Here is a 72,089-nt window from a genome sequence, read left to right on the forward strand (position 1 = left end):
AAATCCCTATCAGTCAGACAAAACTAGAGTCTTGTCCTGTGCAATATATCTCTGTTACTGTTCTGTATTTTCATCATATCTTTTTGATTGCTGGATGAAAATTTGCAAATCATATTCTGTTGGAAAGATAACACTCTGATATACATCTTTTATGTTTATGATTTTTCCTGAATCGATTATGTTTTTAGTTTAAAATAGCCGACAATCTCTGCTTGCTGATAGCTATTTTTGAACTGGCCTGTCTGCTATTTACTTGAGAGCCTATTGTATTTGTTGTGTTTTGTCGTCTTCCATGCTTAGTTCTTTGCATTGAAGTATGATCTGAAAAGTTAACATTCTGCTTCAGAATATCCATGTTCTAGGTTTTTTTGATTCGATCATCTACTGCTTTAAATAGTTTCTTGATTGTTTGTATGCTCCTTATCTTGTTTTGCAATTTGTATATTTTAGAACATAAAATACAGTGACATAAATCGAATGTAAATTCTAGAATATTAATCAGAAAATTACAAATTTTAATTAATTGGAAAGATAGGAAAATCCTGAATAACTTTTATATTGGGAGTTTTCCCAGACTATGTTGTTTGAGGGTCCAAAACTCCTTTCAAAGTCATCAAATTGGTCTTCGATCAGGTGCCGAGTGTCCTGTTGTCTGTCCCAGAGATTCTGTCATAAATCGATCATCGCCGATCCAAATCAAGTGTTTTTGAATCTGTTGGAAAGTTGTGTGTCACACAACTTTCCCGTGTTGACCACCTCTGTCAAAATAGAGTGCCCAGAACTTGAATCACCGATTGTTTGAGTCCTGTTCAGACTCACCTGTTATTGACTTAGCTTTCGCGCGTGGAGATCCATTTGGATCTTGAATCATGAATTGACTCTTACATCGATTATACACCATTTTGGTATCAGAGCTTCCACTGTCGCTACATCATCATTTTTGATATCAGAGTGAGTGTTGTCGGATTTCTTAATCCGACACGATTCAGGTGTTGTTAGTGGTCAATCAATTTTTTTTTTAGGAATTAGTCGCCATGACTGGATGAATGAGTTGGTGGGATCGTCATGAGAAAGAAATTGGGGATCTGCAATATCAACTTCTTGAAGTGCAAAACCAACTTCTTGGTTATAATATAAAACTTTCTAAAATAGAGTTAGAGGAAGAACATCGGTCCAAGCCAGGTGTGCATGGATCCTCGAGGTCGTGTTGGCAGTATGACTCAAATCTTGGGTCTGATCCGCATTGATTTTCATATTCGGGTAGAAAGCTGGATCCACCCAAGAGATCCAATTGGGAGTCTTGAGCTCCAAAGCCGAAGTCAAATTATGTGAATCATTCGCATAGAGGTCTGAGGCAGAACACTTGTTCACCAGTCTCATCATTTAGTCCCTAACCCAACCCCACCTCAGTTAAATATATAAATGCTAGGGTTAGGTGTGAGGATGCCTCGTATGTGAGTTACGAGGTTGAAGAAAATCCTATTTCTTATGACTTAGAACCTCAGAAAATCGAAGAAGTCATATTGGAGAATGAGAATTTAAAACTCGGTTTGGATTGTGAAAAAGAGTCAAAGTGCGAAGAAATTAGTCGCACTCATGTTACCTTCACAAAGGAACCTCCAGAGGAGTCTTTTCGTGAATATTTTGGTGACCCCATATTCAATGCAAGTGATGAGGAAAATGAAGAGAAAACCATCATCGATAGAGAGTCTGACGAGTTGTTTGACATTTCTTCACTTTCTGACATAGAATATCGTGAAGAACTATTTCATCTCATTTTTGACAACCCTTTGTTTGTTGAAAATTCCGAAGGTTGTATATCCTTGTTTGAGGACAAATTCATCTTTGACAATCCGATTTATCAAGATGTTGATGAAAACATTGAAGATGGAGAATCAGTTGTCTGTGAGGATGTCAACAATGACCTCACACATGTTTTTAATAATCCCATCTTCGAGGAAAATGGCCAGATTAAAAAGTTCTCTCAAAGTATTAAAAATTCTATTGAAATATGTGTCAATGAGTGCTTAGACATTGAACATTCTCCTGTTGAATCGTTTGAGAGTTTAGAGACTCATTCTAGTCTAAAAAATGATCATCTTAGCTTTAAAGCCCAAAATCTTGTTTATATCCATCAGTGGTTAACTGATCATATTACCCATACTTCTTTGAATAATCCCCATTTTAAGTTTGATCTATTACTACATTGTATTGTTTATGAATTACCTTGTGATTGTCAACATCATAGTGCAAAATTTGAAATTTTGAGGTATATGATACATAATCAATTGTTATCTGTTTCTGACCTACATTTTGTTACAATCAGTAGAACTCTAATGTAAGGTAAAGTTGTTAAATACAATGTTTTAGAGGCTTTTGAGCTTCAATCATATTATTCTGCGTTAGATTTTTTAAAGAATGTCGAATTGCATTGCTTAAATAATTATTTTCATTCTTATATGAAGTTGACTGCCTTGCATAATTTATTTCTTATTTTTGTGGACAGATACTACATTGATTTTATTTTAAATTTTTGCAGGGATTATAGAGTTGTGCATGAGAAGAACAAAGCTTCGAGGATGAAGCCTTTCGACCTAGGGGGGATGATGCAGAGCATCCTAAAGATCCAAACATAGAAGACGAATTGGATCTAGGGGTGGCAATTTCTGACCCGAGCCGCCAACCCGCCTCTTAAGCGGGTTCCGGTTGGGCTTAGGCCAACCCGTTTAATAAACGAGTCGACCCGCGTAACCCGTTTATTAAACAGGTCGGGTTCGGGTTAGGGGTATGCCAACCCGCCAACCCGGCTGACCCGTTTAATAAACGGGTTAGGCGGGCGGGTCAACCCGTTTACCCGAACCCGACCACCCGCAACCCGTATATGTTGCATTATCTAACCCTAATTTCCTAAAGTGAAATTAGTGAATTCATTCTTTTCTTCCTACCCAGCCGCAACCGAGAGCCGAAGAGTCAGAGACCTCTCCCGAGTCTCCTCTGAGTCCTCTCCACCTCTCATTGCCATCACGATTCACCGCACAGGCGCACACCACCACCCTCTTCTCTCCTCCCTCTTGTTCCTCCTCTTGGTTTGGCAATGGCACCCAAGCAAAGCAAGTTCAATCCAACGTTTCATCTCTCCCGCTGAAGGCACCTCATTTTTTTTTTATCTTGAAGGAGGAGTTGGAATAAGTATGGGGTTTGTTCTTCGTTTTTTTTAAAGGTCTTCCCATTCCCATCGTTTGGCAGCACTGTATGGTCTATGAAATTTCGTACCAGACCCAGGTATATTACTGCTCTCTCTCTAGTGTTGGTTGAAACCTTATGACGGTAATGCTTGGGTCTTTTTATTTTTCTTCATAATAGGCCACCAGAAATTCGGGATCTCCAAGGGTCTTCATAAGACTTATCAATTTCTGTTGCATATAGGAGCTGTTTTTTTAGTGATTTTAATCGTGTGCTCTGCATACTATGATTCATGTGCACGCTGTGTTGCCAATAAATATACATTATGGGCTAAATAGATTCCAAAACATTATAAAAAGTTGCTAATGGTTTTATTTTTCTCATCTTTTTTTATGCAATGTTTTGTCATCTTGTATATGTCCATCTTCATTTCCTAAAAATTCTTGCCTGGCCACTTGAATTGATTCAACTGTGTTTTCATCGATAATTAAAAAAAACATATCCTAGTATGGCATATGGTCATGTTGATAGATGAGAATATACACATTTGCTGATATTTTGGTATCACTTCATGCTTTTTAGGTGTAGTTACCATCAAAAATTGGTGTTCAAGCTATAAGTTGGCACAAACATAAGCACATATTAGCATTTACATCTGGTCCTAATCAAATATCTGTGCACGATTTTGAAGAATCAGGTCAGTGGCATATGAAAAGTATCTTCTATGTGCTTTTCTTTTTTTCTACAATATGTTTTTCTCATTTCAGGGGTGGAATATGCATTTGGTCTACTTCTTATCCAGGGAATACAACTTCTCTAAGATCTAGGTTAGCCTCTTAAGATATATGTATCATACTTCTAACTCAACTATTAATTTTTCCCTATGTTCTTTTACTCTATTCAGGCAACATTAAATATTACTTTCAATTAGTAATGGACAACGTTGTGGATACATCTGCTGAAGGTCCAGAAGAAATTAATTTTGAGGATGTTCGTGTTACGCCATCTACAGTATTAGGTGGAGAGAGTTCTAGTACTAGACGGAAAAGAAAACTAACCTCTAATGTTTGGGAAGCATTTAAGCAACTTCCAATTGGAGAAGATGGGATAAAGAGAGCTGTATGTAAATTATGTAACAAACCCTACCAAGCAGATAGCAAGAATGGGACCGGAAATTTAAAGCGTCATATGCTTGCATGTCCAAAATTGAAAACTAAAGACATAAGTCAATTATTCCTTGCAAAGTCAGAGGGAACTATGTCTTTACAAGTTTCTAAGTTTGATCAACAAAAGTATCGAGAATTGGTAACAACGATGATTCTTAAGCATGAATTGCCTTTCCAATTTGTTGATTATGATGGATTTCGTTCATTGATTACCTATGTATGTGATGAAGCCAAACATATTAGCAGAAACACAGCTAAGGCAGATGTTTTAAAGATGTATAAAAAAGAGAAAGACAAACTCAAAGATTTGTTGCAGTCTATTCCAGGAAGGATATGTTTAACATCTGATTTGTGGACATCTATAACTACTGATGGGTATATATGTCTCACTTCACACTTTGTTGATGAAAATTCAATATTGCAAAAGAAAATTTCAAATTTTTCTGCAATGCCAACTCCACACACTGGAATAGCTATATCTGAGAAAATTTATACATTGTTGACTGAATGGGGTATAGAGAAAAAAAAAATTCGATTACACTAGACAATGCTTCTGCAAATGATGTATCTGTTGAGTTGTTGAAGAGTCAGCTTACATTGAAGGATGTATTATTATGTGATGGTGAATTCTTCCATATTCGTTGTTGTGCTCATATCCTGAATTTGATAGTTCAAGAAGGACTGAAAGAGATAGATGATTCTGTTAAAAAAGTCTGAGAGAGCATAAAATATGTGAAAGGGTCACAAGGTAGAAAACAAAAGTTTTTGGAGTGTGTTAAGCAAGTTTCTTTGAATAATAGTAAAGGATTGAGACAAGATGTCCCTACAAGATGGAATTCAACTTATTTAATGCTTGAAGGTGCTATTATATATCGTCGTGCATTTCTTCATTTACAATTGAGTGATTCAAATTACAAGCATTGTCCATCAATAGGAGAATGGGACAAAGTTGAAAAGATTTGTGACTTTTTGAAGTTGTTTTATCGTGTGACATGCTTATTTTCTGGATCTACATATTCTACATCAAATTTATATTTTCAAGAAGTGTTTCTAATTCACTTAAGCATAGTCAATGGTATGCGAAGCTCAGATAGTTTTATTAAATTCATGGCAACACAGATGAATATCAAATTTGAGAAGTATTGGAAACATCACAGTATGATCTTAGCTATGGCTACTGTTTTGGATCCACAATACAAGCTACAGTTTGTGGAGTTCTTATATAATAAAGCAGAAGACTCTCGTGAGGCGATACAAGTTCGTGAGAAGATATTTGCTCTTTTTGATATTTATATGCAGAACAATCCTAAAGCTTCAAATGTTGAATCTTCAATTCCTCTGGATAATGGTTTAGAACGTGGTTCAAATGATAACTCACTTTTTATGGTAATTACTTCTAATACATATATTTTCAATTTTTCATTACTATATTTGTCAATGTTTTTTTTAATAAATTTTTTTGTGTGTAGGAGTTTACTTTATTTGAGAACTCTGGGAATGTGAATAAAGCACAAAAGTCACAATTAGAATTATATCTAGAAGAGCCTCGAATTGATTGGAATTCACAATTGAATGTTCTTGATTATTGGAGAACAAATAAATTTCGATATCCAGATCTTGCTCTCATGGCGTGTGATGTATTGAGTATTCCTATCTCCACAGTTGCTTCAGAATCTGCTTTTAGCATTGGTGGTAGAGTACTTGATCAATATAGAAGCTCTTTGAAACCTGAGACAGTAGAAGCGTTAATTTGCACTCGAGATTGGTTGTTTCATGCTAATGGTTATCCATAATCTTATATTTTTTTCCTTATACAAAGTATCAAATAATTTGTGGAGTTTGATTAGTGAGTTCTATGTTACTAACTATTTTATGATTTGTTACTAACTATTTTATGGTATAACAGAAAATTTAGTATTATTGGAGGAGCTGACAGAGGATATTATTGATTTGAACCCAACTGTGACCGCGAGTGCAATTGTAGAATCTGTTGAATGCTCAAATTAAAAACCAATATTTTGTAAGGTACTTGTAAAAATCTTGATACTTATGTTTTTTTTTTGTTTCATATGTTGTATCTTAATAATTTAACTTACTCTTTTAATTTTTTTGTGTAGGGTCATGATCTTTGGAGGATTGAAACAATTGATAAATTGATCTTAATGTTGATTGTTGACACAATGTATCGGATGATTAATGTTTAATTGTTATTGTGATGTGGAAGTTTAATTATTTATGTTTATCTTGATGACTGCAAGACAACTTGGTGGATATGTTTGTAGTATGGTTGTAACTTGTAAGACATTGTGTTTATGTTGAGTAAGGATGTGCCTTGCTTGGTCCAGTGGCATCAATTAATTCACATGGATGATTGATTTTTAGTCATGTATTTTTTCCCTCTGTTGGTAGCTTGGTATTCTTAGTGGAATACCAACTTGACTGTTCCAGGTGTTTCTTAGCCTTACACCAACTCAGTGAGCCATAGTAATGGAATATGCTTCTGACGGTGAGCTAATGTTGAGAGAATATGCAATGCTGGGAGATTCAGTGAGCTTTTTGAGAGAATATTCCCTTAGTCTTTTCTGGTTTCTTATTTTTATTTGTTTCGTTAATTGGTTTGGAGACTGCATTTTGGTTAGGCTTGAGGAAGCTGAAGAAAGTGAAGAGTAATGGGCAAACACTTGCAGTTAATGAGGTGTGTGTTCTTCCTTTTTTCTAATTCTCAGTTATCAAACCTTTTGCTATTCAAAATGCATTTTTGTGCATGTATCGAGTTATTGTATATGATGAACATGCAATTAAAAGATATAGTTCTGGCTAATAGTGAGTGTTTTTTTTCTGATCAATAGTGTAAGTACAAATTATTTTGATCAATTGCATTTTTTGCCTCCATACATCTGGAATAAGTTTGTTGTTTATTGGTGCCTTAGGTTTCCTAACCTCTCTTGTTGATCAGTTGCGTTTTCAGCTAATGTTGTTTTGCAATTTTTACTGATTTTTGATCAGTTATATTTATGCACAATTATTGATTAGTTGCCAAATTCCTTTACGTTTTCAAGTGCCTTAACAGATTGTGCTGGATTGGAAGAATTGGACTTGGGTCAGGGAATTCATGGTTGGGTAATCAAATGCAATATGGAAGATGTCTTCATTGCAACTGCACTGGAAGATGATGTCTTCATTGTTAGGCGTGAGGATGTTGGTTTTTTGTGTGATTTTTTGTCATATTGTGATGTTATGCTCATCTTAGATTTTGCTTTCACATAAACCAGCTAATCTCGATGGAAAATTTTAGATAAATTAATTGATGTGTGACCTGCTAGATGTAAAGATAATTTATCAATTTTATTTTCACCCAATTAGAAAAATGTGTATTACCGATGGGGCATCACCAACGGAAATATTATTCTAATAATGAGTTTGGGTTCAAGTATTAAATGCAAAACTTTTTGGCTCAAGTTGAAATATATTCAATTTTGTGGGAAAATATATAAAAACTCTGTTCTGTTCTTGAACTTGTAATGGCATGAATCCCTCTACTCGTATAAAGAAAATTTTGGGCAGAATACAATTTGTAGTTTAAGGTTATGGATATTGCACGTACATGATGACATCTTGAGAGATTGATGTGCCAAAATTTTCTTGTATAACTGCTAGGATTAGTTTAAAACCATGTCCTTTTTTTATGTGCAAAGAGGTACGGTCATTGTTTCATATATATTTTTGTACTTTCTAGTGCTTTACTTTCATGCTGGTGTTTGGGTGATTCAAAGTCAGAGTAGATCCAAGATGTTGTGAAAACATGTGTTGAACACATTGTATAATCCATGATAGCCTGTTGTAAATCTGTTTAGCTATCTGGTCCACCTCAGAAATGATGAGTGCTCATACAAATGAAAAATAGACTGTCATTTTCTTTTAACTTGGCCAACATGGAATAAGGTATCTCTCGACTATCATATGAGTTGCAATCTGCTTCAGGTGAAGAACGGGATAGTGGTCACAAGATTGCTGTCTCCACATGGTCAACCATGGTTGCTGGTTATGATCAAAATCGAAATACAGGAAGATGTATTGAGTTGTTTCAACAAATATCTCGAGAAGGAATGAAACCAAAAAAATATGTAACTTCAAGTGCTCTGAGTGTCATAGAATGTGAAGAACTGGGGAAAAAAATATGCAACTTCAAGTGCTCTTTTCATTTTGCTTCGTCAATTGGTAGTTTTAGACTTTAGTTTAACTCATCAGTCTGAATTGAAGGCCAATATGAATCATTAGACAGGTTATTCAGGTTACTCGGGTCGGTTATCGTGTCTACATTATCGTGTTGACTCGTTTAATAAACGGGTCCGCGTGTCGTGTAAACGGGTCGTGTTGACCCGACCCATTTATTAAACGGGTTAATCGGGTCGTGTCGGGTTACCCGTTTAATAAATGTGTCGGGTTCGTGTTTGCCACAGACAACCCGTTTAATAAACAGGTCGGGTTCGTGTTGAGGTATGCTGACCCGCCAACCCGCCGACCCGACCCGCCGACCCGACCCGATTGCCACCCCTAATTGGATCCCAAATCCAAATCACCCGACCCGATCCAGGATGCGACTAGTGGCAGATCCAATCGTGCAGGACCATTTGGGTCCAATTGGATCTCCGACACTATAAAATCTATTTGCATTTCATATTTTAAGTGTCCATATATAGTTCCATTTTGATGTTTGGTTCCATTTTTGCTTGTTTGGAACCATATTAGACTTTGTCCCATATTTTATTTTATTTTTATTTTTTTAAGTGCCCGATTTTATGGATCCGAATAGTTCTAGTGCCTTGTAAGATCTTTTTGTGGTATTAGAGGGTGTATGGGGTTTCAGGATAGTTTTAATTTTTATCACATTTTATTTTTATGCAATTTTGTTTGCGGGTTCAATTCATAGCATTGTTTGGATCTAGGCCAAGATCCAAACCAAAGGAGGGAGAGTAGGACTGATAGGATCCCAACCCACTACTATATCTTCCTCTATAATAGAGGAAGGGGGGAGGCCTCCTCTTTCCCACAAAAGAGAGAGAGAGAGAGGAGGCCGACCAAAGTAAGCCACCTTATACTTTTTTAGTATTTTTGTAGTATGAACTGACACAAGGTCGAAATATTGACTTTGGACAACGTTCACATGAGATGAAAGAGAGATCTATGGTCTCTTTTCAGGTTTCTTTAGTGTTTCAGGTGTTCTTCGTTGTAGTACGATACTCGTCCGTGTATTCATTATGATTTTTCATTCGTTTACGCATCAAAGGTACACAATTTCTCATTATTCAATATGCTTAGGGTTTAATATAGGTTGATCAAACATGAAATTGTGTACCTATGGTTCGATTTAAGATATATTAATTTTTAAACCCTTGTTTCGATTATATACATTCATTTTTAATGGTAAGCTTGATTTAATTTGTTTTCTGATGCAAGAACAATGTAAATTGATGTTTAAATTCATATATATGCTGGATTTGATGTTTGCAATATGTTAAATATATTCATGCATAGATTTAATGAGGTTTATAAGTATTAAAAATGTATTTGAAGGTTTTCATAAACTTGAAACCATTTTTCAAAATCATTTTTGATAAAAAATGTGTCTTCTTGCATAGAAACCTTATATCTTATGTTATGTATGTTATTTATGTATTTACAATATGTTTAAATATTGATATACATGCGTATGATGTGCTTATGATTAATTCAAAATCATTGGATGCATAATTATGATATTTTCTTTACAAAAAATATGAAATTTGTTGTGTTTATTTAAAAGCATGTTGTTTTGTTATTTTTGTTTCGATCAATTTTCAAAAACTTTATCATGCTCTCAAACATAAAATTCTCAAATTTTAGAAGGATATTTATGACAAGTAGAGAAAGTTTCATAAAAAAATTTTGGGTTTGTTTGAGGTCCTGATGAGGGAGATATGACATTTTCAAATCATAACAGAATTTTTGTATTGACTACAAGTTTTGTTGATTTTATTTCTCCCTATTTTTTCTATGTTTATGGTCAATTTTTTTATACTATTAGTATATATTAATGAAGACACATTAAAGATTTGGTGGTAAGATTCATTACGGTTTATGAATTAAAAATCACGTAATTTCGTTCTAAAATCTAGAATTTTTGAAACACAGTCTGTCTAAAAACATGAACATGCTATGGTGCATTAATTTTAATTCATAAATAAGATGGAGTTTAGACCTGATTTATATGCGAGATTGTGTAAGAAACATTCAATAAAATTTATAGATTTTTTTTTTTCATTTTGTAAGTTCATAGGCTGATGGTTTTCCGGTACAACTGAACCAGACAAGTCTATTCTAAAAAGAAAAAAATAGTTTTGGTAAAAGATTTATTTCTCCCTAATCCAAGATCGAATTTGACCAAGGTTTATAACCATAGTTAGATAACACATATTGGCATCTATTATAAAAATTTTAGAATTTATTTCATTTACTAGGATGCACGACACAATTTATACTGATAGGGAAAATTATGTTTTATAATCCTGCATCTAAACAGTTTTGGCTTGTAGCATGATATGTGTTGATTTACATGCATGTGTTGGTTCTAGATTTGAACCATGTGATTTATATGTAATATAATGTGTGATGTTCTATATATGTTTATATTAATCATGCGGCTATGGTATATGGCTTGTGAGCATTACATATTGTCTAACGGGTAATGCCTACTAGAATACATGAGATGATTTGAAAGAGAGCAAAATTATATTGTAGCTTGTAAGCGACATGTAAGCCATGGTTGTGTATTAGTGCATATGAATATAATAATCTTATACATGCATTGTTTATATTGCGTTATAATGCATATGATTAATGGCACTTGTTAGCACACAATGATGCATTGTTTAATGCATAGTGAGATGCATGCTATGGATGTTATAAATCCATATTGGTTCTTGTGGAAAAAACATGTGATAATTTAAAAAGGTAAAATAAACTTGAAAAGTGTATTTGAATCGTTGGTTGCCTTGCTTGTGTAGTGGGATCCTTGGATTTGCAATTCGCAGGAGAACTGTGAGATACCAAGCATCATGGACATTGTGTTCTTTGAGAACCCGCTATAGAGGTTTGTGTTTTCAACCATGAATGTAGAGAACCTTTCCACCACTTTGCTTGGGGTTGGTGATGTTGGCACCATCTATTAAGAATTAGTATACTGAGAAAGTGGCGTAAGGTGATGTGTCCCCATATGTTCCAGCCTAAGGTGATATGTCCTCAAACATCAGTTGAGGAACATGTGTAGTACCCATTTAGTAATAAGATACATCGGTGTGTGATTAAGATACAACTGAGTATTACTGTGAACCTCAAGATTTGAATTGTCTGATACCTGTGGGTCTTGGTCAAAATGATAACTTAAATTTGTTTGGCATTAACCATGTATATGCATTCAAAAGAAGGTGTCAATAAGGACATAAAAAATATTCATGCATTGGCATTGGTTCATGCATCGTATATGACTTGATACATACACATGCATCATTTTTTGTGTTGTGAGTATGTTGAATGTGTTTGTATGCAAGCATATCTAGATTGTTATGTCACATATGAATTGTTACATATGCTTAACTATTTTTCTAAAATATATGCTTTGATGAATTATGTGTTACTCTTTACTCTTGGGTAATATGAGATTTCATACAAGAAATGAGTTCTCATCTGTTAGTTAATATTTTTAAGTGACGAGGCTCAAGCTTAACTGAACGACATGATGGCGAAACTGGTTTACTGGGAGTGGCAATGTTTATGAATTAGTGAATGAGTTCTAAACATTTGAGATGGATTTGAATTCAGACTTGTGAACTTAAACTTAAAGTTTGATTATAGTTTGAAATTATTTCATTTCAATATGGTTTGGCATGAATGATTAATGTGAAATGGTTAGTATGGGAAAGTTAATCTGGGTTATATTACACATTTGAAAAATAAAGTAATGATTTGATTTTTGACAAAAAGAGTCATGTCTTTGGTAGTTCCATACTAGACCTGGTACTAGGAGACTAAGACACCCTCGCACTTGTGCACAAATGGGTCATTTAGAACTTGTTATGATTGAAGCAATACCATAGATTAGTCCTGAAGTCAATTCACTTCATTTAAAAAAAAGTCGAGTATTTTTGGGGGTGAATTTTGGGTCGTTACACTCTATCCCCCTTCTTTGTTCTTTGTTCTTCGTTCTTCGTTCTTCATTCTTCTTCTCTTCTTTTTCTTCTTCTTAGGGATTTTTTCTTTGATTAGGTTAAATCTTCTAAATAATTAGGGGTTTTTCTTTGATTTTAGGGCTTTGAATCAAATATCTTTAATTAGGGATTTTAATATTTAATTTTATTAGGGTCTTCCTTTGATTTGATTAGGGATTTGAATCAAATATCCTCAATTAGGGTTTTAGATATTTAATTTGATTAGTACTTATTTTCTTTAATTTTCTTTGATTAGGGTTTTAAATCATTTTTTTTTAATTAGGGCTACTTATACTTAATTTGATTAGGGTTTTTCTTGTATTTGATTATGTTATTTTTCATTGATCTTCTTTCATTAGGGTTTGAATTAGGGCTTTTTATATTTAATTTTATGGTTTTTTTATTTTATGATTTATTTTTCTTATTGTATAGGATTATTTATTTATTTATTATTTATTTTCTTGTATTTTATGGTTTTATGGTTTATTTATTATTTATTTATTGTCTTTGATTTTCATTGATTAGAGTTTTTTCTCTTTAATTTTCATTGATTAGAGGTTTTTCTTTGACTTTCATTGATTAGGGCTTTGAATCAAATATCTTTAGTTAGGGTTTTAGATATTTAATTTGATTAGAACTTTTTTTCTTTGATTTTATACTATTAGGGTTTTGAATCAAATTTTTATATTTAATTTTATTAGGGTTTGAATTAGGGCCTTTTATATTTAATTTTATGGTTTATTTATGGTTTCTTTGAATTTATAGCTTATTTTTCTTGTAGTGTAGGGCTTATTTATGGTTTATTTATGTTTTTTTTTTTTGCATTTTAGGGCTTTATGATTTTTGCATTTGTATATATTAAAAATATATATTCATATTTTTTTCTCAAATTACCCAAAATTTAAACATTTTTTTGTGCTTGGATTAAGTTTGAGATCCATATTTGGGGCTAAAATCCATGATTTTTTTCTAAACTTTCATAATTAGTTCCAATATGACACTGATTAAAGTATTTATATATAAAAAAATATGAATTCTTATTTTTCTCAAATTATCTAAAATTTAAATATTTCTAATTTTTAAATCCAATCTAAGATCTATATCTGAAGTTAAAATCCATAATAAACATGTTAAAACACTCATATGGTTGGGCATATCGAGTCATTGATCCAAAACGAAGTTATCCGAACTCATTATCTATGTGTCTAAGTTGTCCACACAACGTAAAACAAACTTTTGACATATGAAACATAACTTTCATTAACAATCCACCAATCATTGGATGGAGTACTATTGTTACATAATAGACAAAATGTGTGTTCTATCTTTTTGTTTGTTCGTTGCATCCAATCTTGGACACTCTTTATTTACGTAGATCTAATCTCTAAAAGCAAAAATCAACCTTTAGATCGTGATTATCATGTTTTGTGCACTATTTTATATGTCAAAGTTGACTCCCAGATCATGTTTAGAGCTTTCTTCAAACAATCATCTTCATGAGTTGAGTCACTGATTTTTCACTAAACTGAAAATTGAAAATAATGATATAGAAGAGATTATTCAATCTATTAACATGGTAAATAAATCATGTTAAACACAACCATATGGTTAGATCCAACATTTGGTGGCAATATCTATGCAAACAATAGTGCATGTGTACCACCATAAAGAGAGAGAAAGGCACGAACAACCCAAACCATTTTATAAATTTAGTATTTTATCCAAAAGATACAAATTTGTGCATACAAATCACGAGCCTATCAAGAATCAAGTTAGTGTCTTACCTATGCCATATCCCACCAACCACACTTACCTACCTATGTTGAATCCTACCAACCACACACATCTTGCTGGTCAATCCCAATCAGATTTGCAAGATCAACATTGTCCAAAACCAAGAAACCAAAAATGTTGAGGAGCCTAAAATTATTCCCCAAGTAAGCCAAGTCCCATATCAAGTGAGGTTTATAGTCCAAAAGTTAGTTCTGAGTCATCATGTTTGTCATAAGCAAAATTTGTCATCAACGTCATTTGTCGTCAGCAGTTCTTGCTAGTTTAAAAAAGCATGTTTCTTCCATTAGCCACCCTACCCTCATTCCAAACCAGGATCAAAGTATTCCAAATCTCAAAACCCCTTTACAAAATTCAATCCCTATATCTAAGGCAATATGCCTTGAACAAATCTCAAGTATATATTAAAAAACTGCCCATTAGAAGTTGTCCATCACAAGATAGATCGTATCTAGAAAGACAAATCCTCGATACACAGAAAACACATCCAGATCTACCAAAAAAACTATAAATAGGGAGGCACCCTCCTTATTTCAGCATATGGAGTTCAAGTCTTTAGCTACAACCTTACTCTACCCAAATCCTAGCACAACTAGCCTAGCCGACCTAGACTAGTTGAACCTGCCTAGTCTAGTCAAGGACCCAGATCCCTTATCCCACCTCCTTTTTAGAGCCTATGCCTAACCGAAGTGTCGCTCATGCTTTATTGTGCTCGTCAACAACGTACAAAGAACTACCTAAGTCCCATGTGAGATTCAGTTCATTTTAATCTTTGTATTTTTTATTTATTATATTTATAAGTATTGAATCTCCTAATGTTGGCATATTTTTTTGTTTATTTTGTCCCAAATCTTGGTGGTTCACACCATCGAGATTGACTTTTTTAGGATCCACATAGAAGGTACATGCACTCACAAGTCGTAGCCCCAAAGACGAAGATCTCAAGCTCTAGGTGTGGTTGATCTCTACTTGATGGTGGAGGAAAAGCCCTGATTTTTCAGACACATTTCTAAATTTTTTCTCATGAAAACCCTTCTTTTTTTTGTTTTAAAAAGTTTTGGGATCAACAAACTCACTATATGATAACTAGATCCTAGGATGAAACCTTGAATCCAAGGTTGTTTGTTGCCACCAAATATCCTATTTTGACCGGTCTCATTAGTAAAGTTGTTTAAGAAGAGAAGGAACCCAATTTCTTTGATCAAGCCATAAAAGAACAAAATTGGCAACATGCCATGAAAGAAGAAATAAAAGCTCTACATAGAAACTAAACCTAGACTTTGGTGCTGCTTATTGCCACAAATTTAGTGAGGTGTAAATGGATTTACAAAATCAAAAGATATGTTGATGGGTGCATTGCTAGATACAAGGCCAAACTTATGGCCAAGGGGTCTAGTCAACATGAAGATATAGATTATTTTGAAACTTTTAGTCTAATAATCAAGCTCACCTCCATCAAAATCATTCTCTCTATTGCCATGAGTTTAGATTGGCCCACACACCAACTTGATGTTAACAATGCATTCCTGCATTGTTTTATAAAAGAAGTTTATGTCACAACCACCTGATTTTGATGACAAACAATATCCTAACTATGTTTATAGACTCAACAGAGCTCTATACAGGCTAAAATAGGTTCCTTATGAATGGTTTGAAAGGTTGAAAGTTTATTTGGAAAAACTAAAGTTTATTAAGTTTAAAGTTAACTCATCTTTGTTCATTCCTCACAGTAATGGGGTAAAAAGCGCATATCCTATAACATGTTGACAATATTATAATTACATGAAGCTTATATAAATAAGTCTGAGAACTAATTCATGTGTTTGCTCAAGAGTTTTTCGTTAAGGTCTCAAGTCCTTCCCACTATTTCACATATATAAAAGTTGCTTGAGAAGTACTGGTATTGTGTTAACCAAAAGAAAATACATTACAAATTTCCTTAAATTGGGTATGGTTGATTGCAAATCCATTGTTACTCCTATTGTTGCCAATGTTTCTCTTTCTAAATTTTGTGGATAGATGTTGGAGAATTGTAATCAATACAGAAGTTTAGCAGAACAAAACACATAGAAATTGATTATCACTTCACGAAGGAAAAAGTTGCAAAGGGAGAAACAAAAGTGCACATTATTCATTTTGAAGACCAAGTTGTTGATATTCTCACTTAAGGTTTTCCTTGGCCAAAGTTTCTATATTTCAAAGATAAGCTTAATCTCAAGGAGATTAGCTTGAGGGGGCATGCGAAGATTCAAGACTCTATTGGATGAGATCTAGTTGATGAAGATGGATTCGATCTAGTTAGTTTGAGGGGCATGTTTCTAAAGAAAGATCTGGAGACTTGTTGAACAAGACCTTCTATTATAATAGGATTGCAGGCCCAAGGAAATCAAGACTTCAAATTAGCTAATTAAAAGAAAAGTCAAAGCTACAAAGTTGCCAATATAGAACTTTCAAATTTATCATGTAATCTCATGTGATCCATGGTGGACTATCCTTCCTTGAGTTTAATTAAGCAGTTCTCAAATACTTGTAAATTTTGAGAAACTTAATAAAAAGAGAGAAGGCTCACACCTATCATTGAGATATTATAAGAGAAGAGGAGGTTGAATACTAGACATAGTTCATCTTGACCAAACCACTCTAAATCTTGTATCTAATATTCTTGTTTTTTATTTTACAACCTCCTTCTTTGAGCTTTTTGAGGATGCAGGCTAAGCTTCTTCAAGAGTTGTTTCTTCTCATGTAGAAGAGCCTCAACAAAATTGGCCCATGTTGTGCCATTCATAAGGCGAATGATAGTAGGAGAGTGGTGCCATATAATACCTCAAACAAGGTCTTCTTGGTAAAGGAGCGGTGGCTGGTGTTGTAGGTTCACCTAGCCCAAGGTAGCAAGTGAGCCTTTTGCTTTGCTTGAATGCCCACAATTGCTCTTAAGAAATCTTATTATCATGGTGAAAACTCATGGAAAGCATAGGAGAACACGTGATTTGCTCTAAAAAGTATGAGAATATGTGATGCACCTGCAATCCCAAGGACATAGAAAATCTCTGTTATACTACTCCTACATACGTAAATCAAAAGCTAACAAGAAAGCAATGGAAAATTGCAAATAAAATTCATTAAATCAAAGAAATAACCAAGGTTCTTCATCCATCGACTGCCCTCTAATAATGCCTATAAAGAGTATTTAGAGGGTAAAAAGAAAATCCTAATTCTAAATTAGATTTGAGATAGATCCATAATGTAAGAGAGATTCAATTCTAAATAAAACTTAAATAAAGAAACACTAAACTAAAATAGGATAAATTAGTATCCAAATGGGTTCTTGGAACATGAATTGCCTCACTCCACTCCAGCATCATTCTCCCTGAGTTGGAGAAATCTCGCCCTTTGAGCTTGAATATACTTGTGTTTCTTTTAGTTTTTCTTGACCAATATCAATGCTTGAATTAGTGTCTCCATCCTGCACATAGAGATTCAATATCGGCAAGTCAGGAGGTTTTGGCAATAATATGATCTGATATACAAATGATCCAAGTAGTTGTACTTTGTGAATCCCATAGTTTATTGACGAATTCAAATGGGTTTCAAATGGATCCTCAAATAGGGCAAGCATGAACGAATTCAAGAAGTTTTGGGACATAATAAGGTCAAATTTTGGGTTTGGTATCCAACCTGGAGGATTTGGGATGAAAAACAGGTTAAACTGGGTTGGATTTTGCCATGGTTGGGATTGGTTTAAGTTCAGATTTGCTGACATTGGGTTCTATGTCCAAGAACTGGGCCGAACTGGTTCCTGAAGGGTATGATTCAGTCCATAAACCACCAAAAATGGTTTGCAATAACTAAGAACCGGATGGATGGTGCATTGAGTGACCTAACTAGTTCATTTTCAAACTGGTTTGGTGGGCTGATCCATCGGGTGGTCTCCCACCACCCGAGTTGGGGTGAAAAACAGTGGGGTTTATACCCACTGCCTGTCATCCACAAGGGCAGAGAGGTTCCGGTGGGCTGGTTCAAGTAGGCGAACGGACGCCAACCAGATTCTTGACGACGATGACCCTAATCAGTAGGGTCTAGTTAGAAGATGAAGGCCAGTGGGATAAACATAGGCCATGTCAGCTATTTGCACCAATCCAATCATAGGCTGGACATCTCCTTGGTCTACTCCACTCGAAGGGTGGCTAGGTTGTCTCTCTATTGCCCCCAACAATAAATAAAATAGAGTGATCCCTAAAATGGGATTCAAACCTTCAAAATCACAGGTGCATGGATTGCTAATGCATTTATTATGTCTAACAATGTTAAAATTTGGTGGAAATTTGTTTACTGCTTGTTTGTGTAGACACCCCAATTTTGCTTAAATAATTTTATGTCAAAATCACATATCGAAATCTAATAATTTCAGGTCATATAAGAGTTATTCTAACTTCAACTTCATTTTTGACCTCTAAAATGACATCCTCAAGATTTTAGTTTCTTATCTTTTAAACAAACAAAAAATTAGGTTAATATGACATCAAAGTAAAAAAGTTATGACCAAATAAAGTGACTTATTAGATAAAATTTATATCCCCACTTTGAGTATGATTTTGAACACTAAAATGACTAAATCCAGTTTTTCACCCAAAAGATAAATTAAATTTGAGGATGTTAGTTTTCCAATGCACCAAACTGCTTTTCAATCTAACATTTAAATAGGAAGGTATCTCGCTTAGTTACTAATGACAAATGGATCAATGTTAGCACATCTTGAACTACTATTAGTAATGTTGAATTATCATTATCCGTTGGCCTACTTTGATGTGTTGCCAATATTTTTCTAACAACACATAGATTGTCGTTAGCAACGATAAATTATCGTTAATAATTGACTCAGATCTGGATGTATCATCAGTATTTCTCTAATGACACATGAATTGTCGTTAGAAGATCTAGATTATCATTAGCACCATGTGTTGTAAGTGGTTCATTTGGTAAAAAAAAACATGAGCCATTAGAAGATAAGCCTCTAGAAACTTCCATCCTTATCCGTCCAACTTGTGAGAAATGGTTCATTGAACATAACCTCTACACCTACCCAATCCCTAGAACCATTTCTGAATCTTGAAATCGAAAACACACTTTTTGGGAGCCTGACAAACTCATTTTGCTTGATTTGACCTCTCTAGAGGTTTTGTAGCCTAACCCACGACTAGAGACTCATACCACACCACCCTCCACATCCCTAGACCCCATATGAACATTTTCACAAAGTATCATACCCGTTTGACTTGGTTTCACATCAAAACACAAAACCACACCACTATCAATTACTCGATTAGCCTCTTTAGCCTATTCCCTCTTGCGAAACTCCAAACCACCAAAACAATGACCCTAAGTCTTCTACCGCACCGTATTCAGCGAGGTGCAGGTCCTAAAACTCTCACCCACAAGTCCCAGGCCATTTGTCCATCTGGTTCAATGCATTGGAAACTGTATACATCCATCTAGAGTACCCGTCCGCCGCTCGGCATAGTATCCTAACCAGACCATCTTCCGAGGCATGTTCGGTTCAGCCTGCCTCGAGTGGTGAAAATTTTGAGACCACTACAACAAGTTTGGCATGTTTTGTAATGGGTGGGTTTTAATATATATATATATATATATATATATATATATATATATATATATATATATATATATATATATATATATATATTAAAACCCCAGCAGTGTAAAAATGGGCAATGGTTGCTAGGCCTAGAGGCAATGATAAATGAGAAAGGGTTGCTAGGTCGTCGCCTAGAAGCAATGCGTCACACTGGCGCCCGGGTGTGGTGTCAAATAGGCAAGGGTTCCCTCACTTTGTTGGACGGGTGGGGGTAAAGAAGTTAGTCCAAAACCATAAAATTAGGTTAGCCACTTGGAACATAGGGTCTTTAACTGGTAAGTTGGTAGAGTTAGTAGATGTTATGTGTAGTAGAAAGGTTGATATTTTATGTCTATAAGAGACCAAATGGGTAGGTAAGAAAGCAAAAGTGATAGAACCTTGGGGATATAAGATTTGGTATACAAGAATAAATAGAAATAGGAATGGAGTAGGGATTGTTATGAGCCGTGAGTTTATAGATAATGTAGTTGAGGTCCGTAGGAAGGGTGATAGGATTTTACTTATTAAATTAGTATTAGGTACAAATATTATTAATATTATTAGTGTTTATGCACCTCAAGTAGGTTTAGATGATTCCATTAAGAGTCAATTTTGGGAAGATTTAGATGTAGTACAAGGGATATCTTATAGAGAAAAGCTTTTCATCAACGGTGACCTTAATGGACATGTAAGCATTAGTAGAGATGGATTTGAGAGTATCCATGGAGGCTATGGTATAGGAGAAAGAAACGAAAGTGGAGAAAGGATTTTAGATTTTGGTTTGTCCTATGATATGATCTTAGCAAACACTTGGTTTAGAAAGAGGGAGTCTCACCGAGTAACATTTAAAAGTGGGGTTAATACAAGTCAGATAGATTTTTTCCTACTTAGAAAGAGAGATAGGGGTTGTTGCATCGATTGTAAGGTTATACCGGAAGAAAATATAGCTACACAACATAGAGTCTTAATTTTAGATCTTAGAATTAGACAATGCCGCAAAAGGGATAGACATAGGCTAGATCCTAGAATTAAGTGGTGGGCACTGAAAGGAGCTAAACAAGGAATGTTTGTAGAGCAAATAGTTAAGGAAGTTGATTGGTGTCTCGAGGAGGATTCAGAATCAATGTGGAATAAGATAGCGGGTGGCATGAGAAAGGTGGCTAAGGAGGTATTGGGTGAGTCTAAAGGTGGTGTACCGCTAGGTAAGGATACATCATGGTGGAACGAGGATGTCAAATTACCTATTAAGGTTAAAAGAGAGTGTTATAGAAATCTAAGTAAGTGTCGTGATAATGAGAATTTGAAGAAGTATATGATAGCAAAGAAGGAAGCTAAAAGAGTAGTTCGAAACGCGAGGGATAAGGTATATAAGGAGGTTTATGACAAGTTGGATACCAAAGAGGGCGAGAAGGATATTTATAGGCTTGCAAAGATGAGAGATAGGAAATCGAGGGACCTGGGTATGGTTAAATGTATCAAAGATGAAACACAAAAGGTTTTAGTCAAAGATGGGGAGATTAAGGAGAGATAGAAAGAGTATTTTGATAAGTTATTTAATGGAAGTCATGCTCAGGATCTTGGAGATTTGTCCATTCCTTTTCATGAGATAAATTGTGACTTCATGCGCAAGATTCAAAAGAAAGAAATTGCAGAGGCTTTGGAGAAAATGAAATCAAGAAGGGCAGTTGGCCCAGATGGTATACCTATCGAGGCTTGAAAATGCTTGGGAGAGAAAGGTTTAGAGTGGTTGACAAATCTTTTTAACAAGATTTGGCGGACAAATAAGATGCCTAATGAGTGGAGGAAGAGTACTTTGGTGCCTCTATATAAAAATAAGGGTGATATACAAGATTGCACAAACTATTGTGGTATAAAACTCATGAGTCATACTATGAAACTTTGGGATAAGGTGATTGAGTCTAGGTTGAGGAAGGTTGTCATGATATCGGAGAATCAATTTGGTTTTATGCCTGGAAGATCAACTATGGAAGCTATACATCTTCTTAGACAACTTATTGAGAGATATAGAGAGAGGAAGAAAGATTTGCATATGGTTTTTATTGATTTGGAGAAAGCATACGATAGAGTACCTAGGGACGTTCTCTGGTGGACAATGATGAAGAAAGGTGTTTCTCTCAAGTACATTAGTGTAATTAGAGATATGTATGAAGGAGTAGTAACCAATGTCCTCACTTGTGGAGGGGTGACAACCAATTTTCCTATAACGGTTGGGTTACATCAAGGATCTGCTTTAAGCCATTTCCTATTTGCTATAGTGATGGATGAGCTTACGAGATCAATTCAAGAAAATGTGCCATGGTGTATGTTGTTTGCTAATGATATTGTTTTGATTGATGAGTCTAGAGCTAGGGTTAATGCTAAATTAGAATTATGGAGACAGACATTAGAAGCAAGAGGTTTTAAGTTGAGTAAGAGTAAGACAGAACATATGGAATGTCGGTTAGTAAGCAACAAAGTAGTGATGGGAGTGTAGTGAAGCTTGGTGAGCAAGAAATACCGGTGGATGATTGTTTCAAATATTTGGGATCTATCATTCAAAAGTATGGAGAAATTGATGGAGATGTATATCATAGAATAATGGTTGGGTGGATGAAATGGAAAAGTGCAACTAGAGTGTTGTGTGATCGTAGAATGCCATTGCGGTTGAAGGGAAATTTTTATAGGACGACTATTAGGCCCGCTTTACTATATGGTACGGAATGTTGGGCTGCCAAGAGACATCATATTCAAAAAACGAGTGTAGCTGAGATGCATATGCTTAGATGGATGTGTGGAAATATAATAAAAGATAAGATTTAGAATGAGGAGATACGTAAGAAGGTAGGCCCATTGAAAATAAGATGAGAGAGAATCATTTACGGTGGTTTGGACATATTCGGCGAAGGCCTAATGATGCTCCAGTTAGAAGGATAGAGAAATGAGAAAATATATCAATTAAAAGAGGTCGTGGTAGGCCTAGGAAGACTTGGATGGAGATGATAGGAAAGGATGTGAATGCTTTGAACCTCACCGAGGACATGGCATTGGATAGAAATAATTGGAGGAGAAGGATTCATGTGGAAGACCCATAATGATTTTTTTTTGGTTCATATCGCCGACCCCAATTGTTTTGGGATGAAGGCGTAGTTGTTGTTGTATATATATATATTCCCTGGATATGGCATTTAGAAGATTTCACTATCTCACTAAAAGCTTGAGTAAGTCTTTAATTTTCAATATATTTATTCAGTGTAGTGTAGAACAAGTTGATTTTAGCTATACCATTCTTGTGGCTGTCATGACCCCTCTAAACTTGAAACTTATGATAAAGATAAACAAAGACTCGAGCTTCTCCACAACATTGTAGTCATTACTAAGAGCATAACCAAATCCCAGAATACTTTTGAGTGTGCTAGATGAGAGCATTTCCAGATTCTCTTATCAAGCTTTACGTACTTTCTTCCAGGAATAGAAGGTAAGCATATAACTGATAATTAATTAGCACACTAACCTTATATTCATGTGTTTCTAGACCAATAGGGGAACATCTCTTCATACGAGTTGGCTACAAATTAGTTTTGAAGCATGGGAGGAATCTCATTTTCTGAGATTTCATGCACGCATCTACGAACTTTGGTCCCCTGCAAAATCCAAGGTTGCCAATATTAAGACAATTTTATTTTGGCTGATGCAGACAAGGAGCGTCGAGACGCATGGTCAAGGGTCATATATGGAAGGGTGGTGTGTGTTCTCCCCCAAAGACGATCGTTAGCTGCATCTCATGTTTGGGGGTCCCAATGAGCGCCATGTATAAGAGCTCGTGGAGCTCGTATCCCCGTGTGTGTCGGTATCACTTAGCATCAGAATCTGGTGTGGTTGCAAAGACTTAAGTACCCTTTTCTGTTATGCTCGCCATGAAACGATGGTTCAAGAAAATTACAAAAATATCCTCCATTCAAAAGAAGGAAAACAGCGGTTTGAGAAAAGGACAGAAAAAGTCCTCCATCCAGAAAGTATGATGTTAACTCTTCAAAGTCCAAACGTTCCATTTTCGCCCTAAGCATTAAACTTTTGCCCCATCTGCTGTAACAGAAGCTCCCTTTGACAACACAAACTTTGTTGTCGTCTCGAGTAGAGGTTCCCACCTTGTTTTTTAGTCTGTTTTACAACACATTGTCGCCTTCTCATTCCTGCCTTGTGTTATAAAACATTCTCGTGTTCATGATCGACTGCTTCAATCATTGGTGGGCGTCATAGACGAATTTGTCGGCCATCTCTTTTTACAGTCTTCTCTTCTTTTTTGTTGTCGTTAGGCATTATGAAAGAAAACAATGACACACAAACATTCCAACTAGTGCCATTAAGGCACCGTGAGTACCTTTCCATGTCATTATGCTATCGTTGAAGAACGTATGTCATCTTGAGTGCCATTAAAGTGTTGTTTTGTTATTGCAGATGGTTGAAAACTTATCGATATTTGTAAGATGCTGAGACCTATTGACAAGAATTCTTGTTTACAAATGCGAGGAAGGGCCTCTGCTCCATCTGATATCCTCCATTCACTCAGTATATGCATTGTATCTCAAATTGCAGTTTTAGTAACATACTACCAATTTTTTAGATATTGTTTTGCTTTTTAATAACAATTTGTTTGCTATTATGCTGAATTTTTGTATCGATTTGTAATATATTTTGTGATATATTTATCGATTTGTAAGATATTATGTGTTTTGTAGTGTCGATTTGTAAGGTATTATGCTGAATTATAGTATCGATTTGTAATATATTATGCAATATGCATATCGATTTGTAAGATATTATATGTTTTGTAGTATATATTTGTAAGATATTTGTAGAAAGACTTTTAAAATGTGTGTGTGCAGAAATACATTTTTATGCGCTTGCGGTGGCGATTTTCGTATTCAAATCGCTGCTTGTGAAGTGATTTCTATGGAACTCGCTTCACAGTGTCGTAGATATAATTAAAGCGCTATCATCAACACATATGTACGACATGTCATTTCTTTTATTGGCTTGGCAAGTAACAACTTGATGCATAGTATAAGCAAATAACAAACCACAATTGTTTTTATACTGTGATACATTAAATCATTTCTTTGACTTGCTTAACCTTATTGATCTTCGTTGTTATATGCATCCTGAATAAATCATAGTAAATGTATGCGCTTGCTGACACAAATTGATATCTTGCTTATAACAGTGGTGAGCTTATCATCTAGTTGTAATTAAGATGATCTATCTCAATCATTTGAAAGATATGGAGAAGTGAACATATGTATTAATAACGCACCTAAAGAAGTGAACACGTGCACTAATGATGCACATGATAACAAGGGTGCAAGCATTGGATTCACTCTTGACTTGAATGTTCCAAGAGAAGAAATGCAATTCGATAATGAGGTAGACGATCTTGATAATACACTTGACAAAGGTGCAGGCACTGGGAATGTATATGATAGTACACCTGACTCTGTTCTCGTAGAAGGAATGCAGTTTAATATTGAGGATGCTGCATATAAATGTTACAATGATTATGCCTTAAAATTTGGCTTTAGTGTTAGAAGGTTTTCTTGGTCAAAAACTGCACAAGGTGTCCTGGTGAGAAAGACATACGTTTATTCTAAAGAAGGTTAGAAGAAATCAATTAGAAATCCAACAATGATCATGCCAGAATCAAGATGTGGATGTCCAACGAGAATGGTGTTGAGAAGATTTTCGAATGGAAAATATGTAGTTCATACTTTAATCAGTGATCATAATCATGATTTATTTGCTTTATTTATGACTCATATGTTAAGGTCACATCGTAAAGTAACTATAGCGCATGCTGCAATGGCTGAAATAGATGATAGTGCGGGCATTGCACCAAGGAAGACATACAATTTGTTTGCACACATAAATGGTGGTCACGAGAATGTGTCATTCACACCTATGGATCTAAGAAACCACTTGAGAAGTAAGATGACATATAACTTGAAGAATGGAGAAATATATTCTTTAGTTGATTACTTACAGAAGAAATCAAGCATTGACCCTGGTTTCTTTAGTGCAATGCAACTGGATAAAGATGGATATGCTGTGAATATGTTTTGGGCAGATTTAAAGTCAAGAGTAGATTATGAATGCTTCAATGATGTACTTGTTTTTTATACGATAGTGAAGATTAATATTGAACAGTGGCCATTTGCGTAGTTTGTCAGAGTGAACCATCACTCACAAAGTTGTATATTAGGCGACGCTTTTTTGTATGACCAGACCAAGGAAAGCTTTGAGTGGTTGTTCAGAGTATTTACGCAGGCAATGAATGTGAAGCAACCAGAAGTTGTACTTACAGATGATGATTACGCAATTGCAACTGCAATGTTTCATGTGTGGCCAGATGCACATCATCGCCTATGTTTATGGCATATCTTTCAAAATGTACTAAAGAACATATGACACATATTTAATCAGAATATGGGGTTTGACAAAAAGTTTACAAGGTGTGTACTTAAGAGCATAGACGAGGTCACCTTTATGTAAGACCTTGAAGACTGTATATGGTTACAAAACTTATATACAGAAAAAGAGAAGTGGGCATTGGCATATGGAAGATAATACTTTTGTGCAGGTATGATAAGCACACAAAGAGTTGAATTTATGCATGCCACACTGAAGAAAACCCTGTATTCATGTTTAACAATGTTTCACTTCATGAAACAATATGAATTATTTGTAGATGGTCTAAGACAAAATAAGCTTGAACAATATGTGAAATGCTTCAATACATGCCCTATAACATTGGGCATGAAAATATTGATGCGACCTGTAGATCTGTATATACTAACTGTATTTGAATGAATTAAGAAAGAAGTTATACATGTCATGAATTTCAATATAGAAGGACTCGTTCAAATCGAGAATATGCATAAATACCATATTTTATGGGAGGATGAAGAGCATCAGAAAAGGCAAGAAGCACATGTCATGTATAATGTTGTCAACGAAAAAGTTGAATGTATGTGCAAAATGTATGAATTCAAAGGTATTTTATGTCGTCATGCATTAAAGACACTTAATCAAGAGAAGATACAAGAAATATCTGAGTCATATTTAATGCGAAGATGGAGGAGACAAGCAAAGATTGAACTGCTGGATATGGATAATGCCAGTCAATCTGGTGTTGATGAGAAGTGTCACATAACCTCCCGTTACCAACAATTGTGTAGGTCATTTGTGCATGTTGCAGATTTAGTATCAAAAAGTGAAGAAGCCTATGTATGCATGAGAAAAGCGTCATGGGAGTTACTTGAAAACATGCAGTTAATTCACCATCAGTCTGTTGCAGCTCATGAATACTAATCCAAGATAATGGGACCGAACAACGTAGGTAAAAATCATGCTTTCTTTGACACTCCTGAGAAGTTGCATCGAAGCGTAAACATCATCTTCAACAAGTCAGGAGTGAACGTTGTTGATTATGATGAAAATATTCACCAAGCGAAGGGTATAAAAAGAAAACCTACCTCTGATTGCAGTCGTCAAAGGGCAAAGGGTGCAGTAGAATTGGTCGGCAAGAAAATGTCTAATAAACAACCAACCTCTATTCAAAAGCAACAAAGCCCTTCGTATGAACAGGTATGTAAGACATTATATTGCTTCCCATGTAAATTGCATTATGTGAAGTTTATCAATATCTAACTTGTGTAATTTTCCAACATACAACAATACCGTACGGACGTCATTTCCAACGTTGTAACCTTCGATCCTCCTGACCAGATTTTTCAGAACGATAGCTTCAGTTTTACAAGTCTTTTGGTATGTAATCAACGTTGGAAGGATGTTTGCATTTCTTGTGAAACTTATTGCAGTGTCTTATATTTTATGTTTCATGACAGACTCAGATCAATTCGAAAGCGAGCTATGAAACATAGGAATCGCGTGTAGACTATTTTTAAGTATTACCATCAAGTTAGTTGTCATACCTCTTTGCATGACCCAATTTCCACATTGTCAAATTTGTTAAGAGTTTAACAAAATAGCAAAGCTCATTTACTGAGAAATAAGGTACAGTGGGATGCCACTACTACTGAGCTCGTTTACTTGGAGAGGATGTATCCTTAGTTGCTCATAGACATTGTAACCAACTACTAATATTTTTTATATACGAATGTGGTTGTAAATCTTGTAAATCATATGGATTTGTAGTTACGAAGTTACAACGACAACAATATATCTTTGTTTTTATTTCCGATGGAAATCGTTTGTATTCGAGAATGTAACTCATTTTCTCAATCGCTCGTAAAAGCGATTAGGAAAAATCGATGACATAGACATTGCCCGTAATAGCAAATTGCTATACCATGTAGCCTTCATAAGTCATTGTGTAAATCATGATGGTATGTATCATTCACTTAGACAAAGCTCGTTGTCTAAAAGACATACGTCATTTTGTAAATCATGATGGTATAACGATTTACGAATTGACGTCTATGTCGGTCACAACTGGATGGCAATCACTCTGTTCATGAGCAGAAATCATGGTAAAGGTGCACTGTCATTGCTTGTGCAAATCGATTTCACCGTTTATTAATATTTTTGCAATAAACAATATTGAAATTAGCAGAATATTCAATAAACGATATTGAAATTCCATTATACAGTACACAACACAAATCACATAAACGACATAAAAGAGATGAATTTTGGAGAATATACGCCTGAATCGCCATCACTAGTCGTGTAGCTGTCGCCGTCTCCTTCCTCATCTCCTTCATCGATATCGATACCCATTTGCGATGAAGCAGGTTATATGTTCGATTCACGAACATGAGGTTTATAAAGGAACCATCAGTTTGTCTGTTACCCATTCATAGAGCAAAAGCTAATCACACTATTCAGTATTTGTGCAACATGTCATTCATATATGAAGGAAATGTTATTTCATAAACCGCCAGTATTCAAACAAATGACGCTAGTTACCAAAAAATGAGAGCCAATAAATTGCATTGCGCAGTAATAAAGTTAATAATTGTCATTTCATCTTTCTTATATAAAACTAATCAAATCGATAGGACGAATCAGTCAAATCACGATAACAAGTCTCATTTGGATTTGTTTGTTATCATCTTTTGTGTCTTTTATATGTGATTGTGTATATCGCGATAGGAAAATCGTTAACTAGACAAAGCTCGTCAACACAAATTGCGATTAGACAAATCATAGCAGTGAAATTGATTTTCAACTATGACTTAAATCAGCATGAAATTATAAATTGTGATAGACTATATCGTTCACATAGACAAAGATTGTGACCTTAAACCCTAAATCCAATTTCCTTCACCAAAAATCCATAAACCTAAAACACAAAGCTCGTTAATCACGGTATTAAATATCACTATCATTAACAAAGACAAACAAAGATATATCATTGTCTCGGTAGCTTCTTAAACCCTAAACCCTAAACCCTAAACCCTAAACACTAAACAGTAAGCACTAAACACTAAACAAAGACATGTCTTTGTTTATCTATGTGAACGATATTGATATGTAATATAGCGATTTACTCATAACGTTTTGCAACTGCTAATTGGATTTGTACTTTACCAAGACTACACATCGTGTCGATGCTTGTACACGTGCCTAAAACCTTGTAAAATGTAAAACCCTAATAAAGATCTATATATAAAATCCTACCCAACCCGACCTGTTGTCCAAGTCTAAAACCCTAATCTATTTAACCTCTCTTCCTCTTTCTTTTCTGCGACAACGCAACTCCTTCTTCTTCATCTTTTTTCTCCTCCGCCTTTCTTCTTCTTCTTCTTCTTCCTTGTATTTTTCTTTCTTCTTTGTTCCTTCTACCTGTGTTTGATAGATAGGGGGGTGATGCAGATGTCCATCTATTTGATATATTTCTACTGTCAGACCCTACATTGTTCGCATACCATACTTTACAGTTAGAAAAATATCTGCCTAATCTTCGATATACTTCATGACAAACACGTAGGGTGAGCAATCTATCATGTAGCCCCTCGGCTCCTTCAAGGGAACAGTTCCTGACCTTTGAAGCTTATTGTTAAGAGTGCACCAATGATAGAGTCTCTAAGAATCGGCCTCAGTCTGAGAAAAATGGTACAGTGGGCTGCCATTTTCCTCGAGCTCGTTTGCTTGCAGAGGATGTATCTTCAACAGCAAAGGATGCGACGATGAACGATACCGATGTTTTGGTGATCTATTCTATAAAAATTTGAGTCTCTAAAAGATAGATATGTGTTCGATGAAATTGTCCTCCCATTGATATTGTAACTAAATACTAATATTTTTTCTATATGAATGTGATTGTAAATCATGTAAATCATGCGGATTTGTAGTTACGAAGTTACGGCGTGAACGATATTCTTTGTTTATATTTGCGAACGAAATCAATTTGTATTTAAGAATTTAACTCGTTTTGTATCGTTAAAGTAAAACCCAAAATCCTTAAACCTTGAACCCCAATCGCCTGTAAAAGCGATTAGGAAAGTGCGTTGACATAGACACTGCCCGTAAAAGCAAATCGCAATAGCACATAGACTTCATACATCATTGTGTAAATCATGATGGTACTTATGGTTCACTTAGACAAAGCTCATTGTCTTAAAGACAGACCTTATTGCAAATTGTGATCGCCATTTATGAATGTTTGTGCAAATTGTTTAAGCCTTATATAAACGCTTGTTCGATATTAATTTATAAAGGCCGATCATTACAACTATTTGTTAAGTGACATTTGTGTGCTACACTGATTAAAATAAGTTTATACACTTATAGAAAGTCATGTTAAAGAAAACAACTTGTTTTTACTTTACACAACGCTAATCGCTTTTACGATTTTCAATTACAAAGGCCGAACATAACAATGATTTGCTTTTACTATATAACAGTCCAACTTATTTGTCGTATTTAGTGAAATTGAAATTTTATTTATTTGAACCTAGTGATATTTACATAATTTGTATACATAGCCTACAAGAATTGCTTATACAAAATTTAGTTATACAGTCTATAAAATCTACTGGAAGTCGATGCACATCAAATTACTCCTGTGTGGGGAGTCCCGTCGTTCGTTTCCATTTAGGTATTCTTGCCAGTTGAGTTTTTTCTTCTTCCACAATTAGATACTTCATCAATTTTCCACATATTTTTGTGCAGAATCCAGACATATCAACCTACAACAAAAATGTAATATAACACCAATTTATACATTGAGTCGCCAATAATAGAGGGCAATATTGCTCGAAATCAGCATACAACGTCGAAATCAGGTTCTCATCCATTGTATATTGTTTTAATATACTTTATTACAAATACACTACAATCGACACCATTATTTTGTAAAGGAGCATCTTCTGTTGAACAAAAGATCCACGCCAATGTCGACACCAAAAGCGTCTTTGACGAATCCCGCCTATGGTTCATGCAGAAAAAAGTAAATTATTGACTTTCGTACAGGTTTGCTTTTCAAAATATTCCTGCTTCATCAGTTGTCTTTCCTTCTTTTCCTCCTCTTTCTTCAATTGCTTTTCCCTCTCCTCTTCCTCATTCTTTTTTTGCCTTTCCCACTCCTCTTCCTCATTCTTTTTTTGCCTTTCCCTCTCCTCCTCCTTATTCTTTTTTTGTCTTTCATTTTCCTCCTCCTCTTTCTTCCTTTGCTTTTCTCTCTCCTCCGCCTTCTTCCTTTGCCTTTGCTTTTCATTCTTCTCCTCCTTCTTCCTTTGCTTTTCCTTCTCTTCGTCATCCTTCTTCTTCTTCATCTTTAGTTCTTCCTCATTCTTCCTTTGGTCTTCAGACTCAATATCTGATGGATAATCCTCCTCATAATACAATTTCAATGCTTTTTCCCTGTCTTTATCATTCTCAATCTTCATTATATTTTGGTATCTTTCATAACGCTTATATAGATAGGAATGGCGGATAACTTCTCCAATATTTATCTCATAGAATTAAGGGTTATTTCTGGTCTGATGAGTTGTAGATATTGCTAACCTGCACAACACATAAATTTAACTGCATCATTATGCGTTACAACCACCTCCCCAAATATATAATAATAATATAAATTATCTCATTCATTAAACAATCACCAACATTACAAATCGTCGCAATATTTGGCTTCATAAGTAAACATCGTTGTAAGATTTAGCAAACTTAAATACAAATTGAGGTAACTTCATAAATACATATCGCTAGTGCTTTAAATGTATAAATAGTTGCTACTTCAAACTTATAAATCATTGTATAAATCACAACCTTCATACATATCGTTGTAACGTTTGGCTTCATATGTATACATTGTTGTACGATTTATCAAAATTAAGTATAAATCATGGTAGTTTCATTAAATCGTTGTTGCTTAAACATATAAATCGTTTATGCTTCAAACGTATAAATCATTGTAGAAAATTAGCCTTCATAAGTATATATCGTTGAAATGTTTGCCCTTTATAAGAACAAATCGTGCTAACTGTTTTTTGACACCCAGAAGGTAGATAGGTACAAATCGATTTGTTTCAGTATGAAAATATGTGTTATTTAGCATGAAGACGACTACCTAATTGTAAAATTTAGCATTCAGATTTATAAATCGATTTGTTTGCATAACAAAACCTTACACAAAACTTACCGAAATGATAGAAGTTTTGGTAATCCGACAGTGGAGGAGAAACACCCAGAAGAGAGACGCAGTCGATGGTAGAAACGATGCTGCCACTGCGCAGACGATGACAAAGGATGCTCTGGCGGCAGCAGACGACGTCAAAGGGTGCTGTAACGGCAGCAGATGAAGGCAAAGATTACTATGGCGGCAACAGACGATGGTAAAGGTTGCTCCGATGAAAGCAGACGGCGACAAAGGAGGGTCTGATGGCAGCAGACGACAACAAAGGGTGTGGTGTCAAAGGGAGCTCCTGTTACAACAGAAGTTGCAAAAGTTTATTGTTTCGGGTGAAAACGAAATGTTTGAACTATTTTAAGAGTTAAGACCATCCTCCTTTTTCTAGATCGATGATAATTTGATCCTTTTCTTGAACCGACATTTCACTTTTCTAGATAGAGGGCATTTTTGTCTTTTTTTTGTACTATCGTTTCATGGCGAGCATAATAGGAAAGGGTAATTAAGTCTTTGCAACCACACAGATTCTGATGCTAAGTGATGCCGACACACACGGGGATACGAGCCCCACGTGCTTATATATGTGGCACTCATTCAGACCCCCGAGCATGAGATGTAGCTAACGACTGTCTTGGGGGGGGGCATATAACCTGCTCGGGTCATATATGATGGCTTGGACACAAACTTAAATCTCGAAAATGCAAAAGGTCTGGTGGAAATCAAAGCTATTATCCAATTCCAAAATTTCCTGAGTTTTCCACTAGCATATGCAAATTGAGGACTATGGAAAATTCTTGATCTTTGATCACGGACAATTAAATGGATGCTACAAGGCACAATAGACATGACTCCTTATTTTCCTTTTCCTTTTCATTTTTCTTCCTTATCAATGGCATCGGCATTCATGACATATTCTTGAGGCAGAAAGATGAGCATAGCCAAGTCACGAGAAATGCTATGTAACTTTATTAGAGAGCGAGACCCGACAACGACAAAATTTTCCATCATTGCTCATGTGTTCACAATACTGTTTAACAACGACATAAGTACAGCCAAGTGCCGGACAATTTTGAACCAGATTTACTGAACTCATGCCAACCCACCGACAGTCTACCGTACAACGGAAAATGAGAGAGAGTTGCCAACAATTTGGAGCAATAACGGAAAGCTTTCAACTAATACTTCACCTGATTTTATTTTAACAAAAACATCGTCATTCACATAGCAAAAGTACGGGACAATCCGGAACGAAATTGCACTCATGTGAACCCATTGTCAGTCTATTGTCAACATGAAGCGAAGTAGAAGATGCAACAAAAGAGAGAGAGAGAGAGAGAGAGAGAGAGAGCACGTCTATTGCATAAGTAGGCTCCTAATGACAGCAGCTTGGGCACTGCCAGTGGATGCCAACAACTCGGAGAGCCTCTCGCTGAGGTCGTCAACTTCTCTGTGCAGGCTCCTGATGTAGTTGCACGTCTCCTGTAGCACCTTCGACGCTGACACCTGCGACGCATCATCAAGAATCTCTTTGTCAGAAAGAACCCATTCAACCATGCACCCCAGCTGTTTGCATAATTTCCTGAAAAAAACGCAGCCAACCAACCTTGTCTGAACTCCTGTTCCGAATCTCGGGTAACAGTGTCTGCAACTTGCTTATGAGATCGTTGATCTGCTCATCAGTTATCCTCGATGAGGTAGATTGTCGTGATCGCCTGCTGGACATATTTACTCGAGAGAGAGAGGGGGGGAGACAAGGGGTAAAGGTTATGTGTTTCTTGAGTTTCGAAGGTAAGCAAAGTCGAGGAAGAGATAGAGACACAAGGAAGACGATGTGCATGGGAAGAAGCAAAGGGCTGGGGTTGCCATTAAATAAGGATGGTGGAAAGAGAATCAACTTCTAGAGAGACTGTCCTCTCTCTGTGCCTCCAAGACAGAGAAAGAGAAAGATAGATGGTTTGTTGGATATGGAGACGTGTCAGACATAACACGCAGGCCACCTTCAAATAAAGACAAAGAGTGATCACCACCATCCCCACCACCACTTCGAACACACGAGGGTTGGTCAGTAGACAGTCTCCCCTTGGTCAATACATCAAACGACACGCTTGTCCTCCTCCTAGTGCACCCATCTCTCCCTCCCCAACTTCTACGGTGTGCCCTAACCCTAGGGTTCATCCTCGGTCTCTCCATGCCACCAATGCCATTCACAAGTTGTTTTGCTGCCTCCTCGTGACTTTTTGTCTCCAATGTGTCTCATCATATATTTCCTATTTTCGTCGTATTTTCACTTGACTTGTTTGGCCATATAAGCATTAAATTCCATCATGTCATCTTTTTGGTGTTGTCTCTTGTCAAGGTCACGTTTTGGCTTAAACAAGGTCGGTAGAAGCTTACTGTTTTTTTTTTTTAATCCAAGGGAGAAAAAACCCGACTGGCTAGCTCCAGTTGGTAAAACCCTTGATGTCGTCCCATTACCCACCAGAGAGCACACCCAGCTTCAGCCTTGCTGGAAGGAACGCAACCCATGGTTTTGAATTTGTGATATTCCATCGATTTGGTGATGTTCACAAGTCACTCCTACCAAAAGAGCAGAGCCTTTGCGGCCACTACTTCCTATTTTTATCACATAAATCTTTCTGTTTTTTGAGAAATTTTCATTTAGAATCGTACCTTTTGCCTGATATTTCAGAAAGAGCTTCATTCTGTTTGAAAAGATATTACAATATACCCAGCTTTTTCACTGAAACTGTCGATAGAGGCATTATTTGTTAGCCTGTGAATTGTGCATATATAATAAAGTTAACGTTTTATTGCATAGTAAACTCAGCAAAACACATGATTTCAACAAAGGTTAAAAATGATATTGAGTCCTAACCATGAAATTAACTTCATGTTTCTCTTTCAGAGTTTCAGTGAAAATTCCGTTCCGATATGTCCTTTCATAAAGAATGGGACATTTTAGAACAACAAACAAAAGGTGGATTCCTAATCGAAATGTTTCCTTCACCTTCCTTGAAGGGCATCTTGTATAAGTATTTCTAGCACAACATCCTTTCTTGTTCCCTCTTGACAAGATAACATTTGGCATATCTATGGCCACTTCCCTCAATAATAGTAGACATCAAAGTTATGAAACCGAAATTATCAAATGTCTATTTGTTCTTGCTTGGTAGTTGCAATATGCATGAAAATATTGAATATGAGAAAAAGTGCATGTTCCATGTTCACTTTGTTTGACTCAAAATGCAGCCTATGCATATGATACTGTGGAATTGGTTCTGAGGGTTCAATCTTCATTGTGACCAAAGGCGACCCCTATGCAGAAAAGATCAGGCGATCTGCCAAATCATCGATCATGGGTAATCATCATCATCCATCGTGGTGATCAACGGCCACCAAATGTGAGCCACTGTTGATGATGTCATGCACGACTTTTAGGTGGACACAGTCTGCGCAGTCGAAGCAGGCAATGGAAACAATAGGCAGTGAAGATGCCAAATCACCCATGATCAGTGAGTTTGTCTGATCTCCAGATCCATTCTCGCCTATATAGGGCTTCAGTTGATTAGAGCCCCAAACCAAAATCTTTGAAACTTAAAGGATACATTTTCACAAGGGTCTTGGAGGGACTCTGACCTTTGAACTTGGGTCTGAGTCTGGGAAGTTGGATCCTCATTTGGTATAAATCGTACTATAGTTACCAGGAAACGAAATGTATAGGAGAAGCGATGAACAAAAACAGGGAAGCGAGTGTTGAAAAGCATGCAAGTACATGAAAAAGTGAAAAAGAAACATATAGAAAGCAATATGAAGCGGAGGCTGAAGCAAATAAAAAATCAAATGAACACAAATATAGAACAATATAAAACCAACATGCAAGCTTGTTAATATATATAGAATATTTTCTAATATAAAAACATAGGAGGTAAGGGAGAAGTGAGTGAGAAGTGACCTACCAAAATCGATGTCACATATGTTGGCCGTTGGATCTTATTCGCGCTCAGGGTATATAAGTTAAAAAAAACAATCTTTGTCCATGCCCTAACCTCTCCCTCCCTCTCCCTCTCCCACCTGCACCCCCATCTTCCCCTCTCCCTCTCCCCCCATCTCCAAAAACTAGCCGTAGGATTTGGACTACGTGAGGTAGGGTGATCGCAGACAAGGTCGGCGTGCTCTTGCTCTGAGATATGGCACATATCAGTGGTGTTGTCGCTGCTCAAGTATCGATCTTTCAGCATCTTTTCAAAGGTGTTTTTTTTTTTTTTTGGGGGGGGGGGGGGGGGGGGTTGTTGGGGTTTATTGGGTTTGGGAGAGAGTAGATGTAACGACCCCGATTCATAACTTGATTTTCTTGTGATTTTTTTTTTAAAATTCAGCGAAAACCTACAAATTGAGATTGTCATAGTTGTCGTACCAAACCATACACTAACTAAATTGCAGAAATTAGAGTACATCATTGTAAATTGAATTAAATTGAATAAAAGTTTAAATCATTCATAATAGTCCAGATTCGAAACCATCCTCAAACACAATGTCCAAGCCAACCAAAACTTCTCCACCAAAGGAACCAAACCATCACATCGACAAGTAGCAAGCAAAGTTTGAGAATAGTTAAATAGGTGAATGATCACTCAACCTCTTCATAACCTAAAATTTATTCAAGTAAAGGGGTCAGACAACCCGAGTCTGAGTAGGCAATAACATATTTGCAAAAATGCACGATAACATAATACATTTAAACACATCCTCATACATCAACCAAAAAACACATATCTTAGCAGACAATAAACATAAAATCATGTTAAATAACAAAATAGCAAGTTAACTTAATGCACATTCATTCATGGTAAGATTTGTAACAATACAATAAATTATGCACATGCATGAACATTTACAGAAATGAATGAACATATATAAGATGCATAAACTTATCATTTTAGTGATGTGAGTCATTCATGCATGAGTAAGTTTTTATCTTCAATTATCATTTTTTTACTTATATGATGCATGCAATGTTTTATTTACATGCATTTCACATTCTTATTTTTACCTGCCAATATCACATGTCTATGGGTACAACACAAACTCTCTCAGTTTAGATGTACGACTAAGGTTTGTATATTCAAGCCATTGTATCTTATTAACCTATGTTACGCCTCAACTGTTTTTTTTTTTTTAGAGTGAAAAATATAAATTAGAGAGAGTTTCCAACCTCTTGCAACCTGATATATCAGTTTTTCCTCATGAGTCTTACCTATCAGACCGTAGATAAGTCATGATAGTTCTCCCTGTCGCAGACTCTTTGGATGTGAGACAAAGCAACCTTTCATGCTAAAACAATATCCCTACAGAGTTGCTAAGTACCATGATTACTCTCTCAATAAACCACAAGAGAATTAATTTTACTTTGATTTCTTAATTAACTCTCTTGTTAAACGTGCTAATGCAAACATGCAACCACATTCTTGGTTCATACGCAATGATATTTATGACACTATATGTATGCCTTTGATTAGTCTTTAATATAAAATTTTATAAATAATACAACCATTATGGATTTACACAGTCAGGGTAAACTAATCATTTATATTTATGCATGCACAATTCAAACATGACATTTATTTATATATCATTTTATGTATACAATTTATGCATTTTCAGATCATACTATTATACAAGCATATCATGTATCAATTTGTGTATACATTCAATCGTAGGCATATTAATTATAAATTTTATACCATTACACATGACACAAGTATATTCAAACATTATCAATTTCATGCGTCATTAGGTTTGTTGTATAATCAGATTACCTACATCAAATATCACAATTTATGTTTCATATATTGCTTAATATAAATTGTCAATTGAATAAGACTTAGGCATATGAATAAACAAGTGAGGTAAATTTAGACCTTTGTTTGCCTATTTTTGTAAAATCAATAAACAATCACAGAAAATAGATTTGACTTTTATCGTTTTAGTGAGTATACCTTAGTATGTTGAAAAAACAACTCAAGAAATGAGTCTAAAAAATCAGTTATATAGAAATTATAAAAATTTTGTAACTGCACACTATTATAGAAAAATGACATACCAGTTTCTGCAATTTACATAAAAATTTTCAACTTGGGGATTTTTTTTGTATTTACTGGAAACTCTTTTTGTAAAATCTTTTTTATAGTATCTTTTACTATATGTTGGATCTATCATGGATTTTTTATAATTTTATCTTATTTGTTTTGAAAAAGTTTTCAGGACTTTTAAAATAACTGGTGAAACCAACTCTATAACCAGAGTAAAAAATCTATGCTTTGTTACAGAGGGCATTACTCCCCCAAAATGGATCCAAATCAAACAAAATAATATGCTAAAATCAAGCTTCAGATGTGTAGAACATCATAGTATATATATTTATTTATTTTGATCTATATTCTATGAGAAAAAAATTTATTTTGAAAATCGATTGGGTCATAAACAAAAACAATAGTCCAGGGTTATCATAACTCTTAATGAAATCTTAAATCAAAGGCTAAACATGGCATTAAAACATAATTCATCACCATATATGATATTATAAAAGGAATACAATAAATGTAGAATAATATTTAGTCATTTTTTATGTTGACCCACTATTAAAATTTATAAATCTTATTGGTAAAGCATAAAACAACAAGAATCTAATCTTTTATTTATATTTAACACTAATCACATGATGAATAAATTAAATCATGATATTTTAGATTAATGGAGACACGATAACATCAATATTCTCTTTTCTAACATAATATAATCTATTAACATAGTCACAACAATCTAAATCAAACGAGAAAACCATTTTACAAAAATTGATTTTGCTTCTTTGAAACCAGCTTCATTCAAAAATATTTTCTCAAAATCGATTCACCCAAAATACCATTTTGGTTTTCTTAAAAATCTTTTTCATGTAGATCCAATAGCCATAGATCACATATAGATCCAAACTCTGAATAAAAAGAGGGTATGTTAATGCATCCCAAAATTGAACACCATGTAAGTACAAATCCCCTACCGAAAATGCTTTTCCTGTAATGAAACCATTGCTTCTTCCTTCACTTGAACCTCCTTCTGAGTTGATTTCAATCTTCTCTAAGGTAGTTGCAGGTCTCCAATGAAGGTATGGACTACCTCTAAGGTTAGGAGGAAGAAGGAGATATGAGGAAGAAGAGAGAAGAGATACACTGCAATTGGGAGAGGTAGCTTAAATAGCACCATAGGGGGGCATCCCCTCCTATTGGGCTTCCTTCTACCTTCTAGAGATATAATCTATCTCCAACTAATTATAGGTGGGCCCCACCAGGGAGGGCGGCCCACCTATAAGGCTCTATTAATGAATCTTCAAACGACATTGTGACTCATTTTCTAAAAGACTTTTAAAATTTTAGGTCTTTTAAGAGTTATTTTTAGAATAAAACATTAATCTTTAATTAGATCTGGGTTCCACTTGGGGGGCATCCCACCCTCTCTAGAACCCCCTTGGATTTAGCTACAATTCCTCGTGAAGATAGAGTGGGTGTAACACCTGTAATTTTTTGGTAATTATTAAATCATTAAATATATATTATATTGATAAAAATAAGAATTTAGCTGATTTTTAATTTGAGATTGAAATTATAAATTGAATTGAGTCAGTAGTTGAAATGAAATTTAATTAGGCATGAAATGAGAATTTAATCATATATAGGAATTTAATTTGAATTTGGACCTTAAATTAGGTAGTGGATTTAACTAATGGTATTTGAATCTAACCCAATTAGGTTAGATATAACCCATAACATTTGGATCTAATTAGAGATGAATTGAGTTTGATATAACTCAGGATATTTGGATCCAATCTTATTAGATTGGACACATAGGGTGGGACGTTCATAAAAATATTATTATTGTTTTGACAGAATTTTTGGTTGATCGGTACCTTACCTATTAAATCAAAGTTGACATCGATGTTCCTCATTTTGAGGGCATCAAAATCGACTATCTACATGTCTAAATTGGTGTTGATTTGAGCATTTTATCATCGACTGAAGTTCAAACTTAATTGTAGGTTGAAAATCAATGTTTCTCGGCATTGACTAAATTTTTTTGCCGATCCATGTGCGTACGATTAAATCTAAGACCACTACGATGATCTACGTTCGGAGAGTTATTAAAATAACTATTTAAACATTGAATTTTGTTGAGTCTTTGGGTCTGTAGGCCTCTCGAAAGATTACCGTGTCACTAGAGCCTAAGTCAGGATAAGACGACCCCACCTTTCTTATCTAGCTTAATCAATTCTGAAATTTAATAAGTTGAGACCTATAATTTATTTACTTATTTTATTAATAAAATAAATTAATAGATATTAATTTCTTATATTAGATATGAGACTCTTACCTAAGCTCGTTTATAAATAGAGGCCCTCATGATAGGGATGTACATCTCTCCCTTCTTCTTCCTTATATTTTCTTCTTTTTCCAAGCCATTAGAAAAGTTCATACTTATATTAGAGACTTGCAACCACCTTGGTGAAGATCTAATCCAATCCAGAATGAGATACAAGTGGAGGAAAAAGCGACAGTGTCATTGCAGAAAACATGTTTTCGATAAAAAATCTCTATTTTTATGATATTCAATTTCAGGATGTATTAACATACCCTCTTTTTTATCCAGGGCTTGTATCTTTATGTAATCTATGCCTAAAACTTCTATGATCATTAGATCTACATGAAAAGGAATTTTGAAAACCCAAAACAATGTTTGGAAAGATCGATTTTGAGAAAATGATTTGGAAAAGACTATTTTTGAAACCCTAAAAAATAAAAATCATGTGAATAAACATATCTATATTTTATTTGATTGTTCAATATGAATAAGAAATGTAGAAACATGTTTTTGAGTATTTTTTCATGAATTTTGATGCTATAAATATGTCACTTGCATAGATCTTGGTTAAAAATATAAGAAATCATTTTGAAGAAGGTTTTGCCAAAAAATCTTTTAGGGTTTTGATGTTTTATAATGAAGAAAGTTAATTTGATCATATATGGTAGATTAAGACATGTATAGCATGATTAAATAACATGTTATTGCATAAATAATCTATGATTTTATGTTATTTTTATGTCTCTTGTAATTTTTGTATAGATAAAATTATATTTGAGATATTCTATGAAAGTTTTATGATTTTTAAATTATGTTTATTAATGTTTTAGCAATATTAGTCTAAATATGATCAAAGATGTATTGTATGATGTTATAAATGTATTTAGAGAAGAAAGAAAATATGTAACTATGCAAGATCCATTTCATTATCATTCTTTAAAAAAAATTGTAATTAGGTAAGATCCAAATCATTATCATTCTCCTTTTAAATAATAAATAAGTAATTAGCCCTGATGTATATCATTATCATTCTTTTTAAATCAAAACTTTATTAAGAAAATGTATGTAGTAAATGACAAGCCACCATTATAGGAACAATGATGAGACTTTTTTTCTTATAGTCACAAGTTTAAAACCCATGCGTGTGGCATCCCTTGCCACAAGGTCAAAGCTGGAAGTACTTCCCAGTGGCCATGAGGATCTAAGGGTGTTTGCCTACCAGAGGCCATCCAATGTGCAGTCGGTGATAGGTTTTTTTTCATTTGAACTGTAAAAAAAAAGGAAAAGAAAAGAAAAGTCTCATCATGTTTAATACACCGCAAGATCCAGTTTTTGAGATGGTAAAATAATCAATGACTCCAATTCATGGATATAATGTGAAGGTAAAAACTCCGCCTGTGTAGTTATACACTGCCGGTCCCAAGCCCGGATAAAGGAGGAGGGTTGCGGTAGGCCTGTGACAGCCAGCATAAAAACTTTGTCATATCCTATGAAAATTAACCAATATGAGAATTTCGTTGGGGCGTTCCCTACTGAGCGACGCGCTGTACTCTCTAGGCCCGGAGGCAGTGATAAATGTGAAAGGGTTGCTAGGTCGTCGCCCAGAAGCGACGCGTCACACCGGCGCCCGGGTGTGGTGTCAAATAGGCAAGGGTTCCCTCACTTTGTTGGACGGGTGGGGGTAAAGAAGTTAGTCCAAGACCATAAAATTAGGTTAGCCACTTGGAACATAGGGTCTTTAACTGGTAAGTTGGTAGAGTTAGTAGATGTTATGTGTAGGAGAAAGATTGATATTTTATGTCTTCAAGAGACCAAATGGGTAGGTGAGAAAGCTAAAGTGATAGAACCTTGGGGATATAAGATTTGGTATACAGGAATAAATAGGAATAGGAATGGAGTAGGGATTGTTATGAGTCGTCAGTTTATAGATAATGTAGTTGAGGTCCGTAGGAAGGGTGATAGAATTTTACTTATTAAATTAGTATTAGGTACGGATATTATTAATATTATTAGTGTTTATGCACCTCAAGTAGGTTTAGATGATTCCATTAAGCATCAATTTTGGGAAGTTTTAGATGGAGTAGTACAAGAGACATCTTATGGAGAAAAGCTTTTCATCGGCGGTGACCTTAATGGACATGTAGGCATTAGTAGGGATGGATTTGAGAATATCCATGGAGGCTATGGTATAGGAGAAAGAAATGAAAGTGGAGAAAGGATTTTAGATTTTTGTTTGTCCTATGATATGATCTTAGCAAACACTTGGTTTAGGAAGAGGGAGTCTCACCTAGTAACATTTAAAAGTGGGGTTAATACGAGTCAGATAGATTTTTTCCTACTTAGAAAGAGAGATAGAGGTTGTTGCATCGATTGTAAGGTTATACCAGGAGAAAGTGTAGCTACACAACATAGAGTCTTAATTTTAGATCTTAGAATTAGACAATGCCGCAAAAGGGATAGACATAGGATAGATCCTAGAATTAAGTGGTGGGCACTGAAAGGAGCTAAACAAGGAATGTTTGTAGAGCAGGTAGTTAAGGAAGTTGATTGGTGTCTCGAGGAGGATTCAGAATCAATGTGGAATAAGATAGCGGGTGGTATGAGAAAAGTAGCTAAGGAGGTATTGGGTGAGTCTAAAGGCGGTGCACCACTAGGTAAGGATACATCATGGTGGAACGAGGATGTCAAATTAACTATTAAGGTTAAAAGAGAGTGTTATAGAAATCTAAGTAAGAGTCGTGATAATGAGAATTTGGAGAAGTATATGATAGCAAAGAAGGAAGCTAAAAAAGTTGTTCGAAACGCGAGGGCTAAGGTATATAAGGAGGTTTATGACAAGTTGGATACCAAAGAAGGCGAGAAGGATATTTATAGGCTTGCAAAGATGAGAGATAGGAAATCGAAGGATTTGGGTATGGTTAGATGTATCAAAGATGAAACGCAAAGTGTTTTAGTCAAAGATGAGGAGATTAAGGAGAGATGGAAAGATTATTTTGATAAGCTATTTAATGATAGTCATGCTCAAGATCTTGGAGACTTCTCCATTCCTTTTCATGAGATAAATCGTGACTTCATGCGCAAGATTCAAAAGAAAGAAATTGCAGAGGCTTTGAAGAAAATGAAATCAAGAAGGGCAGTTGGCCCAGATGGTATACCTATCGAGGCTTGGAAATGCTTGGGAGAGAAAGGTTTAGAATGGTTGACAAATCTTTTTAACTTGATTTGGCGAACAAATAAGATGCCTAATGAGTGGAGGAAGAGTACTTTGGTGCCTTTATATAAGAATAAGGGTGATATACAAGATTGCACAAACTATCGTGGTATAAAACTCATGAGTCATACTATGAAACTTTGGGAGAGGGTGATTGAGTCTAGGGTGAGGAAGGTTGTCATGATATCGGAGAATCAATTTGGTTTTATGCCTGGAAGATCAACTATGGAAGCTATACATCTTCTTAGACAACTTATTGAAAGATATAGAGAGAGGAACAAAGATTTGCATATGGTTTTTATTGATTTAGAGAAGGCATACGATAGAGTACCTAGGGACGTTCTCTGGTGGACAATGATGAAGAAAGGTGTTTCTCTCAAGTACATTAGTATAATTAAAGATATGTATGAAGGAGTAGTAACCAATGTCCGCACTTGTGGAGGGGTGACAACCAATTTCCCGATAACGGTTGGGTTACATCAAGGATCTCCTTTAAGCCCTTTCCTATTTGCAATAGTGATGGATGAGCTTACGAGATCAATTCAAGAAAATGTACCGTGGTGTATGTTGTTTGCTGATGATATTGTTTTGATTGATGAGTCTAGAGCTGGGGTTAATGCTAAGTTAGAATTATGGAGACAGACATTGGAAGCTAGAGGTTTTAAGTTGAGTAAGAGTAAGACTGAATATATGGAATGTCGGTTTAGTAAGCAACGAAGTAGTGATGGGAGTGTAGTGAAGCTTGGTGAGCAAGATATACCGGTGAATGATTATTTCAAATATTTGGGATCCATCATTCAAAAGTATGGAGAAATTGATGGAGATGTAAATCATAGGATAAAGGTTGGGTGGATGAAATGGAAAAGTGCTACTGGAGTGCTGTGCGATCGTAGAATGCCATTGCGGTTGAAGGGAAAGTTTTATAGGACGACTATTAGACCCGCTTTACTATATGGTACGGAATGTTGGGCTGCCAAGAGACATCATATTCAAAAAATGAGTGTAGCTGAGATGCGGATGCTTAGATGGATGTGTGGAAATACAATAAAAGATAAGATTCGGAACGAAGAGATACGTAAGAAGGTAGGTGTTGCACCCATTGAAAATAAGATGCGAGAGAATCGTTTACGGTGGTTTGGACATATTCGGCGAAGGCCTAATGATGCTCCAGTTAGAAGGTTGGAGAAATGGGAAAATATATTAGTTAAAAGAGGTCGGGGTAGGCCTAGGAAGACTTGGATGAAGATGATAGGAAAGGATATGAATGCTTTGAACCTCACCGAGGACATGGCGTTGGATAGAAATGAGTGGAGGAAAAGGATTCATGTGGAAGACCCAAAATGAATTTCTTTTTTGGTTCATATCGCTGACCCCAATTGTTTTGGGATGAAGGCGTAGTTGTTGTTGTTGTTTGTAATGTGAAGGTAAAACATCATGTTGAAGTCAATTCTGAAAAAATAAACATGCTGGACATGATCACATGATCCAAATACTAGTTTTGCTTTTTAGAGATTTGGTTAGATCTACGTAAATCAAGCGTGAACCATCGTAAGTTAGGTTGGTTCATAACTACAATACAACCTAATTACTAAAATAACCTAAGGTGGAACACACCATCTTCTTCTTTATAAAAGATGGAAATAAGCTACGATTTATACCCGGTTATTTGACGTGGGTTCCGATCTAACGAATGGATCTCTCTCTCTCTCTCCAAACGAACCTGAGCCTTCCTTATCGACTCTCCTCCATTCAGCTATCAATCTCACCGCCATTCCTCATCCCAAATGAACCGCTCCTTCCTCCCATGTACCCATAGCAGTAATGGCATCATGGACTCCCTACTCTGCCACTATCACCCCCAACTCTGTTCGCTACCAACTTCAATTACCCAATAACCACAACGTGCCCACTCATCCAATCCCTTCAAAATTCAGGCAACGGCGCCACCACCACACACAATACAAGCGTGCTACCACTACCCACCTTCCCTTCTTATGTGTCACTGCAAGAGGCAAGCTCTTGCAAACCAATGTGGTGCCTGACGAGGAGCTTCATTGCAACGTCGTGCAGCAAACCAAGTTCTTGGTGTGCAGTGATAAATATGGCAGTATGGTCCATGAAGGTCAATTGTTTGTTGAAATTCCTGAAAGAAGCATGGCTTCGTGGAACACCATGATCCTCAACTATGCCAAAATGGGCAAAAACAAGGAAGTTCTGGATGTTTTTATTCAGATGCTCAAGAGCAATTTTGCACCAGATGAGTTCAGTTTTCCGAGCGCTCTGAAGGCTTGTGCTTCTCTGGAAGACTGTTTTATGTTTAGGCAGATGCACGGTGCGACGATAAAGTCGGGTTTGAACTCCCATGTGGTTGTTGGTAGCGTTCTGGTCGATGGGTATGCTAAAATTGGATCCATAAGTGATGCACTGTCAGTGTTTGTCAAGATTGATGAGAAAGATGTGGTTTCATGGAATGCAGCAATTGGCGTGTTTGCGCAGGCTGCTCTCTGGGAAGATGCTTGGGAAGCATTTCATGAAATGCTAAGAACTGGCACAATGACAGACCATTTCACTTGCGCTACTCTGCTCAAGGTCTGTGCTGCTTTGAGGTCCTCACAAAGAGGTAAGCAAATTCATGCAAAGGTCATCATCTGTGGCTATGCCACTGATGTTTTTGTGGCCAATTCACTCATTGATATGTATGGAAAATTTGGAGATCCTGGTGAAAGCACGTTAGTGTTTGACATCATGAGCATGAGGGACCAAGTGACTTGGAATACACTGATTTCTAGCTATTCCAATCTTGGGTATCCAAATGAAGCGCTCCTACTGTTTTTGAGGATGCAACAAGCAGGTTTCAGGACAGACCGGTTCAATCTTGGAAGCATTCTCATGGTGTGTTCAAGTTTGTCTGATACAAGAATTGGAAGAGCATTACATTGCTTCTTGTTAAGAAGATTGCTAGAATCAGACATGGTATTGGGCAGTGCATTGTTAGACATGTACTCAAAGAGTGGTAGGGTTGAAGAAGCTCAGACAGTATTCAATAGGTTAGAGCTGAGGAATGTAGTATCATGGAATTCAATGATTGCAGGATATGTCCACGATGGTCAAACACAAGAAGCTCTTGAAATTTATCATCAAATGATATTAAGCGATCTGAAACCAGATCAGTACACTTATACTGCACTTTTAACCCTCTGTGGTGATGAAGGAATTGAACACCATGGGAAGCAGATCCATGCTCACATTCTAAGAACAATTACCAAACAAAGTCTAATACTTGAATCCACACTGGTTGACTTTTATGCCAAATGTGGAAGATTGGATGATGCTTGCAAAGTCTTTGATAGAATGGATGAGAGAAATGCCTACTCATGGAATGCACTGATCGCTGGATATGACCAATATGGTGAAGCATTGGAAGCCTTAAATCTTCTAAGGCAAATGCAGTGTGCAGGCATCAAACCAGACTGTTTTTCTCTTGCTAGCACGCTCTCTGCTAGCAGCACCCTCGTGGACCTCGATAAGGGGAAGCAAGTTCATGCTTTCATTCTAAGAAACATGCCTGTGGAGCAAGGAGTTCTAGGATGCGCTCTCGTAGAAATGTATTCAAAGTGCAGAAACATGGATTATGCATGCAAAGTGTATGGTAACATCATAAAAAAGGATGTGTTCCTTCAGAATGTGATGCTTTCTGCATTTGTTGGCTATGATAGAATCAAAGAAGCTAGAGATTTGTTTGATCAAATGGAAGAGAGGAGTATTGTCTCATGTAACATAATGATCACAGGATACAACAAGCATGGGTCCGAGGATGAGAACTTTAGGCTCTTCCAAAGAATGAGAGAAGAGAACAGTGGGCTTGATGGTTCAACACTGGTTGTAATGCTTGATGCATGTGCCAGCATAGCAGCTCTTAGGCAGGGAAAACAGTTGCATGCATGCATTATTAAATCAGACAGTGATCAAGGGGTGATGCTTTATAGTGCTGTTGTTAACATGTATGCAAAATGTGGTGATATTGAGAGTGCTTATAGAATGTTTAGTGAGATGCCTGAGAAAAACATAGTTGCATGGAATGCAATGGTTTCTGGCTATGCAAAGCATGGATGCAGCAAGCATGTAATTCACCTCTTTAACAAAATGTGGCAAGAGGGTCTCTATCCGAATGATGTCACCTTTCTTTCAGTATTAACAGCCTGTGGCCACACTGGTTTGATTGAGGATGGCTTGAGAATTTTCATCTCCATGTTAGAGAACTTTAAAATTGTCCCCAGAATAGAGCACTATAATTGCATGGTTGATCTGCTTGCTCGTGCAGGTCACCTGGATCATGCCTATGATATCGTTAAGATGATGCCAGTTAAACCAGATGTTTTCACTTGGGGAGCATTATTGGGAGCTTGCAGAGTACATAATAATGTGGCTCTGGGAAAACTTGCAGCAGAGCACTTATTTGAGATGGATTCTGAAAACCCTGCACATTATGTTTTATTGTCAAATATTTATGCAGCAGCAGGAATGTGGAAAGAAGCGAAAGAAGTCAGAACACTGATGAAAAGTAGAGGTGTAAACAAGGATCCAGGAGTCAGCTGGACTGAAATAGATAACAAAATGCATGTTTTCCGTGCTGGGGATCATACACATCCCCAAAGCAAAGAGATTTATTCAATGTTGAAGCGTCTAACATTGAGAATGAAGGTCATGGGATACATGCCTGATGCAAATTTCGTACTTCGAGATGTGGATGATGCAAAAGCAGAAGACTACCTGCTTCACCACAGTGAGAGATTAGCCATAGCCTTGGGTCTCATTTATTTACCACCTAGTGCTACCATTAGAGTTTTTAAGAACCTACGGATATGCGGTGACTGCCACACTGCTACCAAACTTATTTCTATGATTACAAGCAGAGAGATCATCGTCAGAGATGCCAACCGATTTCACCATTTTAGGAATGGAATTTGTTCTTGTGGGGATTACTGGTAACGATTCCAGTTGTCTCTGTAGACTAAAGAATTCAAAAGATGTGCCAATGAGCAGTGATAAAGAAAATAAACTAATTGTACAACATAAAACAGATCTATGTGTCATGTAATAGCTAGTGTTTTTCTCAATTATTTAAAAGAACACACTGAGAAACCAGCCATCCTGTAATGCAGTTCATATGAAACAAGGTGAAGCCGAACAGCTCAAAATAAATTCTAATAACAGAGACAGAGAGAGAGAGAGAGATGCCATAAAAGGTTTATATAGACTTTAAGCAAAAAGGATTTTATATTCCTCTACCGCAAGCATGTGATTATAAATCCCTATGACTAGTAATCTTTTTATCTTTGATAAGAGGCAATAAGGAAGACTATGGTAAATGCTAAGCCAACTCTTTAACTTAGAATAACTTTAAAAGGGAAAAAATATATATGTGAATTATGACATCTCTCGTGTTGAGGATACTTTGGCTAAAGCAATAAGATCAGCATTATATGTTCTTTTCAAAATGTGTGTATATGTGGTTTTCCGGTATGAGTATGTAGGAAAAGATTATTTCTTTCACATTGTGAGAGTGTTATTCACTTATTGTTTGCATATTCTTGTGTTCAAATGACATGATTTCACCCATCATGCATCCTTCCATACATTCACATTCATATCATTGTCATTCACGCGTTCATGCATAAAGAAAAAAAGAAAAGTATGTGGCATATCATATCAAGTGCACAATCATGTACAATCATTCAAGCCATCAACCATCAATGCATGTTATGTTATGCACAAATGAGAAAGCAAAGCAAAACTAAGGAGTCATCCCCCCTTAACTCATTGACAGCACTTAGATTATTGCTCGTTGCCCTTTGGGTAGATCCACGCATTGTAGTATCTCGAGTTGAGGACCTCTGCCCGCTCCGCTCCACTCAGTGCAGGTACCGGTGGCCTACCTCAAGAAGTGCTCACTCCAAGTGTGGGAATCTAGATCTTGTGTCTGCAACTTCTCCTTGTAGAATACCATCAACGCCTTCATCTGGGCGTGCAATTCCTCCGTCATTGTCAGCTCATTCACAAGGATCCACGATTTCTCAAGGTACTCTATGTTTCCCTTTCTGCAAAAAGGATTTAAAAAAATCAGTGTCAACATCTAAAAAAAGTGGGTCTACGAGTATAAATAGGGTATGACCTACATTCTCCAATTATAAAAAGCAGAAAAAAAATGGAAAGAAAAGAGAAAGGTATATCGTATGCCAGGCTAGCCCGAAGCTCTATAAGCTAAGTTTGAGTAGTTACCTGACCCTCGTCAAAGGTTGCATCTCATGTTCGCTGAGACTCCTCCAAGACAACACTCAAATCTGCCACAGTAGACCTCAGCTCAGCCACCGTTAAGGATGGCAGTGGACTGAGGCGAAAGCCGGGGACAAGGTCTCCACCCTTGCCCCGTCTTAAAATTCTGCCCTCCATCCCCTCACAGGTTTTAATTTTAACCTCCATCCCCGTTTCATGTCCTCTATCCTCGGTCCAAACGGGGCGAGGCGAGGCCCCATTTCTCCCCTATCCACTGTCATCCTTAAAGGTATTTTAGTTATTTTACTAACGGGGATTGGGGGCAGAGCGGAGGAAAGCGTAAGTCCATCTCCGCCTCCATCCCCTCATGGGTTTTGATTTTAACCTTCATCCCCTCCTCCATCCCCGTTTCATGTACTCCATCCTTAGTCTAAACGGGGCAAGGCGGGGTGGGGCCACGTTTTCCCCTGGTCCACTGCCATCCCTAACCACCATCGCTAGCTCCAACTGAGCCTCTTCTAGCTCAGCCTGCACCCTCTCCAGAATAGGGGACCGCTCAGACAAGGCATCCTCTAGATTATGAGTTCCCGCCTCAATCATCTCCCTTTCTTCCTGTTGAGAAAGAAAAACAGCAAGTCTCGCCAATCAAATCATAGACATCAAAAAAAATAAGGAATTCAAATGTCATTTGTTGGCATTAGGGCCAATAAACAAGATGAGCTGCTGGTGGCGTGCTCGTTCAAATATATAATAAATATATTTTATATCATATTTTGTAGATGGTAGAAGTACAAGCAATAAGTTAAAGAGTTTAAATCCTATTGCTTACAGTTTTGAAACAATGCTTTTGTTTTGTAAATGGGCCAGTTTGAGCCTGGCTAGGTAGTTGAGTCCAAATTGTATCATTTGTAATGTTGAAACATGTATGTTTCTTAAAAAACGAGCCAAATCTAGCTCGGTTCGTCTAATTCTGGATTGCCATGAGCTTGAGCTCAGCTCGGCTGATCACCACAAGAACAAGCTGAGCTTGGACACATGTTCCGTTAGTTAGGCTTGTTTGCCAGCCTTATGCATCATGACATTGTTGCACCTACAATATTGAAATTCTGTAATGTTATTGCTAAGGGGAGTCATACAAGGATGAACAAGCCCAGTAACCTGTAAAAGGGAAAAAAGCATCAACTTCTTCAGAACCGGCAAACAATAGTTGGATTTTAGAAACCCATTCTTTCATGCGCACCAAACGTTTATAATTGAAAAAAAATGCATGTTCGCATGTATTTGTGCATTCCGTATTGAAATTGCATGTGTCCGTGTCTAGGAGACATTTGGACAAAATCCTCCCAGTGGCATTACGGGCTTACCAACGGCATCTGAAACCTGTTGGTGGCAGAGGGTAGCGTCGTGAAATGTTAAGGTGTCGCATGGGGAGTAATGAACTGAAAATTGGTGATGATGATGTTACGTGGCTTGGGCCTCTTTTTCTTTTTTTTTATAGGCAAGCTGGGGTTAGGCAAGCCCTACCAGTTATACAATGATACCATTGGGATTCGAACTTGCAATGTTCCAACACAAGGTGGCGTGCACTAGCTGCTCCTGCCAGAGGAGTCCCCGCAAAGCAGGTTATATGTCCCCCCCCCCCCGAACAGGGCATCTCATGCTCAGGGGTTCCAAAAAGCACCACGTATTTAAGACTGTGCATCTCGTATCCCCATGTTTGTCAGCATTAATTAGCATTGAAATTTGATGCGATTGCAAAGACTTAATTACTCTCTCCTTTATTGGTGCCAAAAAAAATAATGATTGTAGAAAAAGAGTGATTGTAAAGACTTAAGTGACCCGAAGATGATTATTTAAGACCCAGTCTCTGCACTGCAGGATTATCTGAGAAAAAAATCTCTCCTGGAGGAGGCCATGAACCTCAACCCTCTCACTCTCTCTCTCATTTCTCTTTCTGCTTCTATGCACATCCAACAAAAGATCCTACATTGCTCCATCAAGCACCGATTGACCTGCACATTGACTGTTGTGGAGCCTGATTCAGAGTTTTTACCCTTACAGGAGGAGGGTTTGGGGGCTCCTCCCAGCGTGGGTAGCATCATTCAACTAAATGAGTTGTGGATCCTGATTCAGAGTTTTTACCCTTACAGAAGAAGGGTCTGGGGGCTCCTCCCAGTGTGGGTAACATCATTCAACTTAAAGAGTTGTGGAGCCTGATTCAGAGTTTTACCCTTACAGAAGAGGGGTCTGAGGGCTCCTCCCAGCGTGGGTAGCATCATTCAACTTGATGAGTTATGGAGCCTGATTCAGAGTTTTTGCCCTTACAGGAGGAGGGTTTGGGGGCTCCTCCCAGCGTGGGTAGCATAGTTTTTGCCCTTACAAGAGGGGGGTTTGGGGGCTCTTCCCAGCGTGGGTAGCATCATTCAACTTGATGCACTGCAGGATTATCCGAGAAAGGAATCCCCCCCGGAGAAGGCCGTGAACATCAACCCTCTCTCTCTCCCTTCTCTTTCTACTTCTGTGCACATCTAGCAGACAATCCTACACTGCTCCATCAAGCATCGACTGACCTGCAAACTGACTCTAGCATGGTTCAACTTGATGAGTTGTGGATCCTGATTAAGAGATTTTGCCCTTACAGGAGGGGGGTTTGAGGGCTTCCCCCGGCGCAATAAAGTGCTTTGTTTAATCATGGTGCTCATGTTTCCTTCGGTTGTTTCTTGCTAAAGGTTTTTGTAACACCCTTTCTTACGATTTTTCTATTTTTTTTCTGGTTTGAAGACGGTGACTTCTGAAAGTTACCGTTCAATTTCAGGAAATGAACTTGTTACAGAACTAGAAATTCTGTAATCAGTTTCAGTTTTTTATATACTTGAAATATCAAATAAATATATAAAGTTATAAAAATTTTCAGATATAAACTAGACAAATAAAGCAAAAAAACCCTTTTTACAGATTTGAAAAATGATCTTCCGTTGGGGAGATATGACTCTTGCAAAATAAACTAAAAACATGAGTAACTCAAACAATATAAAGTTTGACAGGGTCTTGGTTTTCGACCAAAAATATGTATGAAATTACCATAAAAATTGTTGAAAATTAACAAAAATAAACTAGACTCAATAACGAAGATGCCGCTTTTTACGAATCGGAAATCCAATCTTCGGTTAGAGAGATACACTCCCGACAAGTTGGTCTTGATTCAAATAGCGATTTACGCGTGACGACTTAGTGAATAACACTACAAATCGCTATTCAGTAAGTCGTCACGCATAAATCGCTATTTGAATCAAGACCAACTTGTCAGGGGCGTATCTCCCTAACTAGAGATCAGATTTTGAATCCGTAAAAAGCAGTGTCTTTATTATTGAGTCTAATTTATTCCTGTCAAGTTTTAGCAATTTTTATGGTCATTTGTTTTCCCATTTTGATTAAAAACTAGACCCCCATTATTTTGCATTATTTAAGTTGCACATATTTTTAGTTCATTTTGCGAGAATCATATCTCCTCAATGAAATATCATTTTCCAAATCTGTAAAAAGGGTTTTCTTTCTTTATGTGTCTAGTTTATATCTGGAAGTTTTTATAACTGTTTATAAATATTTTATATTTGTTAAAATTCAGAATTGGTTACAGATTAATCTTATTTAACCATGATTAAACAAAATAGTTCCGGTTTTTTATATATTTGAAATATCAAATAAATATATAAAGTTATAAAAATTTCCAGATAAAAATTAGACAAATAAAGCAAAAAAAACCTTTTTACAGATTTAAAAAATGATCTTCCGTTGAGGAGATATGACTCTTGCAAAATGAACTAAAAACATGAGTAACTCAAACGATATAGAGTTTGACAGGGTTTTGGTTTTTGACCAAAAATAGGTATGAAATTACCATAAAAATTACTGAAAATTGTCAAAAATAAACTAGACTCTATAACGAAGATGTCGTTTTTTACGGATCGGAAATCCGATCTCCGGTTAGGGAGATACGCACCCGACAAGTTGGTCTTGATTCAAATAGCGATTTACACATGATGGCTTACTGAATAACACTACAAATCGCTATTCAGTAAGTCGTCACGCTTAAATCGCTATTTGAATCAAGACCAACTTGTCGGGGGCGTATCTCTCTAACCGAAGATCGGATTTCAAATCTATAAAAAACGGTGTCTTTCTTATTGAATTTAGTTTATTCCTGTCAATTTTCAGCAATTTTTATGGTTATTTGTTTACCCATTTTGATTAAAAACCAGACCCCTATTATTTTGCATTATTTATATTGCACATATTTTTAGTTCATTTTGCGAGAGTCATATCTCCCCAATGAAATATCATTTTCCAAATCTGTAAAAAGGGTTTTCTTTCTTTATGTGTCTAGTTTATATCTAGAAATTTTTATAACTGTTTATACATATTTGATATTTTAAATTTGTTAAAATTCAGAACTGGTTACAGATTAATCTTATTTAACCATGATTAAACAAAATAGTTCCAGTTTTTTATATATTTGAAATATCAAATAAATATATAAAGTTATAAAAAATTTCAGATATAAACTAGACAAATGAAGCAAAAAAACCCTATTTACAGATTTGAAAAATGATCTTCCGTTGGGGAGATATGACTCTTGTAAAATGAACTAAAAACATGAGTAACTCAAACGACATAGAGTGTGATAGGATCTTGGTTTTCGACCAAAAATATGTATGAAATAACCATAAAAATTTCTGAAATTAACAGGAATAAACTAGACTCAATAAGAAAGACACCGCTTTTTACGGATTTGAAATCCGATCTCCGGTTAGGGAGATACGCCCCCGACAAGTTGGTCTTAATTCAAATAGCGATTTACGCGTGATGGCTATAGCGATTAACACTACAAATTGCTATAGTCGTCACGTATAAATCGCTATTTGAATCAAGACCAACTTGTCGGGGGCGTATCTTTCTAACCGGAGATTGGATTTCAAATCCGTAAAAAACAGTGTCTTTTTTATTGAGTCTAGTTTATTCCTGTCAATTTTCAGCAATTTTTATAGTCATTTCATACCTATTTTTGGTCAAAAACCAAGACCCTATCACACTCTATATCGTTTGAGTTACTCATTTTTTAGTTCATTTTGCAAGAGTCATATCTCCTCAACGGAAGATCATTTTTCAAATCTGTAAAATGCATTTTTTTGCTTTATTTGTCTAGTTTATATCTGGAAATTTTTATAACTTTATATATTTATTTGATATTTCAAATATATAAAAAACCGGAACTATTTTGTTTAATCATGGTTAAATAAGATTCATCTGTAACCAATCCTGAATTTTAACAAATTTAAAATATCAAATATGTATAACCAGTTATAAATTTTAACAAGTTGATCCTAATTCGGGTAGCGATTTACAACGATTTGCTTACTGAATAACACTATAAATCGCTATAGCGATTTGCGGAAGACCAACTTGTCACCCTGTTGTGGTGACAGGGTTGTGGTTTTTGACCCAAAATTTGGCATCGTGAATTTAGGATTTAATCACCTTTTATTAGAATGGTGCTTGTGTCATTCGTGTTTCACCATAGTGTTATTGAAAATGAAAAATAAAAATACAACATATTGATTATGAAAAATGAAAAATTAAACTACATGCTCATTCATTCTAATCTAAGCATAAAGTAAACTTTTCATTAATTGATTTATTACAACATTTGAATTAATACACCAATTGAAAAAGAAATAACAAAAATAGAAAATCCTGCAAAATGAGTAAACTTGTTAGAAATAAGTATAAACCTTTATGGATTTTTCCTCAAATATTGAAAAATTGAAGAATACATCCAAAATTAGCCTTTCATGCCTCAAAGATAAAGAAAATTAAACAAAATAAACATATATGATGGATGATTTTGTGAAAGCATTTGAAAGATCATTTTTAGATAGATGGGAGTCTTAAACAATTGAAGTTTAGCTTAAAATGAATTTATGGACTCACATCTCAGTAAGAAAGCACTCCCTTTTTACAAAATATCAAAATCATTTCTGAAACTAGAGTTATAATCAAAACATCAGAGCATTAATTTCAGAAACAAAAAATTAGATTTTAACAGACAGGTTTCAGTAAACTGGATATTGCAGAGGCTAAACAGACCCAATTTCTCCCAAATTTGAAGGAGAAGTTTCTTAACTCAATCATAAAACCAACCCAATTTACAGAATTGAAAAATCGATTTTGGTTTGAAAATGGCGACTTCAAGAAGTCACTGTTTCCAAACAGGAAATGAACCTGTTACAGAATTTAAAATTCTGTAACTAGTCTCGGTTTTTAACAGGTTTAAAATATCAAATGAGCATAAAAAGTTATAAAATTTTCCAGATATAAACTAGACACATAGAGGAAAAAAACCCTTTTTACAGATTTGGAAAATGATCTCCCATTAGGGAGATATGACTCTTACAAAATGAACTAAAAATTGTGTCATTCAAATAAGACAAACTGATAGGGGTATGATTTTTTATTCAAATGGGATATCAAATGACCATAAAAATCGCTGAACATTTACAGGAATAAACTATACTTCATAACAAAGACACCATTTTTTACGGATTTGAAATCCGATCTCTGGTTAGGGAGATATGACCCTGACAAGTTGGTCCTAATTTTGGTAGCGATATACATCGATTTGTATCGCAAATCGCTGTAGTGTTTAGCGAAAAACACTACAAATCGCTATAGCGAGGTCCAACAACACTATAAATCATTGTGGGTCTCGTTAGAGATCCGAAAACACTATAAATCCTAGTTAAAAGATCAGACAACACTATAAATCGTTGTAGGGGTCGTTGGAGACCTAAAAATATTATAAATCGTAGTTAAAAGACCAGACAACACTATAAATCGTTGTAGGGGTCGTTGGAGACCCGAAAATACTACAAATCATAGTTAAATGACTGGACAACACCATAAGTCGTTGTAGGGGTCGTTGGAGACCTGAAAATACTACAAATCGTTGTTAAAAGACCAGACAACACTATAAATCATTGTAGGGGTCGTTGGAGACCAAAAAACACTACAAATCATAGTAGGGACACATTAGAGACCCAAAAAAATCATAACAATAATTTGCTGAAGAATATTGTCAATCAAATAGTGATTTGTTGAAGGAGGGCTACAATAGTCATGATATGGGGGCCAAAATCAGAACATTTATAAAATCTGGATACAGAGTTCTGGTATTAAATCAAAATAAAATAAAAATTGATCATGAAAAATTATGAAAATTTATAGAGATGAACTAGACACATAAACGAAGAGAACTCGTTTTACGAAATTGAAAAATGATCTCTCATTAGGGAAATAAAATTCTGACAAAATGGATCAAAATTTGATTCATTAAAATGACACAGGGTGACAAGGTTGTGGTTTTTTACCCAAAATTGGTATGAAAACACCATAGAAATCGATGAAATTTGGTATGGACAAACTAGATTCAATTTAAAAAACAACCCTTTTTACGGATCGGAAAGATCATCCTCGGTTAAGGAGAAATTACTCCTGCAAGTTGGTCCTGATTATGCTAAAATCCTGATGGTGTAAAATAACAAGTTCTGAACCTCGATTTTTAAAGTGGGCCAACAAACTCAAAATGATCTGATTTTTTGGTGGAGAGCATGAAGACATATGCATGAAGTTGTAGTAAAAAATTCAGATCGAAATGAGCTTCGGTTACATACAAATCGATGGATTTAAAATACACCAGAATTGAAAGTACAATATAAAAAGCAACTGAAAATGATAAGAGCCAATTGCACATTGAAAAAAAAATAACAGGTTCCAATGAATCCGAGAAACATCTTTGTATTCTCCTATACATATCAACTCTTCAAGTTGAACGATGCTACAGTCAGTGTGCAGGTCAGTCGGTGTTTGATGGAGCAATGTAGAATCGTCTATTAGATATGCACAGAAGTAGAGAGAGAAGGGAGAGAGAGTGAGAGGGTTGATGTTCATGGCCTTCTCCAGGGAGAACTCTTTGCCTCCCTTGATTTCTTCTCTAGAGAGAGAGAGAGAGGGTTTTACAGTGTTTTACGGAGAAAGAAGAAGAAGACTTTAAAGAGTCAACATCATCCTCGACTTTCTGGATGGAGGACATATTTGTCCTTTTTTTGAACGGAGAAAGAAGAAGAAAACTTTGAAGAGTCAACATCATCCTCAACTCTCTGGATGAAGGACATGTTTGTCCTTTTTTTGAACTGCTTGTTTTTTCTTTTTTGAATGAAGGGCATTTTTGTCATTTTCTCAAACCATCACTTTATGAGAAGAATAGCAAGAAAGGGTACTTAAGTCTTTGCAACAACACCAGAGTCTGATGCAAAGTTATGTCAACATACATGAGAATACGAGCCCCATGTGCTTGTATACATGGTGCTCATTCAAAGCCCCGAACACAGACGTGGGATTCAGTGAATCATCGGGGGGGGGGACATACACCACCCTCTCGAGTCCCCGTAGGTGTGGCTTGGGTCTCTTACCATACCTTATTTAGTTAAATGTTCATTTTGCGATAATGTTGATTCTTGGTATCAACACTTGAGAGGATATTATAACAGCAACAGTTGCAAGAGTGCGATTATTCAAAACTAGGCAAAAGACAAACTTACTTGGTAGATTTAAGATAAGGACAACAGCTTCGAAGTGTTTTCTTGATAGGAAAGCAGGGGAAGAACCCCCTATGAATTCAAAATCCAATACCCCTGGGTTATGAAAGGGTGCCGGGAAAACTCCTGTGGATTAAAATCCAAGACCCTCGGTTATGATGGTGCAATCTAACCGTCCAACTATCGTATTCGACCATGACAACTTTGAAGTCACAATCGGCGAATTATCTTGATGCTGCAGGTTACACTGATGATGCAACAGTGATGTTCATGTGTTCCGGTCAAGGGGATGGAGAAAGAAAATATAAAACATAGAGAAATGCCTATATATACCTTTATCCTTATATATATTTTTTTTGAAAAGACAAAAATCAAAACTAAGTCAGCCCCAAGCACAGTCTGAACGTAGCTCAGTTCAGTCGTATCCTGGGCAGCTTAATGCAGTCAATTAAAACTGTCAACAGAGATACTTAAAAAAAAAACAATTATATTTTCTATCGAAGCTCAAATGTGGTTACAAATCGGTGATGTAAGAACTGGTTAGACAAATTGCTAACCTAAGGAATTCCATCTGAATCCAGATTGGATATAGGTTTAGCAGATTCGACAAATCAATAAAGGGGTTGACTTGGGAGACTTCATACTGGTTGAAAAATTCCCCAAAAAAAATATTATGAGCTGGGTTATCAACCTAAACTGCGGTTGGAAACCACAGACTCAGAACACAACTAAGTCTTTGGTTCCGGCCCTGAGTTTGAAAAAAAAGTATCCTCAGTCATAGACTGACGTTCGAAAAGACCAAAAAATTTAGTCTATATCCTAGCATGCGTCAGTCCATAGACCATTCTATGGATAGTAGATGCAATTGGGAAAAACTGCAATAAAAATGCGAGATAGCCTTTTTTTTAAGGGACTTTCAGTCCTTGGGCTGACCTCTTAGTGTATCAGTCCATGGACTGATCTTCAAGAGGTATGTGCAGCCTCAAGGGACAGCATAGTCGAAGACCGATAAAATAGTTTTTTTTTGTATTAAGTACACCACTTGAAAACTTAAAAGCCAACATAGTTAAAATTAGTTTAATGCACACAAAGGAAAAATCATGTTATAGCCCACGATTTTGAAAAAACCACACACACACACACACACACACACACACACATATATATATATATATATATATATATATATATGTTCAATTCACAATACATATACATACCTTGATGTATATCTATACGTATGTACAAAGAACTAAAGAATGCTAAAAAAAAATAAAGATGCTTAGCACATAGAAATAAAACTATGTGCATACAATAAATCTACTCATGTCATATGAAAATGAGTATGGCACAACTCATTTCATGTGCATGTAGACAAAAACCACTATGAGCAAGTCACGTGAATGTAGGGAAATACATAAGTAAAAATGGCTAATGATGATACATGCATGTAGATCAATACATAATGAATGCATATCTACCACTTATGCATGTAGCACATTCATGCATGTAGAGAAATAAACAACATAAAATGAAATGAACACATGCACACAAGTATGGTTAACTTGAGGGAAGTGAATAAATATACCTTGCACAAGAAGACTTTGAAATGTAGGGTACCCCTTATAACTCGTATAGAGGGAAGTTCAAGGAGCACTTCTCTCTACACCTATGGTGATAGGGGTGAGGATGCCCACACAAGGTGTTAAGAAATGCTCAAGCAAGAAAATGAAGAAACAAGAACAATCAAATCACAAAGAAGAGGGACACACAGATTTTTGTGGAAAAACCTCCCCTCAAACTAGAGAGAGTAAAAAACCACATCCGCCCATAGAGAAATCTTATTGCTTTTTTTTTACTATTACAAGAGAGAAAGAAAAGAAAGTATTTATACAAGGCAAGGGCGACAACCCTAAACCTAAACAAAACAGTGATTCATAAGAAATCAGGTCTCAAACATAAGCCAAACAAAAATCTTCAAGGGCAAAAATGGGTCTGATCCATAAGCAACCGGGTCTTAGTGGGACCCGCGTCGGGGGAGCCCCCGTACCCCCCCTTCCTTTAAGGGCAAAAACTCTGAATCAGACTCCATAACTCATCAGAAGGTTGAGGTAATGGAGTCTTGAAGACTCCAATGGCTGCCCAAGAAAAATGGTCGAAGAGAGGAAGCAAAGATGAGAGGAGAGGGGAAGGATCAAGGGAGGAGTGCCTTTCAAGATTTTTGAAAATGAGAGAGGAGGGTTAGACCCCTCCAAAAATTATGAGTCATATAGCAATGTTGAGGTGATCGAAGATTGATGGCTAAGTGAGAGTTAAGGGAGGTGGATGGTGGAGCTTAGTCAACCATAAGCTCCTTCACTCCTTCCCAAGAGCCCTTTTTTTCTTTTCCAAATTTTACATACAAATGGTAAGGGGGACAAAAAGTTGAAAGGGGTTTAAAGTGTCCATTTCTGAAAAATCTTGGAATTGGACATGGACTTAGGCTCTAGTGCCTCAAAAAGAAAGAGGTGGTGTCCCAATCGAATGGTTCTCAATCAAGTGGAGCCTTCTCATTGTATCAGACCCAACCCATTTAAAAATGGGTTGGTCCAAAAATCCAAAAGCCAAAAACCTTAAAAACCAAGATCCAAATGTTTTAAATTATTTTTATATATCAATTTATTTAATAATTTTTTAATGGTTAATCCATTGACCACCTATTTGGTCAACACCCACATTAGAACCTCAATTGGATCTGAGTCCTTGGGTTCAATCCAATCTGGCAAGACATTATAAATAATAATTTTTAAGTGAATATCATTAATAGCTAATTCATACTTGGCAATTTTTTTTATAAATTAGAATTTTACAAAAATTTTGGATCTTACATCAATTTTTTAAAATTCTAATTTATAAAATTTTTAGATTTTACAAGAGTACTAGTCCAGGAGTATCATACCTTCTTTCCTGCTTCGATCTCTTCTTCAAAGCTTAACTTTCTTCTAAGCATCTTTCCCTTGCTAAGGTGCCTCCTTCACTCTTCTATCATTCACAATGTATGTGGTCGCATCTTTAGCTACATCTATTTGGTCATTGAGGTTAGCAACAACTTCATAGTGAGTGCATGGGTCAAACTTATTGTTCGTTGAGTCTTCACCTCCTTCTCCTTAAATGCTTTTGGGATGAGAGACATATCTCTGGCAACAAACTCTTCATCATTTTTTGCACATTTTGCTTCAATTTTTTATCGGGCAGGAGTTGTTTACTATAATTTGAAAAACAATTCATGTGGTTTTTATTGCCCCTTCGTGGGTGACTGATAACTAAGCATGTATTTTTTGTGGTAATTGTTGGACAACTAGTATTTGAGCCACATAGTAAACTCCCTTTCCATCCATGTGTCAATTTTTTTACGTATAACACAGTACAAAATGACTCAATACATAGTCTTTTTTCTTTAGTAGTGCTTGTTGTGATCTAACGCTAGCAAACAATGTGGATGTGGGCCCTTAAACACAAACTTCTCAGTTGTCATATTGTGTCAAACTTTGCAAACTTTACCTATAATAGAAGTCAATTTACTCAAAAAACCTTTTATGTAATAGATAAACTTTAAGAAGTTTTAAAAAGATATCTTGCAATAGATATAAAATTGCTACCTTTGACATTAAAGTATACACAATACTAAGAAGCACAAAATATATTCATCAATGAGCAACACCACTGTATACAAAACAACTTAAAGGAAATTAAGCATTCCAAAAAAGCTAAGAAAAAAACATACTTAAAAAGCATCAAACAATGTTTAGTTGTACCAGATAAGAAAAAAAAATTGCAATGCCTCTAGGAATTAGAAGATAAAAAAGTACTTATAGCCAAGGTGTGGTTAACTAGTTGTTTCACTATAGAAGCAAGAGTCTCAAGCCATTAAACCAAACAATTATATCATTATTAAGTTGTGTCAATAAAACTAAACATTTAGGAAGGTAAACTAATACTACTATAGTTTCTTATATTTTTCAATTTATCGATTGTAGGCATATCTTTTGTATGAAAGATAAAAAAAGTACAAGAGATGAGATGCAATAATATAGAAAAATGTTAAAATATATAGTCTCTGCGTTCTAGATATTTTATAAATAATAAGGAAAACGATTACCAGAAAACTCATTGAAAATACTGTGTTTACAAAAAAAAATCATCGTTAAAAATGTGCTTACCGAAAAACTCATTGTCGATGAATCTGAAAAAATCAATAGTAAATTGCCGTTGATGATATGCTGGAAAAAAGTGGCTGGAAAAGTTGTATTTTTTTTTTAAAGTTCAAGAAAGTTGGGGACCACAAAGAGACCCTAGAATATGTGAAAATAGCATCGCATGTCCTCAAAGAGTCAGATTAATTCTAGTAGAAAAATCACAAACATGAAATAACATCACATATTTAGATATATGGTCTTACTATGATATTTGCATAGTTGGTAACATATTTGTGTCTTTTTGCATAATTATATTTGTGATCTTCTTATAAAATATATGATTTTACTCTATTATTTGCAAAGTTACGATTAAAAGAGGTTTGTATAAGATATATTTGTGTGTTTCATGATGATCACAAAAAAATATGTGAATATACCTTTAAGTGAGGGTTACAAAAATGTGGTTTGCACGGTATACAATGACTTTAGTAAAAAATATGTGATTTTACTAAGGTATTTATGAAGTTATGATCATAAGGAGGTTCATATAAGTTATATGTGTGCGCTTTATGAAGACCACAAAAAAAGTATGAACATACATTTAAGTGACAATTAAATAAATGAGAAAGGAGGTTCATGCGATTTTCCATAACTTTGATATACAATATGCAATTTTGTTAAGATATTTACGATTTTACGATTAGTAGAGAAGACCAGATAAATAACATAATTTTTTGCACGTCTATTAATGACCGCAAAAAAATGTGTAAATAAACATTTAAGTGAAGTTTTGACTTAGCCAATGAGTGAAATGATATATCGCACGAACTTCGTGAGGTTCATTTATGTAAAGAGTAAAAAGGTCCTAAAAGGTTTTTTATTTGCGGTTTTGGACAACAGGCAGATTTTAAAATTTTAAAAACATTTGAGAAAATGCATCATATTTGTCTATCATTTTTTTTGTGTGTGTCTCATGATTAAGTTTAGGTGAGCATACACATAAGCATATTTAGAATGTGCATTACATAACATATAAGGATATGAACGTATCTATATATGAGCCGTCTTAGAACTGCAAAGGAATCAGGGTAGAGCTTACATCTTTAATTACTTTCCCACTAAAAGCTTCTTAAATGCTAATTGCATGTGAACTTGACATGTTGAGATGGGATCAGATGCTTCAAGTGTCTGATTGGTTGCACATGCACCGTGCAACTTGAATGGTGGAGATCTTTTGAGGGAGGCCTGTGTCAGCACAGGATTGGGTGATCATTCATCTTTGATCAGGCAGGTAGACAGAGAGGAGATCCAATGATTGGACTGTGTACCAATCACAGGATGCCGAGCATCTTCCAGTGGAGGAGAGAGGGACGAGTCTGACAAAAAAAGATCCCATCCTTTGACATAGGATATAAGGATCCTATGTCTATCCTAGCAGTCGGACAGATAGGATCAGTTCACATCCAAGTGAAAATGTGGTCCAGTTCTAGTTGTTCTAGGATTGAATGTAGGATAGAGCCCATCCTATGTCAAACGATGAGATCCATACTTGAGATCTGAGATGAGTGAGGTCTAGTCATTGGGCCGAATACCTTGCAAAGATACGAGTACTGGATCTGCTCTCAGATAGACAACATGACTTACCTGTATCCCAGTCGGGTCTGGCATGGGATGGACAAGGGTCCAGTTTTTCAAGCTGAGACTGATGAACATTGCCCTAAACCTAGCCTTGTGTGTACTTTGGCTGAGACCAGGTCTTCAAAATTATGCTTTAACCAAGTGGGTCAAGCAACTGAGCTTGAACCAGGTATGCTAGGAGGCACGTGTATACATGCGCTGTCTTTCAAGATAGTTGATCCATTTAGGTGCAATGGGTTCTCATGCAACTATGCTCACGAGATACAACCGAGCTTTCGCCTACTCATGAAAAATAAGTTCTTGCTCTACGCTGGGTGAGACCGATATTCTTGATACTACTCATATCATTCTTAGTGTTTAGCTTTAACCGACATTAGGCTTATATGCTGGCTTATCTAGTTTCAAGGGCTTAAAAGAAAAGTCCCCTTCTTTCTAACAACTTCAATTAACATATGACATGCAAAAATTAGAACTTTTTTCTGAATTAAATTGTTTTGTGAGTTTATATGCAATAACTTACTTAATCTTGTGATTATGGATGTGCATTTTCTCTTTTCTGTACAACATGCAAACATTAATTAACAAAACTCTAAATCCCATACCTGGTGTTCAATTAATTTAAAGTTTTAAACTAAGGGGGCTCTTGGATGATAATCTTATGCATGATTTCTTGCTTAATCTTCTGATAATGGAGACCGTGTTAATTCTAAAAAGTCTTACCTCGTCTTCCAAGAAAAGCATTTCATTAACACCTCAATTGAAATAAATTAAACCCTTGGGAAAAGTATTCAAATTCTAAATCTTAGCCAGCTTATATTTTGCAGTACTGTCAAGTTGAACAGCTAATCACTTAAATGAGTGAACGGCAATGCAGCTCTTCCTTTCTGGCACACTAGTTCCTCTTCATCCCTTAAATCAGAAAACTAATCAAATTTTTTTGGTTTAACAAGGCATGATATGTGTAATAAGTAATGTCAACACGTGGGCATGGTGGAGGTACACATAAAAAAGCAAGATATGTTCTCAAGATTGGAAGCATAACATGCTCTAAACACCACGACTTCAGTGTAATCACACACATTGAAGCTTTAAAAAAAATGCAACTTGCAACTCATGTAGCATTAAGAGAATAAATGCAAAGTATAATGGAGAAATAAATAAATACAATAGGATCCAAATTTAGCTGCCCAGGTCTTTATAATACCACATATGACAAGATATAAACTTTTCTTTTTGGTTAGTTTACAATTTTTTTTCTTCCCCCCTTAATTTCATGTCCACCCATGTACAAAAAATGGTCACCCCAAGGCCTGAGAATCTACAGGGTCAAACCTCCCTCAGGAGCCGATCCCATGAGCTCACTCTATTAAACCTTGCCTGGTCGAGAGGGGCGGTCACCAGTCAGGGAGCAAGTTGATACCTTTGGGATGCATCCCAACCATCATTATTGAAATCTAAAGTAAGGTCTGGTTTTTATATAAGCTTTAATTTAGTTGATACTTGTTTTGGTAGTGTGTACACGTTCACACAAATCATGTTTATCTATAAAACATGATTTATAGATAATGCCTAGTTCTCTCTCTCTCTCTCACATATATATATATATATATATATATATATATATATATATATATATATATATATATATATATATATATATATATATATATATATATGATGTCTAGTTCCAGGAATTCCGGCCTGTGACAATCCTAGATTAATAGGGTAAAAAAAGCTGTAACCCCAACTTGTATCACAAGGCATACTACCGCAGGACGTGGAGCACTTTACAAACACCAACAAGCCAAATGGCATAAAAGTCCCATTCTGTCTAGTCACTCTCCATCCCACTTGCACAAGAGTCAAAAGCAATTCCCCTTCGAGGCCAATTCCCTGTTAGATCCATTCTAGGCAAAAAATTGTCAAGGAATGAGTCATATATATATATATATATATATATATATATATATATATATATATATATATTAAAGAGAGAGATCCTATTGCAATTTAAAACAGGGGAGCAGGCGACAATCTTACGTTGGATTATAATGCCAACTGAGAAAAAAGGCCATTTGTAAAGCAGGCTAAAAAATAATTGTGAATAGAGATTCGGATGCTTCCAAGGGAAGAAGAAGATGGAAAAAAAGAAAAATAAAACAAAATAATGCAGACGAACAAGCATTACACAGTTACTGTATTAAATATCACCAAACTGTCATATTGTATGACGTAGACCACAAGATTCCCCACCCCCTCCTCCCAAATATCGCTCTTCGTTATTTTGGTCAAATTTTTTTGGAAGATATATATATATATATATATATATATATATATATATATATATATATATAGAGAGAGAGAGAGAGAGAGAGAGAGAGAGTAGGCTAATCACTATCACTAGTGACAAAAAAGGTGGGTCCCCTTCCAAAGCTGAAACCCCACCCCTTACAAAGTCTAAATGTATCTCTTTTCTATGTTTTTTGTCCCACTCTCAAAAACTCTTGGCAAGAGAAAAAACATTTGTACATATTCTCATTGAAAACTAACATTCAAGGTTTTTTTTGTTTTTATTTTTTTCTAATAGTACCAAAATCAACATTCAATGTAATGCCCTAAAATTTTAACTAAAAAAAAACATGATTTTTTTTTTAGAATTAGCGAAAACAACCTTTTATTTTGGTTTAAACATTATGGGCGGGTTATAGAACGAATAATCATTATAATTGCATTAAAATACGAATAAGATTCACTAATAAAATTTAATTTAGTTCTAATAATTTAAATTTTTTATCAGAGTATTTTTAATTTAAAATAACAATAAATATTTTTTCAAAAATATCTATGAAAAGGAAAAGACTGGCTCTCAACACCATCCCAACATCTCGCATTCACTCCGCAACTATATATCATATTTCACATAAAAACCCATAAAATAGGCCACACTTGTGAAAGCTTGGTAGAAAATACCAATATATGTAAACTAAAACTAATATACATAAAACATACTACAACACATTCAACCATCAAAACAGATAAACATCCGATTCAGGTATACATGTTATAACAATTGTATAACAAGATTATATTTCAGACGCCAACATATATTTTATGTATGAGCAAATAAACATGTGTGCACTTACCATTGTAGAACAGGAAAACTTTCATGCATGAGTGATTTTAATTATCTTTATATAAGTTTTTTTTTATGTATGTCATGTCTATATAAATGCACATACACTTGGGGTTTCACTTCTTAGCTCTATGGGTACTAACACAAGTTTAACCTGAATCCAGGATCATGGCTCATGAGAGGTATATTAAAACAAGTTGTAGTTTAACTCTGGTCAGACACATTTCATTAGTCTCAGGTGATGGATGACCTAGTCGAGAGAGAGAGCTCACAATACCTTCAACCTAATGCATCAGACTTAACTCATGAGTTTCTTAACTTGCCATCCCACCGCTAACGTGCAAGCTTCCCTTATCTCCGTGGTTAGAGCACTACTTACCCTTTCATTGTAAGCTTTAATAGAATTAATATTCATATCACATTCTTTAATATCAATAATTCTATTATTTTTTTATGCACACACAATTAATCTATCACTAAGATTGGTGCCTCCAGTTTGAGCACCTTGATGCATGATTCAATGTCAATAATGCTTTCATGTCATTCATTCATTCGTAGGCATTGAACATGATTAATAATATGCATCCACATATAGTCACATGACACACTACAATACACATTCATATGCAATTCAATAGTAATATTTATTCATTCATTGACATGCAATGACAATTCATCCAATGTCATGCTTATTAGAAATTTAAAACATGTATTTACACAACATTTCAGGTCACAATTCCATGTTAATTTAGCATTCAAATCCATGCATTAACATCAGAAGTTCATACTTTGCATAACCATATTCAGTTCAAGACCTGAATAAGCAAGATTTATCTTGCTGTTATAGTAGTCACCATTTTGTACAGAGACTGAGAGCTGAGCTTATTTTTTTATCATACATGCATATTTGTGTCAGTTTTCATATGCTGCAAATCATTTATAAAAACTCCTTCGAACAAAAAAGATATGAATATTTTACTGGGTAGTGGTTGGTAGCCACAACACATTGACATGTTCACTCGATCAAGAAGAAGAGCCAAACTGTATCATGTGTGATTTTTTTTTCTTTCCATCACTACCGACATATCAGGGATTTTTCCACTAATAGATCATCATATATGAACTATTTAATATGTACACTAATTATGAAAGAACAATACATGAATAAAATTAATAACGCATGCAAAAATAGACAATTTTGATATAGTCAATCTAAAGATTTTCATAACACCGAAGTAAAAATTCAGTTTAAAGCATGTTTACCATATTTGAATTCATAAAGAACTATGTCATGACTAAACCATAAGTGGATCAGCCGTCTATAATTGAATTAACAATGTTTCTCATAATCACTTAAAGAACCAGTAAAATACCTATCATTTTTCCTATTTTTTATTTTTTTAATCTCTTGTTTTATGTTATTTATTTTTGAATGAATGAATCACAACATGGATTGAGGTTGGTCTGGACTGGTTTGTTCCAAAGAACTACTCGAAATTGATCCATGAATGAATTGACACCTTCTATCCAAGCCGTGACATATGATAAGACCTATACCCATACCCGATATCACATACAAGTAGCGAATCTCTATTTTTTTTTCGGTCTACAGCTGACGTCAGATGATGGACAGGCCCAATCCCAAATAGGGGTGAATTTAGTCCACTTAGTGACCCAATCCAATTGGGATCTAAATTCAACTTTAGTAAACCATACCATATCCATATCCATGCCCAATTACTAAAACCCATATCCAAATAAAAATTAAAATTCACTAAAAATTAAATCAAATTATAATTATAATTTAAATCCAAATTAACTTCAGATTTAAATTCAATTTCAACCCAAACTCAATTATGATTCTATTTAACATATAAATTCAATCTCAAGTTAGCATTAATTAAGTTTCTAATTTCACCCTGTTTAAGCATAAAATTTATATTATCATTATTTATTAAAATAATTAAAATTCATACTTAATTAAATTTCAATTCAAATAAGATTTCAAATTAACGTATAATTCAAATTCAAATTTTTATTTAATTCAATTCTGGTTTATGTGAAAATTTGAATCCAATCCAAATTAAACCTAAATTCACCTAAAATCATATATGATTTTATTTAGGCCCAATTTACCAATTAGTTTTATTAAATTCTATTTTTTCCTTAAATTTGATTTTGAATAAAAATTTCACTAAAATCAAACTTTAATTATTCATAAAACATTTTTTATAATTTAACTTGATTTAATTTACATTTTTATATTTCTTTCACAAAAAATCTTTTTTAATATTATTATTTTATACTAAAGAATATTCTAAAAAATCATAGGTGTTACATTCAATCTAATTTCTACCATCCATTTATAGAAAATGGTAGGGGAGATTGATGAGGTGGTCAGTTCATCAACGAATGGGTGGTCCCTCCAAACGTGGCATTATCCCCCACCGTCCATGTTCAGATGGACGGATAGATAGACGAGAAGCCCCAGATTGTGTTTCATACCACATGTTTTTGGTGACAGGACCGATACCTAAGGACACGTTGACACAGACATGTACCACCATTATTTTAAAATTTTAAAATAATTGTATAGAATTTTTTATATTACTTTAATAAAAAATGCATTTTCAAGATATTAAAAACTGTTTTTTGTTGATTAAAAATTGAACAATCCTGTGCCCTTGTGTCCTAGAAAATTTGAACTTGCGACTCAAACCCGAATATTTTGGTGACAGAGCTCATGACATGTCTGGCTCATTATTGTACAAATTGATGGTGGCCCCCAAGGACTTCCATCATCCATTTCACACATTGATGAGCTAAAATCATGCTTGGTCCCATTCCATGGACCAAAAGTGACCTTTCTTCTAAAAAATGGTCATGTTCATGGGTGTACAATGACAAAACCAAAAAAATCATTCGTCTAAGTACTACCTAATCTTACTGATATTTTGAAAAATAATGCCAAAAAATGGTGATATTTTGATCGCCATTTTAAAATGCCAAAATATCGTGATATTTTCCAGAATGTGCAATAAATATCGATTTAATGAAGGTACCACATTTTGATCGTGACTTTTGCATTTTTTAATGTCTATTTCACGCAAAAAAAAAAGGTTGCATTATGTTTCATGTATTTTTTGTTTTGGCTTTCTGCATATTTTATTTCTATTTTTTATTTTTTATTTTGCCAATAGAATGCAAGAAGAAAAAAAAATCAATTTCTCATGAGGTTTTCACTGCCGTTATTTTCCCGTTTAAATCTTTTGTCGCTATTTTCCTAATGCTAGAAGTTTGTTATCTTTATAATAGCTAAGGGACCTAGGTTTACCCCTTATGTATACTTCTTTTTTTGATAAAACCCCATATACATGACGATATGCACAGTAGTAACAATTGTGACTAGGCTTGGTTTCAGAGCGTGGGGTACAAATGTGGTACCACAGTAGCAACAACAGTGACTAGGCTTAGCTTGGGATACTAATGTGATTTAGTCTTGGTATAGTCCTTTCTGAATTTCTCTTGAATCAAGTTGGATGCAGTAAAAAAGTAGACCTGATAATGGAAATGTGGCTAAGAAATGTTAAAGATCTTGTCTTAAAAAGAATTTACCAACATTGGCATTCTCTTCAACTTGTAATCAAGTCTGAATCCTGCTTGCACTTCTTTCAGTTTTGCTCTATTGTTTGTGTCAAGTATTGAGAATATGCATTTTGAACATAACTATGCTTCTCAAACTCGAGGTATTGAGCAAGACCTACTCGGAGAAGTGTAGAAAAGCTAGGCTTGCTCTTACTAAACCATCTAGTTTTTTGATAGACCTCTATATAAATTTGGATCAAACAAATCTAATACAAGTATGCGTCAATATGAAATTGTCATGGATATGGGTGGTTTGATCCAGATTGGCGATAACCCTGGTCACCGATCAAAAGTGT

General features: G+C 35.4%; 1 protein-coding gene and 2 pseudogenes across 1 annotated transcript; 2 read left to right on the forward strand and 1 right to left on the reverse strand.

The window, feature by feature from the left end:
• Nucleotides 1-4,116: 4,116 nt before the first annotated feature.
• On the forward strand, nucleotides 4,117-6,142 carry LOC149841019 (zinc finger BED domain-containing protein RICESLEEPER 1-like; annotated as a pseudogene).
• Nucleotides 6,143-34,017: 27,875 nt separating this feature from the next.
• LOC149841020 (transcription factor PRE6-like) lies at nucleotides 34,018-34,387 on the reverse strand. The gene is made up of 2 exons (XM_090004634.1): nucleotides 34,268-34,387; nucleotides 34,018-34,167 (listed from the first exon to the last, which is right to left on the reverse strand). Exons 1-2 carry the CDS (start codon nucleotides 34,385-34,387, stop codon nucleotides 34,018-34,020), a joined length of 270 nt encoding a protein of 89 aa, XP_089860760.1.
• An 11,715-nt stretch (nucleotides 34,388-46,102) lies between these two features.
• LOC149841021 (pentatricopeptide repeat-containing protein At3g12770 pseudogene) lies at nucleotides 46,103-49,382 on the forward strand (annotated as a pseudogene).
• Nucleotides 49,383-72,089: the final 22,707 nt, after the last annotated feature.

Source organism: Nuphar pumila, chromosome 4, assembly GCF_984573655.1.
Source record: "Nuphar pumila chromosome 4, dmNupPumi1.hap1.1, whole genome shotgun sequence".
NCBI classification, from domain to species: Eukaryota; Viridiplantae; Streptophyta; class Magnoliopsida; order Nymphaeales; family Nymphaeaceae; genus Nuphar; species Nuphar pumila.

Bases quoted from the DNA above. Each gene is read 5' to 3' on its own strand.
- LOC149841020 (XM_090004634.1), bottom strand. From the start codon at position 34,387: ATGTCCAGCAGGCGATCACGACAATCTACCTCATCGAGGATAACTGAT. The intron at 34,168-34,267 runs GTTGGTTGGCTG...GATGCGTCGCAG, and splicing joins GGAACAGGAGTTCAGACAAG to GTGTCAGCGTCGAAGGTGCT.